The sequence below is a fragment of the Magallana gigas genome, chromosome 9 (genome assembly GCF_963853765.1).
Source record: "Magallana gigas chromosome 9, xbMagGiga1.1, whole genome shotgun sequence".
Classification (NCBI taxonomy): domain Eukaryota; kingdom Metazoa; phylum Mollusca; class Bivalvia; order Ostreida; family Ostreidae; genus Magallana; species Magallana gigas.
Genome location: NC_088861.1, coordinates 39,358,738 through 39,430,826, shown reverse-complemented (window position 1 = coordinate 39,430,826; position 72,089 = coordinate 39,358,738). Strand labels below are relative to the sequence as shown.

At 33.6% G+C, this 72,089-nt stretch overlaps 2 protein-coding genes and 3 long non-coding RNA genes across 5 annotated transcripts in view; 4 read left to right on the top strand and 1 right to left on the bottom strand.

The window, feature by feature from the left end:
- The window catches only part of LOC117692049 (uncharacterized), a 1,096-nt gene extending 7 nt beyond the window's left edge, over positions 1-1,089 (top strand). Inside the window, exons 1-2 of the long non-coding RNA XR_010709524.1 lie at positions 1-115; positions 945-1,089. The exon at positions 1-115 is cut by the window's left edge and continues 7 nt beyond it. This is a non-coding gene — a long non-coding RNA (uncharacterized lncRNA). The remainder of the gene's footprint in view (positions 116-944) is intronic.
- Positions 1,090-15,304: 14,215 nt separating this feature from the next.
- Positions 15,305-20,700, top strand: LOC117683621 (uncharacterized). Its single transcript, XM_066071887.1, has 5 exons — positions 15,305-16,788; positions 17,346-17,526; positions 18,116-18,995; positions 19,155-19,497; positions 19,600-20,700. Exons 1-4 carry the CDS (start codon positions 16,401-16,403, stop codon positions 19,362-19,364), a joined length of 1,659 nt encoding a protein of 552 aa, XP_065927959.1. The 5' UTR covers positions 15,305-16,400; the 3' UTR covers positions 19,365-19,497; positions 19,600-20,700.
- A 2,810-nt stretch (positions 20,701-23,510) lies between these two features.
- On the top strand, positions 23,511-27,219 carry LOC136271591 (uncharacterized). The gene is made up of 2 exons (XR_010709531.1): positions 23,511-24,654; positions 26,917-27,219. It is a non-coding gene; the product is annotated as an uncharacterized lncRNA (long non-coding RNA).
- Positions 27,220-51,007: 23,788 nt separating this feature from the next.
- Positions 51,008-62,367, top strand: LOC117690993 (uncharacterized). The gene is made up of 5 exons (XR_010709793.1): positions 51,008-51,212; positions 51,315-51,373; positions 51,542-51,688; positions 55,519-55,599; positions 62,087-62,367. It is a non-coding gene; the product is annotated as an uncharacterized lncRNA (long non-coding RNA).
- Positions 62,368-62,370: 3 nt separating this feature from the next.
- On the bottom strand, positions 62,371-68,728 carry LOC136269507 (uncharacterized). The gene is made up of 2 exons (XM_066072489.1): positions 62,746-68,728; positions 62,371-62,431 (listed from the first exon to the last, which is right to left on the bottom strand). Exon 1 carries the CDS (start codon positions 68,726-68,728, stop codon positions 63,035-63,037), a length of 5,694 nt encoding a protein of 1,897 aa, XP_065928561.1. The 3' UTR covers positions 62,371-62,431; positions 62,746-63,034.
- Between the last annotated feature and the right edge of the window lie 3,361 nt (positions 68,729-72,089).

Genomic DNA, 72,089 nt, shown 5'->3' with positions numbered 1-72,089 from the left:
TGTACAAGCTACGTTTTCAGTGGTAAATCGATTCAGGAGAACTGGAGGACAGACTGTACAAAATTTTCAATGAATGCGTGCCCAATATTTTATCGTTCAGATGAAGCTTACAAATGTAAGTTTTATCCCAGTGAGTTGAAAGCTCTCATGGTAACATTTTAACCGGCGTCGGGCTGTCTGCCCATCTTTCCATCTGTTAACTCTTTCTTATTTCACCAACACCACTGAGCCAGTTACAACTAACTTTGGTGGGTGCATTATTTGATAAACGCAGTTTCAGGATTGTTCAAATAAAATATACCCGATGACCTATTTAGGTCTAGGGTTTCGCGGTGGGGTATTTACAATAAATATAGTTAAGTTCGAGTGTTTTTTAAACATATAGCCTCCATATGTATGGAAATTTTGATTGGACGATGTTTTCTGGCGTGGAATTAAGTAAATCTTTTATTCATGTGTATCTTTGATTCAAACAAACCTTCTTGGACTGTAAATGATTTTGTATTTTTTAGAATGTATTACTTAAATGGAAAATGAAGAATTGCTATTCAAAACGTCAACTAGAAAAATCATAAGGCTTGCTGTTGAATTTACAGACTTGGTCCAAAACTAAGTGATAAATTAAAAATACTGGCGTGCTACCAGTTATCGCCAAGTATCCTTTCTCGCCATTACATTGTGACGTCATTTTTCGTATATAATTTTATGTGCTGATAAAATGACGTCACACTGTACTGGCGAGAAATAGTACATGTACTCGGCGAGAACTGGTTGTACGCCAGTATTGTTAAATGGAAAATTAAAGAATATTAGAATTAAAGCATACCTTTCGGTTCCATCTGTATTGATTATTGTTATTGACTTGGGCAGTCTGGCAAGTTTGATGAACAGGTCTGTAATGTCTGTTATATTAATTGTATGTTATTAACCATTTTCTATTTCAGACCAAGGATGTTATCAACTGACAAAGAAATCAACAACAGGTACAAATAACCCAATGTCTACAAGAAATCCAGATTATACAGTTGTCTTCACAACAACTTCAGCAAACATTTCATCAAATATGTCAACAAACAAACATGTGGAAATGTAAGTTGTGTGTTGTATAAATACTTTATATGTAAATGTATGTAATGTATATATGTAAAACGTGTTAAAAAGGTAAATTGAAAACAGGGATAAAACTAGGAAAATCTTGTATGTTACACGCATTTATTAGTATACAACAATGGGCATACTCTACTTACCGGCGAATACTGTTTTATTATCCCTTGACAGAAACGTCACACTTTTATTGGTTTTTACATGACACGTGACTGCAGGATATATCTTTATGTCCATCTGGCGATAATTAATATTCGGCAATATGGCCGCTATTACCGACGCTTCGCCTACTAATCTCGACATTTCATTTTATTTAACACAGAAAACATGTTTTGAAAGTTCTTAAGATATCTAAAGTAAACTATTAGCCCTTTGGAATGCATTTAAAAAAAGTGTAGTTGCCCTTTAGATTGACGTCACATTGTTATGTCTGCAGCAGAATTTATTGGGAGGGTCAAAATTTACCCAAACCTCTGCGGAGGAAAGGGAGAAAACGTATAAAATCGAAAAGGTCTTAAACAAGGGCGCAGCAAAGCTTCTAAAGATTTAAATGGTGAGAATGATAATTTTGAAGAGTTTGATTTTGTACAATTGGACAAGATGTAAGGTCACTTTTGCATGGATATGCGAAGATCATCCCTTTTTGTTAATAAATGCCACACTTGAAAGCCCTCGGGAAAACCACACACTTATTAAATTTGTTACTGACTGACTACAGAAATATATCGGATTGATTGATCGATCTCATAGACGGTGAGCCGATTAAGCCGGTTTGTTGCAACTGACTTGAGCAAAAACAACTAGACTTTTTTTTATTCTGCATGTATTTATTTCAATCCAGTAAATAGGTATAATAATTTAGTGCGTGTCTCTCTAAATTTGGTTCTTAAGGTCAATTTTTAATATAATTTCTATTACTATCGCAAAAAAGAAAGTCAGATTAAAGGGAAAAAAAATCGGGGGGGGGGGGGGGGGGGGGGGGGGGAATCCCAATTAGGCTTTCCCGTTTTATGCTTACATCATTTATCCATACAGCATAGCAATTGCAACTTCCCGAGAAGTTGCAATTGACAGGATATAGACGTAGAATACAATCATATGTTCAATAATGTTTAAGGTGTACAACCAATCAGTCGTGGTATGAAAATATATGAAATTAAAACACGCTAGGTTATGCATTATCATCCATTTACATGCATATGTTGTCAAAGCCGATAGTTAACTCGCCCAACACTTTACGCCATGATGTTAATTAGTCAACCCAGTCAACAGTATATACTTTTATCGAGACTTTCCTTGACTTGGATCTACCAAAGCGTGTCTACCCCCATACTCTCATTTTTGGTATTTCGGGCTTGTTTATCGAAAATGAAAGTAGGTATTTGATTAATTTTACAATAATGACTTACCAGTTAAAATTCAATTTTACATAATCTCACATGTGTTGAAATACCAAAGGTGTAAGCTTGTACTCTGGAGAAGGCATTTTGTAGTTTATTTGCAAAATGCCTTAATTTATAAGTATAGATTTTTAAAAACTAAAGACAACGCTAAAGTTTACAACTATAAGTCATTCTCTTGTCACAGAGGGGCTTCATGAGTTTAGATTTTTAAACTTAAACTTAAAGATATGGTTTATTTTCTCTTAAATATTCACCAACTTCATAATTTTTCTAGTTATCCGATATCATAGTGCACACACGTATTTACATCTTCCGTACATTATACAATGAATAAACGAATCATATTCGCATCATGTTCAAATCTATTACCTGTTACAAGATGCTTTCATTCAATTATCGGTTTTCTTGTTTAAAACATAAACTATAGTACACACTACAATAAACACGTATGACGTGAGGGGTATAACGATTCATGTTTTAACGTAATAAAGAATCAATGTTTTTTTCAGTCATTCCGTCAGTCCTGTTTCAATTCTTCAGTGCATTTACTTGAACCTCTGCACAGCATTTTGTTATACGTTGAACTTAAAACTTTATAATTTTGTTGTTGTTTTAAATAAAAGTATAGATGTGCATATTTGCAGGAAATTTTGATGTTATGATGTTTTTGTTTATTTTTTTTTTTTAAGTCATCATGGTTGCGGCGTAGGATTTGTGAGCTTGGCCACTTTTTCCACCATTTTTTCGTTGAAAAATTTTACTTTTTCCACACTCCATTTTAATAAAATCATTAGAACTGAAACTTCCCCTTGTTTCATTTCATGTTAATTTTCAATGATATGCACATATGGAAAAACTCCGCTAAGCACAAGCCTTCTTGTTCTTTGAGTTTAATCATTTTCATCCTTAAACTAGACTTTGACCCGGGCGTGCACGAGTTGACATTGCATATTATGTCGGGCATTTACGAAATACATTAAATTTGCACACCGTGTTGACATTCAGAACTCTCGGAATTTTTCATATTAAACGCACTAAGTTAGAGTTATCTCCCGTATTTTCTTTCATAAACAGAATATATATAGCAAAGAAAGTGGGCGCTTAAAGCTGACTTGAATTCATAAAAGCATTTGGTCGCCATATTAGCTTCGATCGCTCCTCTACTGCCACTGGGGTATATATATCGGTTGAGAAAGTTACGGTCGGTTGCTTTCCGATCGAGGCATTCAGGTTGCACGGACTTCTAAATGCATGAACTACACATTGTAGTAAAATGTTTGTAGTAAAGAATAAAGAAAACAACAATCAATGAAATACAAAATATTTTTATTCTGTGAAAGGATTTTCCAGAAATCTTTATTATTTTGCACATACAGTGCTGCCTCACTACGCATTCACATCAAACACGTGTGTCGTTCATACAGAGTGGATAACGTCTGCGTTATTTTGAAAATTACGGCGGCACTACATCGAACACAGTAGATAAATAATAGTAAGTCCAAGAAAATGACAATGTAACATCGTTTCCATCCGTTCCACCGTTTCTAAAATCCATGCGATCATTGACATTGCTCGATCTGCCACAGTGTTGTTTGCGCATGTGCGATGTTATAACATACACAGGAAAACGGTTCACAATTATCGAGGAATTTTATAAGTATCAGCGCCTGGATTTCAGTCTTTCTTGTTTCATCGTGTATTGAATATATCTTGTCAGTGCAGTGGTTGTCATTTTATTTTTCTTCAAAAAGCGTTTCTACACGTCTTTTCGTCCAAGGCAACGTGTTCGGGTGCATGAAATACCTGAATGCGGTGAAGCATGAATAGTGCTCTCAGCTTATATAGGGGGTGTGTAGCGATGAGCAGAACAATAGAAATCGACAACTAATATGGCGGTAGTCGGAGATAAAAGGGAAATAATGCGTATTTATGAATTCATGTCAGCTTTAAGATGTACATTCGGCAGGAATCTGGGCGCACAAGGAGAGTGAAAATTTCATCAATTAATTTTGAATATTTTTCGAATTATAAGCGTTATTTGGTTTCTGTTGGATGTGGAATGAGTGGAAAAATATTTGAAATGCAAAAGGTTTTATCATAAAACGGGTCTAAATATAGCAACATGATGCAATTCGCGCAAAATCCTACTTATTTACAACTGTTTTTAAATGATTTTGTTGTCTCTGGGTCTTCTCTCCACAAATTTGAAACGTGTAAAGATAATATATTTCGACATTGAAAATGTCGCTTTTTAAAAAAAGATGGAGAGATGACCCAAAGATGACTAATTGATGTACTTTTTCAAATTATTTTTTTGAATGATAAAAAACAAACCCATTGATATGACAATGTTGTTTCAAACAGTACTTTACAGAGCATATTAACAGTCTCGCGTGGCTCAGTGGTTTCGTCCTGGATTAGTGAATACAAACATTCAGTGTTTGAGATTCAAATCCAACTTGTGGTCTTTTTAAAAAGAATTAAACTTTTTTGTTTTAAATGTTTGTTATTATAACATGATGTTGGATTATAATATGCCGGTATATTTGAATTTGTTGTTATTGATTTCTAGATCTGCTGTATGAACACTATTTTCTTTTCTTATTACTAGTTTTTTTAGGATATACACAATATAACTTCATTAAAATATGTTTGCATTAACATTTACAACTAGTTATCGGTTTACCTCTCATTGCCATTTTTTGATAGCTTGTGAGTTTTTTAATAACCGGAATAGCCATGTACTTCGACTCTCAATATAATATATTTTTGTTGAAACCTGTTCATAGCCTTTCGAGGTTATAGACATTTGAATCCCAATTAATTCGTGTCGAGGATTCCTGCAAACTTACTTGTAATCTTGTGCACTCACTTTCTTTTTAATGAAAGTTTACATGTATTTGAATCATCGTTTTTGAGTTTATCCATGTGTGATATTGTGAAAACATAAACTAAGAGCATCCTGTGATTTAGCGTGAATGTAATGCGCATGCGCAAGATTGTAAAATCCAAAAAATTCAGACGATTTCCGGATTTTTAAAAGGAATTTTCGTTGATTATTACTTGGCGAAGCCTGATTCAGAAAAAATAAAAACAAATTGGTAATCTCCAAGTACCAATTTTGTTAAAAATATATAAAACAAAAGACAGTATTCTTCCAATTTCTCGGTATTAAAGCCCAAAAATTCGAGTCTATTATTTTAATATAGTAGTATAAATCAAAGTCTTAGCAAGGTGTGACTCATTTTAAAGTTTATTATATTCAAGAGTCATATAAACAAATCCGCAGTAATTAATATTGATTTGCTCTACAAAATGTACATGTATAACCACGTTACCGGAAAACACTGGAATAACTAGTTAGGTTGCTAGAAAAGAAACAATATAGATTATTAGATGTTTGCCAGGAAAAAAAAACCAACAAGCGTCTTGATTTCAGCTGGTTCTTGCTTATTCTTAGTAGAGGTGTTAGTATTGAATAATGATAAAATAAAATGACCGTGCGAGACGCATTTAAAAGATAGTTAGTTTCTAGGTTGTTTAGTAGCTCAAATTAAAGAGATTCGTTTATTTTTCACTATTGAATATTAGATAAAAATGCATTTCACGCAATTCATTTCATATTTAGGGGGATTTTCAATATTTTGCTAAACATGATTGTATGACTTCACTCTGGCAATGCATTGCTTTTTAATATGCATGTTAAACATTTTTTTTCTTTCTCCAACTGACATACGAGTACATACAATATTTACATGTAATGGATAGCGATGTTAAAAAATTACTATGCTGTAAACTTCTTTGGTGTAAAATCAAATCAAAATCTGTCGAAATTACCATGCTTTGATTAGGTGACAATAAAACCAAGTTCAAATTCAAGGAATGTGTAGATTGATATTCATTTCGAAATTCTTTTAGGTCAGAAGAAGAAGAGAAGATGGACCCCAAGCCAATAGAAATTGCTGTTATCGTGATTGCTCTCTCCATAGCCATTATTGGCTTCATTGTGTTTACTGTTTGGAAGAGAAATGGAAAGAAACCCAAAAGAAGACAATCGCTTGAAAAACCAAAAGCAGGTAAAGTTTACTGATTCGAAAAGACTATGTTTATTACTAAAGTTTATATTGAAGTCTATATTAGCAAGCCCCTACATTTTATAAGGTCACACCTGCTGTTACGGTCATCTTTAATCAGGTCCCCATTAGCGGTCAGTTTCAATCCCGCGCGTTCAGCTTTTCATGTTTATTTATTATCATATCTGACATGTGCATATCTTGATAACAAACAGGTAAACGTTATGATGGTCAATACAACAATTAAGATAAATATCATCACCTTTTGAGGTTATTTGTTTTCAACTCCAACGGCTTACACTAGAACAGGGCACTCGACCCGTCGTATCCTTTAGTGAGGTATACCATTAACACCACGTGTTTTTGGTTTGCATATGTACACTTTCTATGTCTGTCAGTGGTTAAAACGGTTAAAAAACTTTTTAGAATGTTATAGAAAAAATTCAGCTAGTAAAAAAATAGTTTCAAAGTACATGTGCACTTGGAACTAAAATTGACCACTTTCAATTGTGATTGGTTGATCACCAGTTTTATAGAATGAATGACTCTACCGATGTCAAATTCCTCTCTAATTGCATTTGTGAATTTCCAATTTATTTCTAGCACCGCTGAAGGGCATATACTAAATTGATTTTAGCAAGCCTTTCTAGCTAACATGAACTGAAAGCTCAAGTGAACTTTTTTAATCACTTTTTGTCCGTCGTCCGTCCGTCATTCCGATCGTATGTATACTTTTCACATTTTGATCTCTAAAAACGCGTGGCCAATTTCAACCAAATTTAAGCACAAAACATCCCTATGGAAATGTAAATATAAAGTATATCCCGAAAACGATGTTCTTTGTTTAAAGCAGCAATATTGGACGCATGATGAAGGAGTTAATCTGACAAGGAAGAATTTGTTTGTTCACGTGCGAAGGAAATCTATGAAACGTGTAAGATATATCACTGCCCATTTGTAAAGTAAATTTAGGCTTAATATTTCAATGCGTTTATATTTTCACTTGATAGGGTAGATTAAGCTTGATTTGAGATTCGTTTTATTTTTAATAATTATACTATTCAACATTGGGAATCTGTATTTTGGAATTTTTACGTACAGTTGTATTAAATCAAACAGAACTTTAATAAATCAGACAGCTGATAGTTTACCTGCGCAAGATGAGCACACTCTGATGCATAAAGGACTTACAAAAATTTGTCATGATATCTGGGTAATCAGCTGGTAATGGTTCATTAACGTAGCTCGCGGGTTTGCTGAAGTCTCAATAGGATTCGAAGTAAAGAGGTGACCGTCATAGCAAACTCATACATTTCTTTTAAAGGTAACACATGATCTTTAGAAACATAAAATGAAATATTTCATAAAGCTAAATTGCAGTTTATACAAACCTTTATAATTATCAAGTGCTAAAAAATTGGAGACGTGACATACATTGTCGTATTTAGTTCTATGATTGTGCATTGGAACTCTTTCATCTAAAATCATGTTTAGACAAGTACATTGTAAATAAATTGAACCGTATGCATAAACTTCGCTCGTTTTACAATTTTAAATTCTGTATTTTCAAATATCGATCTACTATTAAAATTATTTTGGCTTTAGCTAGTTATCGTATACGATTACAAACTTATTAATATGTCAATAGTTGTATGGTTATTATTTTGCAGTGAATTATTGACTCATTGTGTTTCATGAAAAGAAAAGTAGCCATGTTTCTCTCTTTACAACCTTACAATAATTGCATTTATGCATTTGAAAACATTCATAATAATGTTAACTAGATTTGCATGTTCTAATATGTATTAATCAGCTAGTCTTGTCAACCAGCGCATTTTCATTTTTGGTTTTCGGACGTATGAAATTGATGACGTCGGGCTAACGTCATGATGAAAATATAGGTTTTTGTAAAATCTTTTAAATCTTTAAAGTTGATCTGTGAAAATACTGATTATTTTTATAAATTGATTCAAAATTATCTATTCTATTATTGTTTTCAGTAAAATTAAGTTCGTCTAGATCGTTTAAAAGTTTGGAGCATAGTTTTGAAATGCGGTTTTCGACTAAGATATGCATTTTACTATATATTTCATTGAAATGGCATTGGATGATTTTATCAGCGACACTGTGTTTGAATCACAAAAACATCAATACCACGCAGACGAATGTCAAATAAATTTTAGAAATAAAACTCTGAAACCTATTAATCACGCGGACAAAATGTCAGGGTAGGTTTTCTCACATGCAGTAAACCCGCGAGCTACCTTAATGCAATATGTCTTGTTAAGATGCTCATCATTTTCAGTTGTACTTCTAAATTCAGAAATTAATTTCGCTGATGGAAATATGTAGGTATATATATGATTCATTTTGAAAATAAACTGTGCTCTTTTTTCTATTGGTGCATTTTTACTATGTTTTAGTTCTTTACATTTTTTTAATAAACTAACCGTATTTGAGGTTTAAGTTTCGAGTTTTAAGCAAGATACAGAGCTTTACGCATAGTACCATTTTTGTACACAGAGCTGAGGACATGCTTTTGTTTGTTTACATTTGAAATGTTGAATAGTAAAATTAATACCAAATTCAAAAATCTTAGGTTGAATGTTATTAACTCATGTGAACATAAATGTGACTTAAATCTAGCAGAATTTGGTTGATGATTAGAAATGTTTTGCTTAACATTTAAATATACATGTACAGACAAATTAAAAGGATGATATACTATTTTTACTGTATGGGGCCCCTTCTTTTGTATTGAATTATATGAAATATACCCAAATTGTTTAGTTTTTTTCAGAAAATATTGCAGAGTAAATCATCTTTGTTTGTAGCCACTTGTTGTTTTTGAATATAGATGAAAGTAATGAGTGGGTCTTAGTACAGTAGAGTGATAACAGGCATATCGATTAGAATAACTCCTTAACATATCACGTGAAACATTTTCAGTGGAGTGTATTCATCAAACAAGTGAGTAAGGTTATTAAACGTATCACAAGTTTACGCCAGGTAAACGACAATCGTTTATAATGGAGAAGACCTTTTAAAATTTGAATGATTTAAATGTTAGGAATTGAGTGCATCGAGGTACAATTTTCGTATTTCCCATACTGGCTTTTTTTAAAAAGGTATATATTATAAGTAAGTAGGTGAGGGGGGGGGGGGTACCTACATGTATATGCTCTCCTATATTTTGATCGCTTTTATTACGTTGGGGACTAGAATAAAGGGAATTAGAGGTTAACAGCGAACCCCTTTTGAAAAATTAGTTTTAAAATCTTGCAATGGATGTTCTTATGGTCGATACAAAATTTATTTCATAAAGGTTAATATTTCAAAGATTAAGTATGAGCAAAAAGAAGTGTAAAATTCGGATATTTATATTTTGCTTATATACCGAGGGGCCATATGGCACAATATGGACGCCCATATAAAGCCATTGTTTCGCAAGTGAGCGAAAAGGCACACGGGCTTCTTGTTTTCTATATCCCAAACTATTGGTTATAAAGATCGAAGATTTGAACAATAACTGTCAAATTGTGAAATTCAACACGAGTATTGTCTCAAGATATTCTAATGAAGCAAAAAGCGACTGCCTTGTATGTACCGAGTGGTTGATATAAAAATCAAATAAGATTACAGTACTTTGATTTTATATATAAAGTTGCGAAAAATGTCATTTACTCGATTTTTAAGTAAGTCAAACAAAATAAGGACCAGCTGAACTACATACAGTATCGTTCCTTGGTCAAGCACATACCATTTCCTATTATTTATCGAAATGCATTGAGAGAAAAACAATTTAACGTCATATAGGAAAAATGATGATGTTCATCAAGTCTATCAATGTATTATTAAAAAAGACACGGTTTAGGTATATTAAATTTGTTTAATATGTATGATATAAATATCATTATACGATCAGTGAATCGAAAATAAGGGTGGATTTTATGATTCATAAATATACCATTAACAAGATTTGATTTACATAAGGTGAGGATTGCCCTTTGAATGCACAAAAGAACTTCAATTAAAGAACAGGGAAGCAAAGAAGAAAACAGCAAAAGGATACATACATCTATAAGATCTATGGCCATTCGTATATGTAACTGGATTAAGGAATTGTATTTTTTATGCATATATATTAGTTAAATGTCATGTGTGAATTTAAATACATTGAAACATTAAATGTTAATATTTACATTTTCCAATGTATTTGCCTGTGATAACACTACGTATCGATTTTGTACTATATAACCTATAACTTCAAATGAAGCAAAATTGAGGCACCAACGGGGTTTGTTTATTTATATTTAAATATTTTAATGTACGATGGTTTAAAATTGTATAAATATAAGTGATAAGGAAAATTCTCTGAATACTATGAGTTGATAATAATACTCAAAGAATGATAGTCATTCCTTATTCCTTAAAAAAACCCGGAAACAATAATCGGAATAAAGTGAGTTTGTTCCTTGTTTCCACTCTTTGGAAAAGGAATAAATTAAAAGCTACATTAATTTTACTATAAATAAGCGTACCACTTGGTACATGTGCACGTTTTTCTTTTGTTTTGTTGTATTTTTAAAAAGGGATTTTTACTTTTAATTAGAAAAAAATCACGAGTATTCCCTGTCTCTTGTTTTTGGGGTTTTTTTTGGTTTTTTTTGTTTGTTGTACCTGCTGAGCACCTCAGAACAGGTGTTTTTCATAAAGATACAACATTCATTGGGGCATGCACATCGCGATCGAAACCCTAAAAACGAACAAATGTTCTCATAAACATTTAAAATTCTCGGAGACACTCTGTGTACAAGCATATCTTTAACAACATACACCATAACGTAGCATAACATCAACATCTTATAGCATAGCATTGAAATCCCATAGAATCTCATTCGTTACATCCTAATATCGCATTGCATACAGCATTTTTTAAAATCGGTTTTAAACGTTTTAATTTGAAAAAATAAATGTTCAAATTGCAGAATTGTGGTAAACTTTGGCTACTTAATATTATACTTCAAAATGTGTGAAACTCTTTCTTTCTATAGATTAATTAAAAAATGAAATTACATGAATATAGTTATTTACAAATAGAGACGTTTAAATAAAGATGTGCAGGTAATAGAAAAAAATGTGCATGGTATTTGAAAATAAATACAACCGCAACGATTTCTCCGTTTGATCAATCGACGCCTGAGAATGAAAATTATGAACTCAGATCTTTTTTTTCTCCCGTTTTTATTCAAATTATATAATGACAGTTAACCGTTTCGTTTTGCTTCGGTCGATCTCCGTGTAACTCAGTGCAGATCTTACACTGTCAAATGCTTTGCATATTCACGAGTTCATGTTCATTGTAGAATTAAGAAGCACTGGCCTCTGTGTTAATTTATTTTTTCGCGTTATCAATTTTTCTGCAATGTCGCCACCTTCATATCCTGCATAAATAAAAAAGCATTTTATTGTTCATATACACTCGTGAACCTTGCCGACTGTTTTATTGTTTATTTTGAGTTCATCTGTATATATATATATGTTAGATAATACCAGTGTCCTAGTTTTAAATGAATAAAGAATGAAAGAATCGATACTCAGGCAGTGGTGCCGTTCATGGGCCATTTTATTGTACTTGATAAAAGACAATGTTTAATCCAGCTATTGCTTCATATACACAATCAATATCGACCTTAGGTCTTTCGTACGTTTGTTTAGCAAAAAGTTCAAAAGGAACACTGCCTGTTAAAACTATCATTTATGTTTGATAATTCTAAATGATTATGTATTATTTTGATTGTTGACAATTTATAATTACATGTACACGTGTTTTTTCTCTTCATGGATAAGTATAGTTTATGTTGTATTAGATTTCTCTCGTTGTGAAATACACTGTATGGTGAGCTTTTTGTATATTCTCCAAAGTTCACATAGCAACGGTTCGTGGTCATTACCTTGATTACCTCCTAAAATTAACTATGATATCAATGCTTTTTAGCTCACCTGAAAGTGAGCTTTTCTGATCACATTTTGTCTGTCGTCCGTCTGTCCGTCCGTCTGTCTGTCCGTCTGTCCATAAACTTTTCATATTTTGAACATCTTCTCAAGAACTACTAGGCCAATTTCAACTAAACTTGGCACAAATCATCATTTGGCAAAGGAGATTCAAAAAATTGAGGGCCACACCCATTTTCAAGGGGAGATAATTAGAAATTAATGGACAATTTTGAGAAATTTTCAAAAATCTTCTTCTCAAGAACCATAAAACAAGGAAAGCTGAAACTTGTGTGGAAGCATCCTCAGGTAGTGTAGATTCACAGTTGTGAAAATCATGACCCCCAGGGGTAGGGTGGGGCCACAATCGGGGGTCAAAGTTTTACATAGGAATATATAGAGTAAATCTTTAAAAATCTTTTTCTCAGAAACTAATCAGCCAGGAAAGCTAAAACTTGTGTGGAAGCATCCTCAGGTAGTGAAGATTCAAAGTTGTGAAAGTCATGACCCCCTGTGGGTGGGGTTGGGCCACAATGGGGGTCAACATTTTACATAGGAATATATAGAGTAAATCTTTAAAAATCTTTTTCTCAGAGACTAATCAGCCAGGAAATCTGAAACTTGTGTGGAAGCATTCTCTTGTAGTGTAGAGTCAAAGTTGTGAAAATCATGACCCCCTGTGGGTGGGTGGGGCCACAAATCGGGGGGTCAACGTTTTACATTGGAAAATATAGAGTAAATCTTTAAACATTTTTTTTTCAGAAACTATTCAGCCAGGAAAGCTAAAACTTGTGTGGAAGCATCCTAATGTAGTTTAGATTCAAAGTTGTGAAAATCATGACCCCCTGTGGGTGGGGTGGGGTTACAAATGGGGGGTCAAAGTTTTACGTAGGAAAATATAGAGTAAATCTTTAAACATCTTCTTTTCAGAAACTAATCAGCCAGGTGATTCTTTATAATTGTTAAGACTTTGGCTCCAGGACAATTCTTTGGCCCCACAAGAAGGTTCAGAGTTTGATGTAGCTTTATATCCCAAATATAAACAATTATTAAGGATCTTTTTGAGAACTGCAATACTCAACATGTGATATGACTATAAAACCATCCTGTTAGAAAAGGGACTAATGATTATAAACAAAAGAACATCCAGAGGGAAAAATGGATTTTATTTATAGAGGATCTACATGTATTATTGTACATTGTCCAGATATTTTGTATTATAACTCCATTAAGCTGATTTTATGATACCTATTGTTCCTCAGGTGAGCGAATGGGCCTCTTGTTTATCCTCGAAATGTATCCGGTGATTGTAATTAAATTTTCATCGTTGTATTTTACATGTCTAGCAATAAATTATATTATATAATCTATGATAGATTGGCTTATTAGATAAGTACTAATTTCTTTTCATCTACGGATCATATTTTAAATGTTCAACCCTGTTACTATCGACAACTAAAAATAAAAACCGACACTTTTAAATGGAAAAACAATTTCATGCTTAAACCCCTGTCACACCGGAGCTGCGTCCTCACGGCGATCCAGCTGCGTCCTTAAATAATGTAAAACGCCAAGGGTAAACGCATTAAAGTCTTCTACAGCGCCATAACAACGCAACGGCATCTTCTTCCGTCGCGGTGGGATCGTCTTGAACATTTTAGAACGCCATGCGATACTTCTTTTTAGGTAGACTTGGTAGGCTCTCTTTCATGATAATAAATGCGTTAATGATAGCAGTGTTGATGAGACAATGCAACACATATTTCCACCATTTTTTGCTCGGTCTGCCGACGGAGTATTTCGATCCTTATTGGTCAAAGATATCAACATCTCGATAATATTGTTGATAGAGGCCAACACTTTCCGGACGAGGAACATAAATGACTGTTCCGTCTTTTAATCTCCTGAATGCGTTAGTGCTCCTATCCAGGGGTGAGGCGGCGGTTGAGAATACAGCAATGGGTATACTATCCATCCACAGGGTCGCAGTCAAATTTCCATATTGCCTGTGCATACAATACAAGATATGAGAAGTAAAGCATTAAGAGGTGGATAGCAGAATAAGAAAAAGTAAGAAGGTTAAACAATGTTTTAACAGTTCGATTTTCATTTGAATTTATATTTCATCATGAAATATATTTTAAATGTTATGTTATATGTAATACCATGTAATATTTTTAACATAACTATTTTTAATTTGAGTTAAGCTGGACCCCGTGACATCGAAATCCCCACAAATTAAAAAAAATAATTTCATTCACAACTTATAAATCACAAGTAATGTATTTGTATACATCGTATTATAATAATTAAAAAAAAACATACACTATACTATACACAAATTCACAAAACTGCACAAAATGCTCTGATCGTCAAGGCATCGCATAGTTGTTTAATCATACCTTATCAAAAAATCGCCTTGTGTCATGTTTGGAACATTTTTCAAATCTGCAGCAAATCCTTTCCTATTTCGGACAATGGTTCCGCGGGTAAATGCAATGATTTAGCAAGTGATGTGAAACAACTATCGTAGAAGATGTGGAAGTTTTTGTTTTCCAGGCCAGCGGTTAGCTTTTCCACGACTGCTTGTCCGAGTGTCACCCCTCGATACTGCTCTCTGCCCAGGTAAAGATCTAGCTGGTGGCAGAATCCAGTCAGACTATCGCATCGCAACCATATTTTTAAGGTCTCACACAAGGAATTAATTTCACTAAATGTTACTATATAGCTTTAAGGTGGGTCGCGGGTTTGCTTTCGTCATCAATTTCTGTACGCAACTTTGACGACTCGAGCGGCCGATTTGTGTACATTTGTTTATGACGTCACAATGGAGACATTTCACACTATTTACATTATATAACCTTACTCCACAGGTTATATTAGAAAAAGATTAAGATATCGCTTTAAAAATTCATGTATGAATTATAAGGAGGAAGTGCAGGAACAAAACATATTTACGTTGATAATCAGTAAAAACTGGAGCTAGCGATACTGTGTTTCAGTATAAGTGAATACATCAAAACTCATTAATGTCAATAGTGTAGTCACAAACTTGGGTATGTAAAATAATTCGACGATTAAATCTTTAACAAAGAAACATTGCTCCACTTTAAAATGAGCATGAACTATAGTTCAGTATATTATGTATGGCTATTCGGACCCAGAAATAGAGAGGAAAGTAGTCAAGTAATTTTATAATTTTGCCAATAAAAAGTCCATAAGATACATGTACGTACATGTAGAAAGTGAATTTTCAATATCACCCATTTTTGAGACTGTTTACTAATCAGAACATGGAAATATTTAGATGGGGAACCGGTTACTCTCACACATATTTTTACAAATCTAAAATTTCTTCCGTTCCCTGTTAATAATAAACATGAAATATTTATTTTATTCTACAGTATATATTATACAGGACATGTAATGTACAAACAATATTATCCAGGTTCCAATATTAAATACGAGGGATGTGGTAAGGCATTGAACTCTGTTTACTGATATTAATCAAACAGATTAGTTTATACATTTTTTAAACAGTCTTTTTAACAATACATATAAAGAAATTGATAGAAGGTGTTGTGCCCCCTTTAAATTCATCTTCACAATTTAGATATACGTAACAATAGAAAATTAAACAATATTATGACAAGTTGTAAATCCTTATAATTGTTTTTTTTTCTGTAGTTAGATATTTGCGTCTGACTTATTATTATAGAAATTTTCATTTTTGCGGGAAATGGCTTTACTTTTTATGTCATATATGTATATAAAATTACGTCATAATAACATTACCTGTCATGGATTCAATGTTTGAATTCTGAAAATGCGACACAAAGGAAGGATCATTTCTGCAAAAACTAGTAAGAAGTTATCCAATTTAAAACGTTTCACCAAAAAAGAAGAAGAGGAAAGTGTTGAAGAAAATCAGACAACAGAAGAGTTCGACAGTCAGGCCAATGTATGGAACGGGGAGAGGAGAGTGATAGAACTAGACATTTTGATTGAGGGTTTGCGATCCTGTGTCCATTGCTCCAATCCTTTAAGACTAGAATGGTGTGTCAGTGAGAGGAAATATGGTCTAGCCTCCATTTTTTACATAAAGTGTTCGGAGTGCAATGGCATCAGCCCAGTATATACGGGGAAAAAGCACAACACAGCAAACAAGTCTGGTCCCGCTAAATGTTTTGACGTAAACACAAAACTCGCAGCAGGTAAGCGGGCCTTATGATTAGATTCAAATACATAATAAAAATATAACAGGTTAATATGTACCTATAATTTCATGATTAAATTTAAGTAGGTTAATATGTTTATTTGTAAGTATATCAATTTCTGAGTATACATAAATTTCATGTCGTTCACAAACGTTTGGGGAAGTGTAGAATGTGGGCGCCAATCTGAGATAATTGACAACATTTGAGAAGAATTCCGAAAAAAAAATATACGTTTAACACGATTAGAAAAAAAGCCACTCTTGCACGCTTTGCATGAATTGTCCGAAACGTTTCAGTTTACATGAAAAGCTATATTGCTTACACAAAACATTTCTCGCATGGAATTTGCATGCTTTTTGTTGTATATGCATTCCATATCAAGTTTTTAATTCAATTAATATGATTAAAATATATTTATAGATTTTGAATGACAAAATATTCATAGATTTAACATGATGACAAAGATATACATATGTTTTAAATGTACTTCCCATTCTCTATGCAATATTATATGATCGGCTGGCATATTAAGATTGGATTTTTCACAATTACAGCAATGATTAATGTTGGCATAGGGGAGCAACAAATGAACAACATTTTAGCAGAATTAAATATTCCATCAATTAACCACAAAACTCTAAAAGAAAGAGAGAGAGAAGTTGGACGTGCATTCGAAGAAGTTGCAGATAAATCATGCAATAATGCATTGCGGGATGAAATAATATGTACTAACAGGTATCACTTCAATTAAAGTTATATACAGTATTTAAAAAACACACAATGGAAAATGACTTCTATTTCGTTATGCAAAGTAAAATTAACTCTAACACTTCACATGAATAATGTATATATAACTGTTCTTACAAAGGCACGCACGCACACATTTCCAAACCATGACATAGGCGTCGGAAGGGGGGGGGGGGGGCTTGGGGGGGTTAAGCCCCCCCCCCCCCCATTTTTTTGGCAAAGATAGACCTAACTATAAGGGACATAGCATCATAGAGGGTTCAGCCCCCCCCCCCCCCACTTTTTCTCGCAGCAAAGATAATTGTTCCTAAATTTACCTTGAAAGATTGAGAAGTTGGATAGGCATACCCCCCCCCCCCTCCCCCCCCCCCCCCCCCCGGATTAGGATTTCCATGATTTTGATTTTGGGAAGTAGTTTTTTTTCCTCAATATTTCTGAGGATTAGTCTGTCCCCCCCCCCCCCCTCCACTTTCAATTTGCTCTTAATCATATCCAAAGAGTAAAATATGAAATGCTAATCTCATGAATTATACACACAACAAATGATATCTACAAATAATTTTTTTATCTGTTCTAGCGGTGACGGAACCCAGGTTCCACAGGTTTCCTGTGATGGGGCATGGCAAAAGCGAGGGACGGGTCAGAATTATGACAGCCTTTCAGGACACGTAACCGTTGTCGGCAAATACACCAGAAAATGTCTCGGATTCGGTTTAGCATGCAGATCATGTCGGAAGTGTACATACGCCAGATGGAATAAAACGCAAGTTAAAAATCATAACTGCAAGAGAAATTGGACAGGATCCGCGAAGGGAATGGAACCATTTTTAACGGTGAAATGTCTCAAGTCATTGAAAGAAAAAGGCTTTAATGTCAAAAAGCTAACCATGGATGATGACACAACCACATTCATCAGAGCTAAAAAAGCAATCTCCCCGGAGTTAACGAAATCTAGCGATAAAAATCATGTCGTCAAGAATCTTACTAGCAATTTATACAAACTTCGACAGGAAAACAAAAACTTGAGTGTGAAGATTAATTACTATTTCAAGAAATGTTTTTCATACGCAGTCCAGCAAAATCGAGGTAGCCCAGCATCCCTGCAGAAAAATTTAGAGGCTATTGTTCCCCATGCATTTGGAGAGCATGTCAAGTGTGATGTACACTGGTGCGGATTTTTGAAAGCCCCAAATTTGTACAAGCACAAGTCGCTACCGCACGGCAAAGACCTACACGACGAGGGTTTGCGGAAGTCATTGTCTTGTGTATTCGCTAAATATGCCGCTAATGCCGACAAACTTGTTGATTTGGAGTCTTCAAATTCAAATGAGAATCTCAACCAAATGATTGCAAAGAAGGCGCCAAAATCACAACACTATTCTGGGTCAGAGAGTTTAGCCTATCGCCTATCTGCATCTGTAGCACAGAAAAATGAGGGACACAAATATAGGTTAGAGGTAAGTATCTAAATTAAAAAAAAAAAACACGTTTATTATTCGTAAATTAGGGGGGGGGGGGGTGTCAGGGTGATGGGTGACCGAATTACCGGTATATTTTTGTGTAAGAATGTTTTTTTATAATCTTGTTATACATAATTGTCTCTTCTAATTACCTAGGTCAACAAAACGTGCAATCTTTCACCTGGAAAACACACAGCAGAAAGGCTTCAAAAGTTGGACGTGAAGAGAAACATAAAGAGAGCCAAACAGGGCACTGTCCAGGCGAAGCGGGATAGGCTAAGGGCAAAGGAAAATCGGCATTCTGCACAAGCACTAGAGGAACTTAAGGAAGGAACAACGTACGAGTCGGGTGTTTTAATAAATTAAGAAGAGGCTCAGCTTGAAGAAGAGATACAAGAAATCCCTTTACCGGCAACCGACAAAAAACGGACTGTGGTCTCCCCTGCTCAGTCTTCTTCTAGTTCAATTATTGTTCTTGATCTAGAAACTACAGGATTTGGTAAGTGTTTACTATACATTTATATTATGAATTGATGAAAATATAGAATCTAAGTAATTATATGTTTCAAAGATGTAAGACATTTTGTGTATTTATTTTCAGCTACAGAAAGAAGTATTATACAAATTGCGGCAAGAGATTTAAAAACATCTGATCATTATGTGAGATTTATCATGCCAGAAAATGGTTTTGTCCCGTCTGCCGTTTCAAAGCTGACTGGCATCGAAGTGCATGGACTGACCATGTATTATAACCTTGTTCCGGTAGAATTTACATCATGCAAACGTGCAGTTGATGAATTCCTGGCATGGCTGAAAAAATACAAATCGCCGCTGCTTGTTGCGCACAATGCAAAGTTCGATGCGCGCATCCTAGTGTCCACCATGTGCAGACTTAAGATGGATGACCACCTTAAGGACATCGCTGGATTTAGTGATTCAATGCATCTTTTCAAAAAAGAATATCCAGGAAGAGGCTCCTACAAACTGGAAAGTCTATCAACCGACCTAATGGAGCAGCAGTTTGAAAACATGCATAATGCCGAAGTCGACGTCAACATATTGACAGCTTTATTGAAAAGAGTGTCAAACGTACATGAAAAACTGATAGACATATCATTTTCAACTGAAAGTGTTCTCGTTAACAATCAAAAACTGATCAACAAAAAAATGTATTTGTCAAGTTTCAGTGGTTTAATAAATGAACAGGTACTCTCTAAAACACAGTGCAGCAATCTAGCCGCGCAGGGAGTTGGCGAATTTCACATATCTTTAGTTAGAAAACGGGCAGGAACGGAAGGGATAAAAAATATGCTGAGGGGGAAAATCACAAAACTTGACTCTGTTTGTGAAAAACTTTCCAAGTTCTACAGTTCAAATAATGCACAATGAATCATGGTTAATGCATGCATGTGATCTTACAAAAACAACGTGTTATACATGATTGTATAATTAGGGTCAAGTAAGCCTTCTCTTTTCTTGTCTTGTCAGACAAAATAATCTCTTTTGTGCTTTCAAATTATCCAAACACTCATTATTACCATTTTTTAAAAAATATTATGTATTTTTAATTAGTTTAATGATTATAAGCTTTTTTATCTTTTGAAAAAAAATCACTTTTACTCAAATGTTATAAATGTATGAATGTGTACATGTACGAAATATCAGATAAAATGTGCTTATACTTCCACATTTTTTTAAATTTTTTTTTTTGGGGGGGGGGGGTGTGGGGGTGCTATATAGTGCTATATAATGTTAAAGAGAAATCCTAGACATTCATTCAATATAACTCTGAAAAAAAGTTGCAGTTTTAACAATTCTAAATTGATTTTCTTGTAAATCCTATAAGAAAATTTAATGAAAGAGATTAATAACGAGTTTTGACGTTGTACTTACAAGCATGACGTCAAATACGGAAAAGCGACAATTTTCGGTAAATAATCGGAAATATAAAATTAAATAGCAAAAAATCTAGCGAGAACACATATCAATTTTTTTACATAATTAATTTGTAAATCACCTTTACTTTACGTACAGAAAATGTTGTTAGATTCGTCTAAGTTGTTAAAAAGTTATTTACAATATCTTTAAATAACTTCAATTCGAAAATGAAGAAAAAAATGCTCATTTTCCTATATATTTCATTAGAAAAGCGTCAAAACAGCACAAAAAACAATACTAAGTTTGAAGCGGCTTTGCATGAAAATAATTTAGGCAAAGTTAATAATTTTTTTATATAATAAAGTTTAAATGCTAACAAACGAATTGACAAATTTTCAGGGTATGTTTTCTCGTGAGATTTTTTAGGGGGTAAACCCGCGACCCACCTTAATTCAGTTAATTAATTAACTACAGTGCTGCTATCGTGAAAGTTGACAAAACTATCCTATCCTATCCTATATCCTGTATCCTGCATCCTATCCTGCAAATAAGCTCTATCCTATCCTATCCTATCCCATACCTTCAATATATAGGAATGCAAGTTAAATGAAACGAAATTTAAGAATTAAATGATTTTATCAATTAATGTAGTACTCAAAATGAATAATTAAATTGTAAAACCGAATATTCTTCGAGCGGGATAACTTATTTACCTGTGCTACGGTAAAATTAAATCGTACGCGGGATGGCCACAATAACGTAAACAAACAGGTAAGCGATTCGATTTTTGATTTTATTATATTTATGCATAAAAAACAGATAAATAACTTCGATACACTTATTGAGGAACTGTTTAGTCACATATTTTTTATCAAATTATTTTGTTATCACATATAACTGAGCGTAATTATCATTATTCGAGCGATTCGTTCGGCGATAAATGTAAACACGATCTGGAAATAAATAATTCCTTTAGGAAGTTTATATCGTTTATAGTTAAACCACTCGGAGTTATTTTTAAAGTATAAATTCTTAAGCATTTATAGCTAGCTAACATTTATTAATTCGATATGTTCAGGTTAATATCGGACAGAAATATGCGTCCCTGTTTTTGGGCATCGAAGAAATTATATGAAACGTGAAGCAATGTCTGTTTCTTGTAAACATGTTTATCTTTTAAAATGCCGAATTGGATGTTTATGAACTCAAGCTTTAATACTTTGCAGACTTTAAATGAAGGAAATACAGAAATCTATTTCTGACATTGTCAAATGTTGCATCGAATTCTCGCAGTAACTCCGTACTTGCGTACGAATTGACAAAGATGTAGCGCCTACATTTTAGCGCGCATCAATGTTATTCACCGCGTTCTTGATATAATAATTATTCTTAAATGATTTAACTTGTTAAACGTATTAAATTGACATTGAAAATACATTGTTAAGCCAATTTTCGTTTCGCAAAATAACTCTGAAATTTATACTCGAATCTGATTGGCTACAGGATGCAGGATAGGATAGGATAGGATAGGATAGAACTTAACTTCTATATTTCTATCCTGTATCGTGCATCCTGCATCCTATCCTATCCTATCCTTGTCAACTTTCAGGATAGCAGCACTGTATACTCTCAGCATATAATTCAGGAAAGAAAAATTTTAGTTAAATGCTTCAAGAAAAATTTTAGATCAGAAAAATAACGCCTTATGCGGTTTCTAAGAGAGATAATTGAGAGTAAACCAACCTACCCACAAGTTCACGTGGGTTCCACATGTTCACAAACAGGCTCAGCACCATCCAGGAAGTTGCATCATGCGCATCTAAAAAAATAGGTCCATTGAAATAAGTGTGACAATTCCCCTAAAGTAATAATTCTCCTAGCGACTGAGTTCAAAATCAATACTATAGGCATAAATAAGGTGCCAAAAAAGGAAGAAAGAAAAGAAATTGTCTCTATATATATGGAACTACAATAGATTCAACTTTCGGCAGCTCCCTGCTACACAGTTGCGCATGCGCACTCAGACTTCCGCTTTCTCTTCTTTCACTTCGTTTCAACATGGCGGGTAGACGAACTGAAATGAATCTTGAAGGTTTTATCTTCTTGGTAGGTTCCATTTTAATCAAGTGTCATTTAATTGTAATTAGTTATTAAAACAGAAAAATATTTATCTGTTTCTTTGAAACTATTGATTTATTTTTTCATTATAGCTAAGGAATATTTATTTTGCCATATCTCCGGTACATGGGAATGTACGAAAAAAAATATTGAAGAAAAAACTTAAGATGTTTGATTACTTTGTGATTGATTAAAATTATATTTTAGAATACATAAATTCAAATCTATTTCAGTGATTTACTATATTGGAATATATTCTTTTGTTGATTTTACAAACGAGTATATCTATAGCTTTTGCATGAGCTATATAATTATTAAGGTCTTCCGTTTCCAACGGAAGACCTTATAGTGATTGTAATGTTTCTTTTTATTAGGGTCTTCCGTTTCCAACGGAAGACCCTCTTGTTATTCTATTGTTTCTTTTTATTATTAGGGTTTTCCGTTTTTCAACGGAAAACCCTTCTGTTATTCTACTGTTTCTTATTATTATTTTTTTTTTTTCCCGCAAATTTTGTGCACGAGATTTCTCGAACATTTTTTGTCTGATTGCTATGAAACTTTAAGGGTATGTAGATGATATTAATATCTCTAGACGTTTTTTTCAAATTTTTAAAATTCACTTCCGGTTATGAGTTATTGCCCTTTAATTGAAAATTGGGGGGTCTTTTGTCCAGAGTTGATCTCGGGAACTACAGATGAAAGATGCATGAAATTTGGCGAAATTGTCGGTAACATTTTATAGTTTTGCTGGCATGAAAATTTTGGTAATTTCTTTGTTAGTTTTTGAGCTATTTGTCGCCAAAGTTTAAGATTTTTTCGGGGCTGAAATTTTGTTGCTTTTTGTATTATAACCTTTAAACTAAAAATATTTTGTTAATACATATAGAACAAAAGTTGTTTAGAATAACGAGAGCTTTCATTTAAAATTAAGAAAAAAGGGCTGGCCCCTATAATTAGGGGTCAGCAGCTCATACACGTATTTTTCTGATAGCAAAAATCGTTATCATTTTATGAAAAAAAATTAATTCAGTTATTGTTAATATATTAAATAATGTCATTTGGTATCAAATTTAAAAAGTTCTGTGCCCTATTTTTTTTCAAATTTCATAAAACAAATATGTGTGAATCGTAACGTTACATGAACGAGTTAATTTGTCTACATAGACACACAAGCGAACAAATGCCACTTTAAGGCCCAGGCATATACTGCATTACGTTGTGTTGCGTCTTAGATAAATAGTTGTGATTCAATTTCATTTTTTTCATCTATATCATTTATGAATTCAATGAACACACATTATTTTAACGTTCTATGTGCAACTATTTGTCGGGGCGCCCCTGTTTGTAACCCCCGCGCGCGCGCCGAATGTAAACAGTAACGAACGGCATTGTAGAAAAGAGAGAGCCGTAATGCAGAAGAGAAGTTGTGTATTCTTTCGACGTACAAATGCATTTTCAATTTACTGTGAAACATATGAACATGCACAGGGAACAATACTACATATTTGTTTAAGGAGGATATTTTTCTCGTGTGAATCGTTTACGAGGAAATTCTGACAGCCACACTTCTGTCGACGATCAGCCGTTGATAAGCTACGAGTAATAAAGGGGAAAAGATGGACATTAAAGTGTGTGATTTATGTGGATGTTACTGAAGAAGGTGAGGCTTTTACTCCTTTTAAAGTTTAAAAAAGTTAAAGTTAAAATTTAGTATATAGTATAGATGTACATGTAAGTACGTGCACACTGTTTGTTTTTGTTATGGTGTGGGTGTTTGTTTACAAGGCTAACGTGTAATTTTTACATGTTTCATGGATGTTTAGACTCGCTCGAGGTTCATGGGGGACTGGAAAGGGTAACTGAATTTATCTATTTAAAAAAATAACAGATTGTGAATTTTCAACTCAAAATTCAAAGCAGGGTCTAATTAGAAACATATCATATATTCTTGTGCAGAAGACTCCAAATGTAGTCATGAATATCCTGTAGACATAACTTCAAGTAAATAAAATTGTATACTTCAGACTTCAGAGTTAAAACATGACTTTAATATCTTTATGATGCCAATCATTGTATCATTAGAAAGGTTTAGCAGACCAACGGGTACCCGGTACATGTACTTGTACATGTAGGTTACAAGTTAGAACTATGCGTACTATTCTACCAGTTCACATAATTTTTCTTGTTTAGCAGTTATGATGTGTACTTAAATTGTCCTTGTTAATGTTTTAAATGTAATTTTTTATTCTCTTTTTTTAATCTGACTACTGGCAGTACTGGCCTGCGAGCAGTTCTCGTCGAGGACCATTTCTCGCTGGTGCACTGTAACATCATATTTTCGTATATAATTTTATGTGTTGATAAAATGACGTAACAATGCACTGGTGAGAAATGGTACTCGGCGAGAACTGATCGCACGCCAATATTGATTAATTACAGACAAAAACTGAAGGTTGCGCGTGTTATTTTTTATTGAACAACATTGTTTAAAATAATTCTTTATATATGTGATGATCAGACCGGTTTGAATACCAGTGCCAGATAGCTCAGTTGGTAGAGCACCTGACTAGAGATTCAGGGGGCCCAGGTTCAAATCCCGGTTTGGTCCTTCATTATTTCTCCCATCCTGTTACAATATTGGTGTTGTGACCAACCCCTGGAACTAACAGGTTAACTCCTGCCAGGGGTGATCTTCGAGAGTGAAGATCATTTAAGGGGGAAGGAATGTGACGGTCAGACTGGTTTGAATACCGGTGCCAGATACATGTAGCTCAGTTGGTAGAGCACTTGACTAGAGATTCAGAGGGCCAGGTTCGAATCCCAGTTTGTTCCGTCGTTATTTCTCCCATCTTTTACATATACATGTATATCAGATATATGACAGATGATTAAGGGTCATCACATGTTTTGCAAGATGCAATAAGTGTTAAAAACCTTTACTTTACAACACAATACATATAAGTGAATATTTATGTTTCCTGTTATTATTTGGTGTGGTTTTCTTGACAGTGTCGCATAAACAATTTACCCGCTCCTAAAACACAAACTTTCTTTTTGTGGATTCAGCTTACCGCTGATTGGCTGCTGTTGCAGCAGACAAATAAGATATGCACGCACAAAACACAATGAACTTATCAGAGAATGAGTTGAGTTTATTTCAACTGTTGGAATTTGGGGTTGTTTTTTTTTAAATGTATACTTGTGACAAAACATATATGTGGTACATACAGCTGTAGCTTTGTGAAGAAAATTTTGGTTAGACCATATATACCTATCATGCAAGTAAATGATATTTACAAAAAACTTGCAATTTATGGCGCACGAAATATACGCTAGTTTTATAAAGATTGACATACATGTAATGTACCACATTCTGTGAAAAATAATTTATTAAAAATTCTTCATTAAGTTTACTCATACATGTTTTATGCTTATTACACATAGTATTGTTTTTAAAACATGTAATTTATAAGAAAATAAGCAAAAACCCTTGCTAAATTTATTTGCAAAAAAAAAAAACACAGTAGAATTGATAAAAAATGGTATACCAGAAGCTAATACCAGTACATGTACTTTGACGCTGTTCGGTGGGTAATATTCGTTTGTAATTTACGAATTGAAATATTGACTGTTGCACTACAAGTACGGTAATAAACTCTCTCTCTCTCTCAAACTCTCTCTCTCTCAATTTGATAAGTGTTTATACCTATGAAAATTTTTTAATATTATATTATGACTTGATATGCAAATTTTTGATCTTGTACTGCCTAAATGTTATGTCATGTATTGGGATATGTCATACCTATTACACTGCATGGTCAGTGTATTTTTTCCAGAAATACTATGCATATGTTAATGTAAACACAGCTATTACTAGTACATGTATGTAAACACAGCTAATTATTTTTTTTTTTTATTTCAGCTCAAAACAGACTCTTGTTACCACATGGCTTTTACCGGTACCTGTTGATTCTTGTGGGTCAGCTCCTGAGATTAACCTGTCACCTCTATCCACATGCATATTCCTTGTGTTCTACAGACTATTTACCGGTAATTCAAATTAAATCCGATAATGCATAAACAATAATGGAACTTGAAGAAAGCATCATGCCATGTTGTGGTTTGTGTTTGATAAGAAATTATGAAAACAAAATTAAGGCTGTTTATAAAGAAATTCATAATTGCTGTGAAAATTTGTTTTTCAATAAAAGTATGCAATTATGTTTCCTTTATTTTTGATTTCATAAAGATATTTAGATGTGTTTACATAATTGAAAAATCCCCCCCCCCCCTCTATTTAATTGTCTGCATTAAGATTACATGTAGGATATGTAAATGTACATTTGACTTTGAAATAACATCTGCTATGATAATTACTTTTGAAATGAACAAGAAACAACCTATTTCTACCTTTCTAAGGTATATATGCATAAAAAAAAGTAGAAAAACATGTCAAATTTGAAAATTTTCATTGAAATCAACTCGATCTGTCTCCAGCTACCTGGGTGTGTTTGAATTTAATTTTAATTTAAGGCAGATGTCTAACTTGTAGGTTGTAACTTACTGTTTTAGCATGGTTAGAAGGAGACTAGAAATCAGAATAGATTAGATATTCACTAAATATGATTGTTAGCTTACTTTTTTCATGAAAACAAGAAATCACAAGCAGGACAGCTGTCTATTTGTTAATTAAAATGGTACAAATCATACAATAAACAAATAAAGATCAAATTTTAGAATCATTGATGATTGTTTTCATATGTGTGAGAAATTACTAAAGGAAATTGCCACACGTTTCATAAAATTAGGTAAAACATTTCAAACCATGACTTTTTATGAAAATCAAAAGATTGGGGGGTGGGGGGTATACATGTAAGGGTATTTCTAAGTGATGTGAAGCTTTTATCATGATTATATCATGTAGGGTATGTTGTATTGAATAAGGTTTCTTTTTAAAGGTGGTTGAACAAAAGTTGACCTCTAAAAGGTCAGGTAAAGATGTTTTACTATGGAGAACCCTGTAAATCTGTGTTTACTAAAGGAAATTGGAAATGGTGGGTTCACTTAAATGGCCATATTTTTATTAAACCTCAATGGAATTGGCAATATGTGGTATTCTTTTTCTCAGAATTGCATTAGCTTTCTTAGTCTTTTCATAAAAATGTTAGTGTACTAAGTTAAAGGTACAAGGAACAGTTTCGGATAAAGTACCGTCAATATTTTTGTAAAATTGAGAGTGACTGTACTTGAAGGTTTATCATTGTTGCGTAGATTCATGAAATGAATTTTAATGATTATCAATAGTTAGAGGGATGTCTCTTGTTGGAATTGGTAAGCAATATTAAGGCCCCTGATTTTAAGTACATGAGAAGCAGAAATAAATTGTGAAACTTGCGGCTATGACAGATATGTTGACTTTACAGTGAAATTGAAGGTTACAAACGGGAGGTTATATAACATGAAATGTAGGTGGATGGGATATTATATGCCTATTTAGTATTTACTGGGTATGAGGACAATAGCAAGTTTATTGTCCCCAAAGACAGCAACTATTTAATGAGGCAAAGCCAAGGGAAATTTTTGCTGTGGAATGGGACAATAAACTTGCTATTGTCTGAATAGTCAGTTAATTGGTATTTCATTATACAGAAGAAAACTTTATTTGTCAGCGATGCACAATTTCTTGATGATAAACAAATTAGAGTTAAATCAAACTTTGTATTTAATGATGCGATCTTATTAGGTCAGAGGTGTTCCGAGTTTAAGGTGATATGGGACACTTCCATGTTGTGACGTATTGTTTATCGAAATAAACAATAAAATAAAGTGTAATTATATAAGTACATGTAGTTTCTTTTCAAAAATGGTCACATAACTCCTTAGCACAGTGGGTTAGAGGGTTACTAGGAACCTGTAAGTCATGAGTTCGAATCCCGCTGGGTTTTTTTTACAATTTTTACCTTTTCAAATATTTTTAAAAGCTATTTTTTGGTTAAATATTGTAAATATTGATGACTATTCACCATGGGCAGATAGCATGGATACTATTTTAAATTAGATAAAAAGGCATGTTTATGCGGGCGCCTTCTAGTGATCAATTTGTCCGTCTGTCCATCCGAGATGGCTTGACAGGAGCATAGCTTCTCTCCCCTTGGCCCAATCTGGCTCATACCTCATCCACAGGGTTCCTTTGGTTGAAGGATGTGCAGTGACCTTGAACCATGTTTTTAGGTATAAGGTTAAGGTCATAGCAGAATTATATATATAAAATCCTTGTCTGGGGCATATCTTTTTTCCCTTTGGTCCAATCTGGCTAATACTCACAGAGTGTCTCTATGGTTAAACGATGTGCAGTGACCTTGCATGAAATTTCTAGGTAAAGGGTGAAGATCATATCGGATCATGCAAAAATCCTTTTTTGAGAGCATATATAATTTCTACTAACCCTTATTTGGCTCAGACTTCACATAAGCAGAGCGTTTGAGTAAAGGGTGAAAGGGTGTGTAGTGACCTTGAACCTATTTTCAGTGAAAAGAAACTGTGAAGGTCATAGCAGAATTATATTTTTACAAATCCTTGTCCGGAGTATATCTTCTCTCCCTTTGCTCCATTCAGCCTCATACTTCACCCACATGATGCCTTTGATCAAAATATATGCAATGACCTCGAATGATATTTGTAGATGAAGAGTCAAGGTCATATCAGATCACACAAAAATCCATATTTTAAGAGCATAGATATACTCTCCTTTTAGCCCCAATTTGGCTAATATTTTACCTTTGCAGAGTTTATTGGTTAATGGCGTGCAGTGACCTTGAACCAAGTCTGTCAATGTGAAGCCAGGTCATAGCAGATCTTTTTAAAATTAGTTTTAGACAGTAGATTATTTTCCAAATATGCTTAATCTTGGTCAGATTGAACAAAAATGCATGTATGTTAGGAGGAATGAAATTGAATTAAAAGTTCTATGCCAGCTGGAAAAATTTCAAGTTATAGCTCAAGGTCAAAGCAGAATTCTCTGAAATTACATAAGCGGGGCCCTTTGAAATGTTCACCATTTCAATGTTGTCTGGTTCATAGTAATTTTTTCATAGAAAATATTCACAGAGGTACAGTAAAGTAAACTTTACATCGATAAGTTTCTGACAATTAATGACGCAACGAGCACACAGTACGAAAGGTCAACCCTTTGAAAAGCAGTGAAGAGAAAAAGTTGCTCAGAATTATGTTTTAAACAAAATTGATTTTTTACGTAAATTTTAATTTTGCATTCTGGGTTAAGAAAAAAGATGTTGCTTTCGACATTAGCGGAAAACCCACTCGTTGCTTTGCAACGAGCTTTGCTCTAGTTATTATTATTATTCTTTTTCTTTATTTTTCTGACTTTTTTAAAGCTTAATATCTCAAAAAGTTTTCAACGGATTCACATGAAATTTTCAGGGATTATGGAGTATCACTGTCCCTTAAAGGTGTTAAATTTTTAACTACAACGTCACTTCCGTTTTTACGTTACGTCAATTTTTAAATTTTAAAAAAGTGATTTTGTCCAGGGCGTTTTTCAAAAATGCTTCAAGATAGAGACTTGGAATTTTCTGTGTTGAAGCATTGATCGTTTTTATTTGGACATAAGGCTGGAATTTAGTGTCCGTCACTTCCGGTCCAAACCGGAAGTGTTTTAAAATTTTCGAATTTTCGAGTTTTCCGTTTTAATTTCAAATGTTCACGAGATTTGTAGAGTTGGTTACGCTAAATACGAAACTGAAATCCGTTTGGAAATCGGTTGATGCATTACTGAGATATCGGGGTTTAAAAATTGATTTTTCCGGAAATTTTAATTCCGCGTCCTTGGTTTAAAAAATAGCGTAATGTTCAATGTAAAATTAACTCGTACCAAAAATAATTATTAAGTCGTACTTGAACACATTCGAATTTTTTTTTGTTAAGTCGTTCTTAAAATCGCAAAGGTTTTTGTTAAGTCGTACTTAAAATCATTCGTATTTTGTTAAGTCGTACCAAGAATATTCGATTTTTTCATCTTTTTATTTTAGTTTCTCTTGTTATTAGTTTAAGAGCTGTGCTTCTTACAGGAACTTCCAGCTTTACTTCCGACATTAACGGAAGACCCACTCGTTGCTTTGCAACGAGCTTTGCTCTAGTTATTATTAGGGTCTTCCGTTTCCAACGGAAGACCCTCTTGTTATTCTTCGGTTTCTTTTTAGGGTCTTCCGTTTTCAACGGAAGACCCTCTTGTTATTCTTCGGTTTCTTTTTATTATTATTATACTTTTTCTTTTTTTTTCTGACTCCTTCTCGGCTTTATAACTCAAAAAGTTTCCAACCGATTTTAATGAAACTTTCAGACGTAATGTGAAATTATTATCCCTCACAGATGTTAAAGTTTTCTTGACAACGTCACTTCCGTTTTGACGTGACGTCATTTTTAAAATTTTCAAAAAGTCATTTTGTCCGCGGCGTTTCTCTTCTTTAAGATAGAAGCTTGAAATTTTCAATGGTTATGATTTGGTCGATTTACCTCTGTAATAAGGCTGGAAATGAAAATCTGTCACTTCGGGTCGAAACCGGAAGTGAAACAAATTTTCCGAAAAAATGAATTTTCTGATCAAATCAAAAACAAATATGTGTTTTGTAGACCTTATCAAGCTGAATCTAACACTGAAAGCCGTTTTAAAATCGGACGATTCATTACAGAGATATCGGGGTTTAAAAATTGATTTTTCCGGAAATTTTGATTCCGCGACCTTGGTTTAAAAAATAGCGTATTGTTCAAAGTAAAATTAACTCGTACACAAAATAATTGTTAAGTCATACTTGAACACATTCGGATTTTTTTTGTTAAGTCGTTCTTGAAATTGAAAAGGTTTTTGTTAATTCGTACTCAAAATCATTCGGATTTTGTTAAGTCGTACCAAGAATTATTCGATTTTTGTTCTTTTCGTTTTAGTTGATCTTGTTAATGGTTTAAGAAATTTGCTTCTTACAGGAACATATTGCTTTACTTTCGACATTAACGGAAGACCCACTTGTTGCTTTGCAACGAGCTTTGCTCTAGTTATTATTATTTTTTTTCTTTTTCTTTTTTTTCTGACTCCTTTTCGGCTTCATAACTCAAAAAGTTTTCAACTTATTTAAAGGAAAATTTCAGGGATTTTGTGCAATTATAATGCCTCAAAGATGTTAAAGTTTCCATAACGACGTCACTTCCGTTTTGACGTTACGTCATTTTTAAACTTTAAAAAAAGTCATTTTGTCCGCGACATTTCTCAAAAACGCTTTAAGATAGAGTCTTGAAATTTTCTGTGGTTTTGAATTTGGCAATTTACATGTGCAATAAGGCTCGAAATAAAAATCCGTCACTTCCGGTCGAAACCGGAAGTGAAACAAATTTTTCGAAAAAATGAATTTTCTGATCAAATCAAAAATGAATATATGTTTTATGAAGCTTATTAAGCTGGATCTAACACTGAAATCCGTTTTAAAATCGGACAATGCATTAAAGAGATATCGGGGTTTAAAAATTGATTTTTCCGGAAATTTTGTTTCCGCGTCCTTGGTTTAAAAATTAGCGTAATGTTCAAAGTAAAGTTAACTCGTACCAAAAATAACTGTTAAGTCGTACTTGAACACATTCGGATTTTTTTTGTTAAGTCGTTCTTGAAATCAGGAAGGTTTTTGTTAAGTCGTACTTAAAATCATTCGGATTTTGTTAAGTCGTACCAGGAATGATTCGATTTTTTCATCCTTTTATTTTAGTTACTCTTGTTATTGGTTCAAGAGCTCTGCTTCCTACAGGAACTTCCAGCTTTACTTCCGACATTAACGGAAGACCCACTCGTTGCTTTGCAACGAGCTTTGCTCTAGTTATTATTATTATTTTTTTCCCCTTTTTGTCTTGTGAATTTCTCAGAGATGTCTTGATGAATTTTTATAAAATTTTAAGGAATGACTGAAAATATAAACATCTAGCGGTTTTTAGTTAAAGATTTTCTAAATTCACTTCCGTTCGTCCGTTTCCTGTCCCGTGACAAAAAGCTTGTCACCTCGAGATCTCAAATACAGTAAAGACTTGAACATCCAAACTTTGTGGGGTGATAGACCTATAGCTGTAGATGTGTTTAAACACTTTTGTTTTGTTCGTCGTAACTTCCGGTCGTCACCGGAAGCACTTCAAAAATAATTATTTTTAGGCATTAATTTTTTTGTCCATAGAATAACTATATAAGTATAAATCTATACATAGGATATCTCTGCGATGTAATATCAACAAAAATATTCTACTTCCGGTGAGATATCTCAATTATCTCAGGTAGCTTTTATAAAACACATTGTGTACCCGCGATATCTCAGAAACTATAAGTGATCAAGGCACGAAACATTCACGTATGATAGACATTTGATTGAAGATGTGTTTAACCAGTTTCATTTTGTCTTCCGTCACTTCCGGTCCACACCGGAAGAGTTTAAACAAATCCAGCTGTTTGTCAGTTTATCTTTTCTCCTTTGATAGTTTTAGTTATTTCGATAAATATTAATGTAAGATAGGCAAGTAAACAAGAAATTATAAATTTAATTTTCAATGAGCACTTCCGTTTGTCCGTTTCCTGTCCCGAGACAAAAATTCTTATTTTGACGAGATCTAAAACACGGTAACGACTTGAACAACCAAACTTTGTAGGATTATAGACCTGTGTATGGACACGTGTTAACACTATTTTTTTTTAATCCGGCGTAACTTCCGGGTGTCACAGGAAGCTCTTCAAAAATTATGCTTTTACGCATTTAATATATTTCTCGGAGAATTGATATATAAGTATAAATGCTTACAAATTGCATCTTTCCGATGTTAACTAAACATAAAAATTCTACTTCCGGTGAGATATCTCAAATATCTCATGTACCCTTTTTAAATCAAATGTTTGAACCGCGAGATCTCAGAAACTGTAAGTGATCAAGACACGAAACTTACAGGGATGATAGACATTTGATAGAAGATGTGTTTAACCGTTATTATTTTGTTGACCGTCACTTCTGGTCCACACAGGAAGAGTTCAAACAAATCAAGTTTTTTAAAAGTTTAACCAGATTTCTCAGAGATGGCTGGATGGATTTTCTTGAAATTTTCAAGACTGATAAGGAATGATAATATCTCCAGATGTTTTTTTCTTTTTCTCAAAATTCACTTCCTGTCGTCCGTTTCCTCTCCCGCGATAAATAGCTATGGACAATGAGATCTCAGAAACGATAATGACTTGAACCTCCAAACTTTGAGGGATGATAGACCTATAGTTGTAGATGTGTTTAAACTATTTTGTTTTGTTCGTCGTACCTTCCGGTCGTCACCAGAAGCACTTCAAAAATTATGTTCTTACGCATTTTATTTCTTTAACACAAAATTGAAATAAAAGTATAAGCGCTTTCATATGTCATCTATCCGATGATATATAAACAAAAAAATTACTTCCGGTGAGATATTTAAAATATCTCAGATACTCTTTTTAAAACAAATATTATAACAGCGAGATCTCAGAAACTGTAAGTGACCATGACACAAAACTTACATGGCTGATAGACATTTGATAGAACATGTGTTTAACCGCTCATAATTTGTTAACTGTCACTTCCGGTTCTTACCGGAAGGGTTCAAACAAATCATGTTTTAACAAGTTTAACTGACTTTCCTGGGTGTTTCATCTAGCCTGACAAACAGTGATGTACGCTGAGTAAATGTATGAAAAATACCAGCTTTTGTTTTTATTAATCACTTCCGATTGTCCGTTTCCGGTCCCGAGACAAAAAATATTGTTTCAAAGAAATCTTAGATTTGGCAGAGACGTGAACAACCAAACTTTGAGGAAAGATTAACTTATGATTGTACAAATGGTTAACATTTTTGTTTAGTTCGGCGTTACTTCCGGTCGTCACAGAGAGTACTTCCGAAATTGATTTCTTTTTCATTCTCGTTGTTTTACATGTAAGTAACGTCCGTATATATCATTCACAATAATTATCATATCCACTTTTTTCTCTGTTAGAGAAGCAATGTCTTACAGTTAAATTGATACATGTATATCAAAACGGAAGACCTTTTTGTTGCTTTTGCAACAAGAGTCTATTTATTTATTTATTATTTATATGTCACGCATGTATCTTATTAGAACAGCACACATTATTTAGATGAAACAAAAACTTGTGAGGTGAAATTTATTAGGTTTAATGGCTATTGCCAGAATTAGCGCAGAACCTTACTAAAATTTATATGTGTCTGGTTGAAAATAATGTTCCTACATAGCATAAGTGTGATAAAAAAAACCACCAAACCAAAACAGCAAATTAAATAGAGGATGGAGAATTGAGCCATCTCAGGGGCTTGAAGGATGGTTTATGGTTTTATTTCTTTATTCCTGTTTCAAAATATTAGTATATATAGTCTCAATCCATGTTATTTGTATATTGTATCTGATTCAATACCTGTTATCTCCTGCTATTTTTTAAATTGAAGTCAATTTGTAAGTGAAAAAAAAAGTCCTGTATTGTTACTCTTGCTGGTTAATAATTAACAGATTGCTCTCTTGACTCCTGTCCACTGCATTGGTGAAGATCTGCATCTGCCATTCCTGTCTCAGGTAAAATCCAGACACTGGGTATACTAATACATGTATTACTATACATTAATATGAATTAATATTTTTAAATGTCTTGCCATGTCTGTAAATGTGATTTATACTTCAAAAGTCCTGTTACATCTTGACAGTTACATCCAATTAATGGAACAGCAACTGTAACATCAACAAGTGTGAATTTTGTGACAGTGTTCAATGTTTGTGGTGTCAAAAGAAAACTCATTTAGCCTTTCATTCCTTAAATGAATATAAGCTAATAATTAGAAGGAAAATTAACACTGAGCCTGAGGTAAATGCAGTGGTCATTTTATCACACCTTAAATATTTAATTATTTGTTACAGGAAAACCTTTTGCGACCTTTATTGACAGATGCCCAGTTACAAGTAAGTAGTCGTAATTAAGGGAGTAAGTGTCGAAAAAAATATTTTTAAAAAATACATGTATTACTTTTTAGTCTATAAGTCTACAGTACTTGATGCATATATTCACCCAAGTACATAATTGCATTAAAGGTAAGAATCTAATGTCTACCTTTGTTATACTTGATAACATAACAAGGGTCAATTTATGCTTTCAAAACTGTGGAGCAGTTCATAAAAGAGGATAAACTGTCCCAAGTTATGTTACATGTTTGTGAATTTTAAAAAATAATGGATATTTTTGGTACTTAAATGCTGGCAAATTTGGAGTGATGTAACTTAGCTCACCTGGGCTTATTTGATCAAAATTTGTGCAATGTTGTTGTCAAAGTAAACTTTTTTTATTTCATAATTGTAAATAATTACATTTCAATTTTAAACAAATAATAATTCACACTGGGCATGCATTAAATGTATTTAACCCATAGCAGCATTTACAGTAAAACTTGTCTAATCCAGTGGAGGGTGGTTCTGATGTATAAATGTAATTAAGAAGTTGTATGATCATAGGAGTTATGCAGGTACTTTTATTATTTGAAACAAAAACCATTTTTGAACTTTCTAAATAAACAAATAGAATTGTTAGTAGTAAAGTAATAATTGGATAACCAAAATCACTGATAAGCAGTACATGTAAACTGATTTTGGTATAAATGTAAGATGGTATGAGTGTTAGTGAAGGTTGAGTGTTCAAAAGCTAAAGTGAGTAACATATTATACCTTTTAAAGCTGTTTCTTTTTGTAAATGCCCACAAGGAAAGTTTCTGTCTGCCCCTGGGGATGGGGGATGGGAGGTTGTTTTTTTTAAAAATAAAACATGTCTACTAGGGCCTAAAAAAAAAAGTTGTGTGTTTAGGGTAACCCGACCTAACCTAAAAAAAATGCCCCTATCCTACCATTTTTAGATGTCTGTTTTTATCAGATTGTGAATTTTATATTATTTCTATTAAAAAATCTGTTTTTAAATATGACACAAACAAACATTCTTAAGATTCATGCAGAAAAAAATATGATAAAATAAAAAAATCCCTACCTACCTAACCCAATTTTTTCATCAGTGTTACCCTAAACACACACCTTTTTTTTATAGGCCTAGCCACCTTGTTTTAGTTTATCTGTGAAAACCTAAACACATAAAACCTATCTTGAAAGTTAACAAATATGAGAAAATTATTTTCTATCAGAGTCTTGCACCTTTTCAATATCAGGTCATGCACTCTATTATGATCTTGAAGTTTTTTGCTAAAATGATAGATTTCATAGTCCATTTTGAAAGATTTTAGGCAGGGAGGTGGTCAACATTACGATATTATAATTTTTCTACTCCAGATTGAGAATTAATTAAATGCATATATGAGACCCCTCGACAAGTTTGTGTATGGGCTATGGTACTCAGGTGACCGTCAAGGCTTATTTGTCTCTCGATATGTTTAAGATCTTATTGAGAACTGCAATGTCCAATATTTGTGATATGGCTATGAAATCACCCTGTTACAAAAGGGACTCAGTATTTAACATAAAGAAATCTTTTGTATACATGATTATTTTACTACATTGTTCATATATTTTTATATGACTCCATAAAACTGATTTTATAATTGCTTAGGTGAGTAATTTGGCCCATGTAACTCTTGTTATGTTTTTGTGATTGAACAACAAATATGTTGTTGATAAGATTTGATAAGATTGGAATAGTAACTTTTATGAAGATGTTTGAAATTATTGCAGGATTATGAAGAAGAAGATTTGGGTTTGATCCCCATAATTATATATAACTCTATCTTGCTTAATTGTCTTCTGCTTTCTTTTTGTACATTACCACTTGATATATAGAAATAACAATATTTAGATGTATTTACCTTGCACCCTAGCTTTTATCACTTTTATGCACATTTTACTTGGAACTCACAGTGCTTTGTTTATCTTAAAAAATACTTATAGATTGATGGTGTAAAATCAGTCATACCAGTGATTAATCTAGGTTTTGGGGAAAACTACCCTCTCTGGAGATTTTGGGAAAATCAGTCTGGGGTCAGAGTCCTGTTCAGGGGACCAGAGGGCCAAAGCCACCTGGCTGTAATTGAATTTTAATATTTTATGACCTTTAACAGAACATAAAATGCTCACACAATTCAAATGCTCACATAACTTACATATTTAACCCCATTTAGAGTAGCTATAAGCACAATAAAAAGAAAAACAATAATATATGAGCTTTTTATATAGTAAAGGGAGAATATTTACTTATCAAATGGGGAAAAGAGGAGATTTAGGGGAAATCTTCTCATTTTTTTTGGGGGGGGGGGGAGGGGGGTACTGAATAAAGGCTGAAAATATGCCCTAGATTAATCCCTATATACATTAATAAAGTTCAAAGCACTAGCCTACTTTATATCACTTCCTTTTCTTGCCTTGTCTTGCTTACACTTTGCTTACCAAATTTTTTGCAACTTTCTAACATAATATAACATTTTGCTGCACCAAACTAACATCAGGACAGGTAGTGTATGGACAGTCTAAGACATGGGTTCAATTCCCATCACTGCCAGAGTTGAATGGCTTTTTGTATGACTAATGGATTACAGCATATTTGTCACTGCCTTAAATTAACAAACTAATCTATTTTTGTTTGAAGTACAAAAACAAAGTATATATTTATTATAATTATTATGCATTATATTTTTTTTTCTCTCATTTATATGATTTAAATTAACTTTTAATGTCTTGTTAATTCATGGTATGAAAATTACATAGAAAATTCCACTATTTTATCTTCAACAAAAAACTTTTCTTATTTGAACAAAAGTGAATCAAATGTTTCAAATTTCTTTTGTTGTTTACAAATGGTCTTTTTGATGCATCATATTTATTTCGATTACTTTCTATTTTCTTAGGAACTTCAGTCAACAGAAAACATTTTGCATGAAATAAGTAAAACTCAGACAATAGAACTTCAAAATGTTGATGAACACCAAATGCAAGTAATTCAACAGGATGAATATTTGCATCAGTACGGTTTGTATAGGGCCCATATTCAGGGAGATGGTAACTGTTTGTTTCGTTCTGTTAGTTTTGGTTTATATGGCACTGAAGACCATCATTATGCATTGAGAGAATTGGCTGTGAATCATATCCAGGAAAACTTAGATGACTTTAGGTTTTATTTGTATGGAGAAAATGAATTACCCATGACTGACACAGAAACTACCAGGTATCTAAATAATTTAAGACAATTAGGAACATTTGCTGGGCAGGAATCCATACTAGCTTTATCAAGAGTGTTAAATTTGAACATACTTGTAACTATAGGAGGGGATTCTCAAAATCCAGTGGTTAATACTTTAGAACACAATTTTCACAACTCAGGTAATATTATTCATTTGGTTTGGACACGGGCTTGGGGTGGGCATTATGAATCAGTAATAGAAAATCCAGCATTAAAGGAACACACAGCTCCAACTGGGTCATCACAAAACACTGCCAGTGTTTCAGACAATAATACGGGTAAAAGCAGTTACAATTGGAGATCTGATGCCAAAACTTGCAAACCTTTTAGTTTAGATGTGCTGGAAGATATTAAAAGCCACAAAGTACAGAATCAAAATACTGAACATTCATATGGCAGACAGTATTTTGACAAAGGTGATAGTTCAAGGTCTCAGACAAAATGCCCTAGGTGCAATAGAAGTTTTTACAACAAAGCAACTATGATGCGTCACCAAAAGTTGGCTCATGAGAAAGAAAATGGCCAAAAAATATTGTGTTCTATATCCACATGTGCATTGAAGTTTCATAATGTGGATACATTAGTTGATCACCTTCGAAATTTTCATGGAGCATGTATAGATGTTGAAAGTCTAACTTTTGAAAGTATTGATTTATTTGAACAGTTTAAAGAGCAGGAGAGTATTAAAATACACAGCAGATATGTAAAGCAGCGGAAAAATAAAGTAAACAAAGATGGCAGTCAGTCCTATACTCTTGTGTGTCACAGGGATGAGGTCAAACGTATTCACTTAAAAAAGGGTAAAAGTTATTTAGGAAAACGCAAAGAAAATATCAAAGGGTCTTGCAAAATTCAAAAATTGTGTCCTTCGAGGATGTCGGTTAAAGTTAAGTCAGATGGATCTTTTCAGGTTAAGTATATCAAATCGCATACACACTCATTGTCCTTTGAAGAAAGCAAATTTTTGCCTTTACCAGATTCTGTCAAGTCCGAGATTTGTACAATGTTAGCCCTGAAAATACCAATAAACACTATACTTGACAGAATACGAGAAAATGTAGGTGAACGCAACGAACGTGACGACTTAAGTAAATTAAAATACTATCATTTGTTGGATAGGAAAACTATTCACAATTTAAAGAAAACTATTGTTGACTCATCTGTAATGAGACATTCTGACGATGCAACTTCAACCTTTTTGAAAGTTAATGAATTAAGAAATGAAATTTACAATCCAGTATTAGTGTACAAACAGCAGAACATTGACGATCCATTGACAGGTCTACAGAAGGAAGATTTTATGCTTGCAATAATGACTAAACAACAGCTTGAAATGTTTAAAAAATTTGCTTCACTTATACTTTGTATGGATTCAACCCACAAGACAAATGTTTATTCTTTTAAATTGATAACTCTCTTGGTTTTAGATGAATTTAGGCATGGTTATCCTGTGGCATTTTGTGTTAGCAATAGAGAGAGTGAGGATGTAATCTCTGTCTTTTTGAACTCAGTCAAAATGAAATCTGCTAATACTAAAGTTAATATACTGATGACAGATGACGACAATTCAGGTTGGAATGCTGCGAAGAAAGTTTTTGGGGGGGACCTTAAACATTTTCTTTGTCATTGGCATGTTCATGAAAATTGGAAAAAAAAAGATTCGACAACTTTTTAAGGATGAGGAATTACAAGCAGAAATTTATACTTATTTATGTGCTTGTTTACAAGCACAGTCTGAAAATCTATTCTCTTCTTATGTCCAGGAATTGTTGAGAAAACTTCAGGAATATAATCAAGAATTTTTACATTACTTTCAGAATTTTTACCTGAGCAGAAAAGAAATTTGGGCAAAATGTTTTCGAAGTGGGGAATTTGGAAATGTTCATACAAATATGTTTGCAGAAAGTTTTCACAATCAACTTAAAACTATATATTTTGAAGGAAAACGCAATAGACGGATTGATGTTTTGGTTGATACCCTCTTACAAATTGAAAAAAATCTGTTCATGACAAGACTTCGTCGTTTAAGTTATAATTTGCCCTCTGGTGAAAATATTAATAATTTTGATCGTCATCAGAGAAGTTTAGAAATTGATGATTCCTGTATTTTTCAAATCAGTGACTTTTTTTTTTTACAGTTACTTCATATGATTCAACGTATGACATAAAGAAACTAGTTGACATATGCAGTGAGAAGTATTGCTTCAATAAGTGTAAAACATTTCCTTGCATCGACCTTTGTAAACATCTTTTTTCATGCTCCTGTCTGGATTACAAAAATGGTCATGTTTATAAACATTTGCACAAAATACATACATTTGCCAACCTTAATTCACATAAAGATCATCCATCTAATGCCAATACAGACTTTTCGTCAAAACAATATGCAAGTAGCAGGGACACTGATTCTTCAACATCTACACGTGATTGTACTGAACTAAAGATACAGCACATTGAACAGAAATTAAACACAATAGCTGAACAGATTAAAAACAACCCATCAGTTCAAAAACACAGACTAGACAATATTTTAAGTGCATTAGACCATATTATTGCAGCAAATGAGGGTAGCAATCAAATACACAATTCTATGAAAGATTTCAAAAAGACAGAGAAGATTTCTTCTAATGCTAAGAATTTGTTGCAGCCTAGATTTAGACCAACTGTCAAAAAGCCTGGTCGGATCCCAAAACCCCGTCTAAGAAAACCAACAGAGGAAGAAATGAGGAACCTTCTTCCTAATGTCTCTGGGTATGGCTTCAATCTTCTCTTTCAAGAATGATTTTAAACATAAAATTTCAGTGTGAATGATGCCAAAATAATAATTTCAAGTCTTAAGATGATGTGATATACACAGTAAAAAACGCTTATAGCGAAGTGCCAGGGATTAGCAATTTTGCATGTTCATTATAACCATGTTTTACTGTATTACCGGTAGTCGAGCAGGTTTTTTTTTGTAATTGTTCAAAGACATTTGTGGTATTTTCATTTATGTATATATTAATAATTTTTAAAATCTTTTTTCAACTATTTAGATCATCTCAAGACTCCACAGTGCCAGGTTCGTTGCCAGGACCATCTGTGGCTCCGTATCCTCCCCTGAGACTGGTTCCACCGACAACCAATACACTTCCTACACAACCTGCACCACAGCAAAGTGTATTCAGGTATGTTTTAAATATCATTTGTACTTTACCTACTTCAGAGAGCTTTTTCAAACATAATCTTTTTAACTACTATATATATATACTTCAATCTAGTGTTGAAACTGGTTTGGGGCAGCCAACATGGATGAGAGTACCTCCCTCTATGCTTGGTAGGAGGATTGTAACCACCATCAATGGCAAGAAACAGGTCATTGTGTTCACAAGAGAAGACCAAAGAAATGGTATTTAATTTTTAGATGAAATTTAATTGTATTTTTATTTCATCTATTGTAATATAGATTTGAAAAATATATGCATGTATTTCCTTTTTTCTTCTAGATCCTGCAGACAAAGATGGGGTGTGAATTGGGATAAAATGAAGAGTCTTGTAGTTTGATTTTCAATACATCAATTTCTGTTTTCAGGGTGGGTAAATTCATAAGGATAAGTTTCTTGCAGAGAATGATAGTAGGACAGCAAGTCAGTCCTGTAGTAGGCTGGCAAGGGTGAAAGGACAGTGTTCATCTGACGTCCTAGGCCCCTGTTCTGCTTCATTCTCTGATTGGTTTTAGTTCATAAGTTTGGATTTGGATTAGGATAAGTTTCTTGCAGTGGATGATAGCAAGTGGAAGATAGAACAGCAAGTCAATCCTTAGTAGGCTGGCAAGGTTGAAAGGACAGTGTCTATCTGAAGTCATTCTTTTGTTAATAGTTTTTGCTTTGTGTTTAATAGAAACTTGGTAGTCTAGTCTTCAGAAATGTTGTTGTTTTTTAGAGTTATTGTTCATTTTGCTAGTTGTTTTTTGTTTGAATTAATTTATGGTTCTATATTTTAATATATTAACTTTAAACCAAGTACTTTGCATGTACAGGTATTATAAATATTAATGAGACAAGTGAGTGACTTTTAGAAGTTAGTATTTACTGTCAGATTTCACAGTTCTTTTCTCCATGTTAAAATCAAATATTTGCAATGGATCATTCTTATCCAATTAAATACGAATAATAAATTATGCATTCAGTACCTTTTATTCAAATTCTTTTGTCTTGTTTGGTCAAATTGAATGCTTGATATATCACTAGTACATGTACTTGATTTAAGGTTATTTCTTTCATTTTTTTTTGCATGCTTTTTTTCCTGAACCATTGATAGGCCCTTTGTTTTCTAAAAGTTTCAGTATCATTTCATATTTATTTGATGTACATTGCATTCGGTATATTTAAGAAATAAACAGCAATTTAAAAAGTTCACTGGGATATAAAGTTGGTTGGTACATGATTAAATCTTAGAAGCACATCAGGCTTCACAGGATTTGATCATGTGACCAACCAACTTCATATCCCGGTGAACTTTTTAACATTGCTGTTTATTACATATATTTACATTTGAGAAAGACAAATCGTTCAGAACTATTAATATTACCTAGATTTTATGTTTACAATAATCCAACTGATAAGCGATAAGCGCGTGCTATGATCATTGCGACGTCACAAAAACGTTCATACAGAATTGAACGTTTTCGCTATTCTATAGATTCATATAAGGAAACATATTTGCAAATGTAAATATATAAATATATCCAATTATTTTTATGATGATCTTATTTTTAGCTTTTTGTAATAACTTTCACAGCATAAAAAATTAGAATAAGCAAAAATTATATATTTTTATATTGTTTGTAATTAAAATTGCAATAATGACTAAAAAAGTTACAAATTTACCCATATTATTATTATTATTATTTTTTGCATATTGTGTGACACACAAATAAAATTGACGTATGGTATTGCCTCTTTATCTATTGTTTCAAGTTCTTTGAAATTCTTTGGAAAGTTAATGCACATAATTATCTTTATGATGTTTCTGTATATTTAACATAACACAAATCCATGGTGAAAACAACTTCTGTACATACATATCATTTCCATTTCCTTTTTTTTCAATTCATTTCACTACTAAATTTAGTAACATTTCTAAAAAAAAAATTCTTTCTATATCAATATGTATATACATGTTTATGTAAAAGTCTTTATACAGTGAATCATGCTAAATTTTATGAATATTTGATAAGCTTCCAAACCAGCAGCCATGATTAGAAACTTTCCTAATATTGGTCGAGAACATTTTCTTTCAGTTGTTTTTTTTATAAGGGCCGAAACCCTCTTGGTGCTTTTTCTGAAATTTTTTAGTATAATATTGATACGTATACTAGTAATTTAAAGAACATTTTGTGATAAAAGAACAATATATATTTCAAATTTATTTAATCAATTTTGCACCAAGAAGGTATCAGGTTATAAATATGTTCTCTTACCTGACTCATGAGGCCCAAAGAGAACATTTAATTAAGTATCAGTATGTAATACATGTATATCAGTACATGTACCGGGTATTTGTAATTTACAGAGAATTAAGAAATATCAACTAAATATATTTTTTTCCATCAGCTTACTTGAAATTAAGCTCAATGATTATACAATTTAGTCTGCAGGGAGTTACATTAAATCAAAATCTAGCTCATAAGGTTTCTAATTCACCATTAAGATTTGCCAATTTCTAGTAGGGTATGTTGACCGTGTTCAATTTATTTTTGTAATCAGATAATCTGCACAGCCAATGCATTAAGTTGCCTATATCACAATCAGACTAAAGCAGAAAAGTATCAATCCACCTGTTGTTGTGTTTGAATAATATAACTCGGCATGAAAGACATTTTAATCTTCTCGATGTAATATTTATATTTTATTTTACACTGCAATATCTTTAATAATGAGTAGAAGGTGTAAGATATTAAATGAAATTGGGGGAGAGGGTCAGTGGCGATTGGTCTTATGGGGAATATGCATTGACCTGTAAAAAAAAATGTAATACCTGGCATATCTAGCAGGCAAACTAAGTGCACCAGAGGGATGAGCAAGTAGGCTTTACTGAATTAAAACTTAATGGATTGTTTTCAATTTAAAAGTACATTATCTTGTGTAAGAGCCAAAAAAAACCCAAAAGGATTACATAACTAAACTTTTTTAAGTTTGAAGCTGTTAACATTTTTTCCCCATTTTTTAAGGTAATGTATTTTGTATGTCAAAGCTGTTTTTCTTTATATGAATAAATTCATCAGATTCACTACCAACATCTTGTCTTGACTGCTTGGTTACATTTGAACTATCAAAATAATTAATTTGTTTGATCCATCATCACTCTGAGAATCTTTTTGAGCAAGATATTTACCTCTTGCTGATTATATTGCATGAAAATAATTATTAATCAGTTATTATAATTCAATTATGAAATTCCTTTTCTATGAACCCTAAACATGGTTGCATTTATGCTCAAGTGACTCATAAGGCCTTGATCTTGTTTAAAATAAATTTTCTTTTAAATAAATATTTTGCACTTCAGACCAATAGCTAGGCAAAAATATTGCACCATCTTAATCCTCTTTGTTAGCCAAGGATTCGATTAATTTATTCTCACCTCCTCAGGCGATGCTTAAAATACAGAAGTGCATATGTATATCCCCTGCACATTCATGTTAAATATGTGTAAGGCACTGTTGGCCATATTTCTCTTTCATCACTATGTCCCTACAACCCTTATATAAGGGGCAAACCTCTGAACAGTTTAAAGTACTTCACTGTAGAGGTCTCACCTGTGTGGACACACATCTTGTCTCGCCTTGTTATTCGGTTGCGATGAAATTATCAAATTTTACAAATTTTTTCAAGCCAAATGAATACTAACATCAAATAGATTGGGCAATGCATTATTTACAAACAATATGCACATAGAATAATAAATGCATAAAATCCAAAGACCACGAAAGGAATACTACATGTCAGTCACGAGTTTCAGGTGTGCAATCGAGTATAACAAAATCAAAGGGTTGATATACCAGGTATCTGTGTGATGGTGCCTATTTACGAGCGGTGTTCACCTTTAACATTCAATTTATCACATTCCCACCAACATAGTACATGTATTATCTGACTATTTGTTAACAATAAACTGAGGGGATTTTGTTTATACCTTCCCTGCATATGTTAATGCATTACTTAATATATTCAGGGCACATTTAGAATACATTTACCAAATAATTTTAACTTATTAAAGCAAATTGCAACTGAATTGTCACATACACTAAATGCAGTTGATCATTACCGTATGTTGTACTTATTGTTTGGTAAACAATTGTTGGATTTGCGATAATAAACCGCATTACTTCACAACATTAACACTGTGTAAAATTAAGGCATTAAATGAGAAGTTATTGAATGCATGCAAAAGATACTGTGTGCTTTTAGAAGTGGAGGATTGCTGGGGATGTTCGGGGGGGGGGGGGGGAGCCACTACAACATAGGTTTTATATCAAATATTTACATCAAATTACAAAATTTTTCAATTTATTTTATGATAAAGTTTCTTCTAGCAAACAACTGTTGTTTTCAACCTGCCTTAATTAACGAACAGCCCGGTGTGTGTGTGTGTGTGGGGGGGGGGGGGGGGGGGGTATCCAGGTTATATACGTTAACATGGTTAATATATAACGATCACATTCACAACTATGTTACTTTGAAGTTGGCCGTATAAAATATTATTAATCTTATACGTTTGTGTGTAAAAATACACGTATATATGTGAGAAAATCTTACTGCTTTAGCAATGTTTACATCCTGTTACTTTCACTTTGTGAGTGACGTCACAGTGATGGTCACATGGTGTGCAGGGAGCTGCCTTTAGTCTCGTTCAACTACAATTGACTAAGTTCAGTTTGATTGGCTATTTCCTTGCGTAAGACCTTTAAGCCCTATATGGTTGGTTTCGACGGAATGTACTGCTTTGCCTAGAAAATTTACCAAAGTTAAGGTATCCGATCCATAATAGCCTCAGATTCAATGAATCTGGGTTCATAACAGATACCGGTATGTATGGGCTTAACACTCCGCGGGGGTGCTAAGGAAGCATATGGAATCTGAGTTACATGTAATTCCGTGAAATCGCAAATCTTAGTTATTATGTTACATATTCAAATATATAAACAACTAAACGTAGACCAAAAACAAATAAAAAATACTGAAGACAATTTCTGCCAGAAATTAGTTTGTATTACGTAGATTTACACATTGATGACGTCATGACTAAAAGTTGAATGTCGTGTGAATTTGATCGGAAAGCATTGTAAACATATTCAAAATATAACTTATCTAAGAACTCTAATAAAGCATTGTGGTGTGATTTATTGAGAATTGAACATAAGGATACTGGGGGAGATGTTAGTTTTATCAATCATTCGCTAAAAGGTATGTAAATTTGCTTTTATTTCTCGGCCAGGCTTTCCTCTGTCGTTGTTTACGATATAAAAATCCGACTAGAACAACACTACCCCGTGTATATTGAACTTGAAATTTTATACGTATCGTTAGTTTGATCAATGCTTAAATTGAAAAGTGCTGCTAGAATCCCATGGTGTGTGTTGTTTTAATGTATTTTGCCGTTTTCCGTGCAAACTTTATAAAAGTTGGGAAGGTTTTACGAACAACCGGATGAATAACTTTTTAATAAGGAAAAACATAGGATTCTAGCAGCAGTTTTGATTAAACTGAGATGTTTTGGCTTCACTTGGTATGTTTATTTTATTTTGGAAACCGCGGGGTAGTATTGTTCTATCTCATTTTATGTTTAGGAATATACGTAAGCTATTTATAGTTGTCACGTGATAATGCACCAATGTGGCAGTGATGTACCACCCTATTTTATTGCACTGACATTTATTTTAAAGGATAATACTAAGTTTTTGATCTTATTTAAAATAATTATTTAATTTCACGATTTTGAATACAACAGTCAAAATAAGACGGCATATTGCCCATATGCTTCCTTAACACCCCCGCTTCAGTATACTTGAACATAATGTTCCTATTAAGTATCAATATGTAAGTGTGGAATGTGTCCTAATTAATGACCTTTTCCTTTTTTTTAAAGAGTTGTCCCCCTTTGCTTTTATTCTATAAAAAATAATTCTAAAAAAATCTACACGGTATAGAATTTATTTTCAATTGTTTTTGTATTTCTATTGATAAAATACATCTTTCCACCTCAGCATTTTTTAATACTCCTCGTAATTACTTTTTTATCTTAAAAAATGTGCTTGTCTCCAAAGACCTTAATGCAATCTTCATTAATTAATTACTGCTTAGTTAATAATATTTTTGAAAATTTCTCTCAGTAAATCTTTTTCTGCTCTTAAATGCTTTAAATGAATATCAAAGTATTAAATACATGATGAATATTCAAGATTGGAAAAATTTGGTCCTAATATGGATCGGATACCTTAAGTTATTGTAAAATGTACAAATAGCGTCATGTAAAGTACCACAAATTTATCAGTGCAATTGTTTGATATTATGAAACTGGTCTTAAAAATTAATTTATTCTTTCGATAAAAAAGAATGTTTGTTATATTTTTTTATTGCGTTTTTTATTTCACAACTTATGTACATATATAATATAATAGGTGATTGGAACATTTATATAAACATATTGCGTAGTCTTATTTCTACTTAATAGTACAGTCCTGTATATTTCATATGAAGTATATCTGATTTTGAGAGAGAGAGAGAGAGAGAGAGAGAGAGAGAGAGAGAGATACTATGCAGGTGGATTACAATACAAGTATAGACTATGCAATACTGAAAACAATTGAAATGATATGAGGGTTCAAAGCGATAAAAAAACACCAAAAAACAGAAAAATTAAACTTATCGCTATAACTACAATTTTTCGCAGATATTTTGCCAGTGGCTTTCGTATTCCTTACATTTACATCTTTTCAACAGCAACTATTTTTCAGTTAAGATTCTTTCTGTTATGACCTTTTTCAAGGCATATATATTTGGTATCGGATTACTTTTATATTTACATGAAAAAATGTATTGCTTCACAATAAGAGCTATCAGGTTAAAAAATGTATTACTTTCTATATTTTTATATTTTGCAAAAAGAACTGATTGATAATCAGATGGAATCGAGATTTCAAACTGTTTAAAAATCCACTCTTCAACATCACACCACACTTCTTTTCTTTTACTATATTACATTCATAAAATAAATGACTAATACTTTCTTCATCTTTTTTACAAAAGGTGCAAACAGCAGATTCTGTTTTTTTTATATATGATATATTTTGATATCGAACTACATATTTCTCTTTTATTGTCTAATAGTATGTTGTACTTGGGTTTACAACCTTTACAAGTATTAATACACAATTGAATATGATTAGGGATAATTGGTCCATATTGTAATGTGTTCTGTAGGTTTGGTAAGTGTATATCTTGTGTATGCAGTCTGGTTGTAACTGCAGTTCTTAAACTTGCATACTCTATGAAATTTGTCTTTGGATTAATGTGTTTCAATTCATCAAAGTTTCTAAATTTTCCATCTATATTAAGAAGATCACTAACAAAAATAAATCCTTTATAAGCATAACTTTTGATAAATATTGATTTATTGTCTATGGTGATTTTAGGATTGTGCCATATATTATCATATATAATTTGGGATTTACTAAGTGGCGTTTTTTCAATTATTTTTAACCAGCTGAGGGGCACTTCTTTCCACAAAAGAATTTTCTAAATTTTTACATAGAAGGTACGAATAATCAGGACCATTTCTCCATATTTCAGAGATACTAATTTTCAAAATTGATTCTAAAAGCTTAACCCATTTTGTATCAGTTTTAATTAGTCTTCTCATCCAAGTAGCTTTGAGTGCTGTGATAAAATTTCCATAATCAACCATTTTGAGACCTCCATGATAATAATCTTGTATGATTGTACTTTTCTTTACTTTATGAACCTTACAGCCCCATAGGAAATGAAAAAAGATCATGTTCAAAAGTTTTTAGGGATTCAGTATTTGAGTTGGGTAATGCTAGTATCAAATGATTTAGCTTTGGTATTATTAGTGTCTTGATTATCGTAATTTGACCAATTGGTGTTAATTTTCTTAACTTCCGTTGATTTATCAATCTTCTAATTTCAGACAATTTTGGTAAATAATTTAATTCTTCCATTTCATCTAATGTAACTGAAAATTTGGTACCTAGAAGCTCAAAAAGAAATTTACTATAGAGACTTTATGTCGGCCTTTGTAGGCACTCATTCCTTCGTCGACAGTCTGATGTTTGCGAGGCTTGTATACTTTGTTGATGTTATTCGTAACATGGCTCATGACTGGACTTATGAGAATGTAACATTTACACCATTAAAACTTATGGGAATAATTTTATTTTACTCGTTTAAACGTGTTTTCAAATACAAATATACAAATATGTAATATTATTGTAATTCCATCTAATTTTCACCTTCCTCGTCAAGCTTTTGAGTTCAGAAGTATTACATTATTATAAAGAAGGAATAAAAGAATTCAATCCAAAACGGTTACGCAGATAAGCTTTGCAGAACATTGGTTTCTATGCTGTTTTTCTCTCCTCTGTGATTGTATTCCTAAATCATTAATTTATTTTTAATCTCGTGTTTCTAAAAACGTTTACATGTATAGGTCTAAATTAGCTTGTTAGTAAAGGAAGAAGGAAGTTTTACCCTCCTACAACATCCATTGCATAGTTGTTGTTCCAATATGCAGGATCTGTGTAAAAAATGCTCCGAGAAAGGCACAAAACTATGTCCGTAACAGAGTTACGTTGCTTATCAAACAGCAGGTTGATACTATCAACGATTTTATTTCTAATCTTTAAAGTGGTTGTTAGGTCGGAAGAAATATGCAACGGGTAGGGCACTTTTTTAATAAATTTTGGACAATGTAGCTGCCCAAGTTTTTTTTGTTCTTTTTTCAAATATGCAATTTTCATATTTTTTTTGTATATATTGAGGACTATCGGTCGGTGCTGTAAGGGTTATTTCTGGAATTTTGGGACCAACAAATGCGAAGGTAAGTTTTGTTTTTTTCAAACATTAAATCAAATATTTATTTAGAACGAATCAGATTAGTAATTTGCATTGATTTTTATATACATGCAGGTTCCCGTCATGCATGTAACGTGATCAAATTTTGATCAAATCATTTCATAAGACATTTCCTTATTGTTTTGTTAATTAGAATGTACGCCAGGATACACTGGGCCCAACTGTACAGCACAGTGTCCTTATCCTACTTACGGATTCGCATGCCAGGGATTTTGTAATTGTAGCAATGACACATGCAATATGTCTTGGGGCTGTATAACTTTGACAACTCTTACATCGAGTGAGTTCTTTTGAATGTTATATTTCATGATACGCACAAGTTAACCATTAAATCACAAAAGAGGTTATAAAGATTCCGTTGCTTTGATAATTGTTTCTGAAGAAAATGTGTCATTTTTAGAAGAAGCTTTTTATAAAAAACGTAACAAATTTCCAAAAATATAGTTTAGGTTCAAATTGGTACAGCCTAAATAAATACATATTAAAAATAACCAAAAATGCTTCTTTTTATTTGAACTATTGGCTGTTAAGACATCATGTTATTATTTACTCACTTGACTTTGTGTATCCATGATCGCGCAGGACAAAAAAGAAAGCAAAGGACATTGCACCAGCGCGTCCAAATCTCCAAGGACACAGATCCGCAAATGAAAAAATAAATTGTTTCCGTTTCTCTCTCAGGAAATAACTGATTAGTTTCCAAGTGTAAAATAAACAATATATCATCGACACTTTTTTCAAACTGTAGACAATGGTGCAAAGCATGAAAGAGGGACAAAACAGGGGGAAGTTAAATGGCACAATACCTTACTGGATCATGTGAATGAAGGTATGGATAATAGCGTGTGTACAGTATAAATAAAGTAACATCGCTCAGATTTAACAGGTCGAGACCACTAGATTTTGTGACGTCGGCATACATTTGCATACAAAATTAGGTATTTGTTTACCTTTATTGCCAAACCAATCAGGTGAATGAGTTGCAAGGCATTGTGGGCTACTACAAGTTTCAGTGTAAACAAAGCGTACTGAAAATATATTACCATTTTGAATTGTCCTTTGGAAACTCATTTTCAAATATTTTTCATAATTAATGAAATAAACATGGAAAATCATGTCTGATCTTTCATTTCTATGCTCACATTTGGAAAATATTGCCTATGAGGCCTTATATCAACCCATCTAAATACATCATTGTCAAAGTTCGAAAGAGATGTACGTCCTATTATATTAGAAGCAGTGAGTACGTTTTTCACGTGATACCCCAGGTTTGGGGCAACATTTATCAGTAAAATTTTAAGTTTCTTCGGTGACACTCATCAGAATGCTTAGTGTAAAAAATACTACACGATACATAACTTGTACTTCTGTATTTGTATATTTGTGCATTTTATCTATTTATAAATAGATTTATTCTATTTCTTCGGTGACACTCATCAGAATGCTTAGTGTAAAAAATACTACACGATACATAACTTGTACTTCTGTATTTGTATATTTGTGCATTTCTACTATCGTGGCTATTTATGTATGTTAAAAATGTACAATTACCTGCATTTATTAATGGTGTACAATAATTAAGTCACCAATAAACACATAGGCAGTTTTTCCTTATCAAAATTTGCTTGTATTTGTATGCGTATGTATACCAGTCTATTGATACTGATCGATCTTTGAAGCAACAATTGATAATTAAAACAACAGTATTTTTCAATGTGAGCATGGAACAATGTCTACGGTAAGTAATCTTTCCTTTGTTACCTTCTAAAGTAAAAATCAAGCTGTACAAATTTTCCCGCAAGCAATTAAATATTGTGTATAAAACAGCCACAAACCACGTGTATGTGTTGAAAAGTAAACATGTAGTAGACCGTCATGCTTTGCGACTCATTCAGTGGATTGGAGAACCTTTTTGACGTAAATATTGTCACATGTTAATTAATGCTATCCATCTAAGGTAGTGTACCCGACCTGTTTAAATAACAATCACTTCAACACTACAGCTACACGTATATTTAAATATTAATAAAATTTGATATATATATCCTAGCTATTCTGCAGCTCAGGCGGATATGTCTATTATAATGGTATTTATTGTGTTCATAAATGATATGTCTACATTGTCTATCATATCTATAATCTATTGTATTTTTACAATAAATCAATAACAGTTAAATACATTCAATAAGCATCCCGTTGCTTAGATTAATTTTCCAAACGGGTAATTTACGCTTTAAAGCCAAAACTAGAACTGCACGCGCACGATTTTTTCTGATTCGTTTTCAAAATGAAATTAATTTTCAACTCAAAGAAAATAGTTTTACCATTTAGAGGGAAGCAAAGTTTTATTAAAAACATATTTGATTCAGTTATAAACAAGACTGATATTAACAAATAATGTACATATATTTTATTGTCATATACTGTAATCATGTTTTACATATTTTGCGTTATATCAGAAATAAGATAATTTCTGAAGCATACTGCTGTACAGTAGTCTTGAAGTTTCTCCACTACTGTTAGAACTTTAGAAAGGAATAAGAAAAAAGGCTTCATAGAGCATTTACTTGAACCTGCTATACATCTGTGTAAGAATGTTTGTGATACCAGTATAAACAAATTCGTTTTGTTCATTATGGATATTAAAGGTATCCGAAACCGATTTATGATTTTGAAGTATTTGCTGTTTGGAAAGGCTGCTGTGGGTGTAAGTAGGATTACCACATGTAAACTTGTAAAAGAAATTAATATTACGTGCCTTACAAACAAAGGCAATGTTGTTTCCTGCCTTGTCTGCAGGGACCAGTACATACTGATCGTGCAATCTATCTAGTTCTTTTCTCACTTTTGTTTTTGTTTTTAAACACAATGATAGGTGGTTTTCATTTAGCCTCTCAGTCGTTTAATACGAGCTTATAATATCCACCTGATGCTAATAACCCTCTCTGAGAAGGTGTCAGTCTTCTTGCCAAATCTGTGTCCATGTATTTCAAATTAAGACAGTATTTATAATTGTATCGGGTGTTGTTTCGTTTATGAAGAGTTTATGCATTTCAAAATTATAAGTTCAATACATAGGTTAATACTTTTCCTGCCCTAGCCAACTTAAGTGCGGTGTGGTACTTTTAGATTGTAAATATTATATGAAATCGTTCCGAATTCGCTATGCAAAAGCTTACCATAAACAGAAGGGTTGATGGTAATTACTTTCAAATATAATTACAAAATGCAACTGAAATCTTTCAAATGTAAATAATTACTCTTAATTACTTTAACGAATGTAATTAGATGTATTTCAATTAATTTTATTTTTTTTAAACCTGATATGAAATACATGTTAAAACAGCATCGGGATACATATGGCTTTACTTAACAAAGTTTTTAAAATTTTAGATTTTGCTTTTGAATTTAAATATACCATTTTTCAGAAGCCATTTAATAATTTATCAAATATCATTGAGTTGGTGCTTGGTTCTTTACTATTTTACTACAGTAAATTTTTATTTATTATCTTTGTTCCTTGGTTTGAGAAAGGTTCACACCTGAACAAAATACGACCTTTACCATTACTCTGGCTTGTGTGTCTTGCTGTACAAACATATTATACATCATGATACATTTAAATATTGTACACAAGTCCATTCCAAACGGGTATAAAAACTAAACATCGTGATAACACACCTCTTCAATCTTTTAACATGGAAAATAAGTAACTGAAATGTATTTGAAAAATAATTGAAAATATAAGATATTTTTGGAATCTATTTTTATACATTCAATTACTTGTAACATGAAACATAAAAATGTACTACAGTATTATTATGCTTATCATTGATTTTATAATTAAGAATAACCAAAAATGCTTCTTTTTATTTGAACTATTGGCTGTTAAGACATCATGTTATTATTTACTCACTTGACTTTGTGTATCCATGATCGCGCAGGACAAAAAAGAAAGCAAAGGACATTGCACCAGCGCGTCCAAATCTCCAAGGACACAGATCCGCAAATGAAAAAATAAATTGTTTCCGTTTCTCTCTCAGGAAATAACTGATTAGTTTCCAAGTGTAAAATAAACAATATATCATCGACACTTTTTTCAAACTGTAGACAATGGTGCAAAGCATGAAAGAGGGACAAAACAGGAGGAAGTTAAATGGCACAATACCTTACTGGATCATGTGAATGAAGGTATGGATAATAGCGTGTGTACAGTATAAATAAAGTAACATCGCTCAGATTTAACAGGTCGAGACCACTAGATTTTGTGACGTCGGCATACATTTGCATACAAAATTAGGTATTTGTTTACCTTTATTGCCAAACCAATCAAGTGAATGAGTTGCAAGGCATTGTGGGCTACTACAAGTTTCAGTGTAAACAAAGCGTACTGAAAATATATTACCATTTTGAATTGTCCTTTGGAAACTCATTTTCAAATATTTTTCATAATTAATGAAATAAACATGGAAAATCATGTCTGATCTTTCATTTCTATGCTCACATTTGGAAAATATTGCCTATGAGGCCTTATATCAACCCATCTAAATACATCATTGTCAAAGTTCGAAAGAGATGTACGTCCTATTATATTAGAAGCAGTGAGTACGTTTTTCACGTGATACCCCAGGTTTGGGGCAACATTTATCAGTAAAATTTTAAGTTTCTTCGGTGACACTCATCAGAATGCTTAGTGTAAAAAATACTACACGATACATAACTTGTACTTCTGTATTTGTATATTTGTGCATTTTATCTATTTATAAATAGATTTATTCTATTTCTTCGGTGACACTCATCAGAATGCTTAGTGTAAAAAATACTACACGATACATAACTTGTACTTCTGTATTTGTATATTTGTGCATTTCTACTATCGTGGCTATTTATGTATGTTAGAAATGTACAATTACCTGCATTTATTAATGGTGTACAATAATTAAGTCACCAATAAACACATAGGCAGTTTTTCCTTATCAAAATTTGCTTGTATTTGTATGCGTATGTATACCAGTCTATTGATACTGATCGATCTTTGAAGCAACAATTGATAATTAAAACAACAGTATTTTTCAATGTGAGCATGGAACAATGTCTACGGTAAGTAATCTTTCCTTTGTTACCTTCTAAAGTAAAAATCAAGCTGTACAAATTTTCCCGCAAGCAATTAAATATTGTGTATAAAACAGCCACAAACCACGTGTATGTGTTGAAAAGTAAACATGTAGTAGACCGTCATGCTTTGCGACTCATTCAGTGGATTGGAGAACCTTTTTGACGTAAATATTGTCACATGTTAATTAATGCTATCCATCTAAGGTAGTGTACCCGACCTGTTTAAATAACAATCACTTCAACACTACAGCTACACGTATATTTAAATATTAATAAAATTTGATATATATATATCCTAGCTATTCTGCAGCTCAGGCGGATATGTCTATTATAATGGTATTTATTGTGTTCATAAATGATATGTCTACATTGTCTATCATATCTATAATCTATTGTATTTTTACAATAAATCAATAACAGTTAAATACATTCAATAAGCATCCCGTTGCTTAGATTAATTTTCCAAACGGGTAATTTACGCTTTAAAGCCAAAACTAGAACTGCACGCGCACGATTTTTTCTGATTCGTTTTCAAAATGAAATTAATTTTCAACTCAAAGAAAATAGTTTTACCATTTAGAGGGAAGCAAAGTTTTATTAAAAACATATTTGATTCAGTTATAAACAAGACTGATATTAACAAATAATGTACATATATTTTATTGTCATATACTGTAATCATGTTTTACATATTTTGCGTTATATCAGAAATAAGATAATTTCTACCGTAAAATTTACGTACATATGGTGTTTAATTGAGGTTCTTGATGTTCTTGTTCCATCACTTCTTTGTTAGTAGCTTGCCTTGTATAAAAAATTGTTCATATGTAGAGCATGCACTTTCATAACCAATAAGCTGAGAGACATGAACCCAATAAGCAGGTGATGATGGTAAATGCTACATAAGCAAGGGAAGTTGACGATGGAAAACAACCAAAACCATCACATTTATCAAATAGAGTCGCTTATAGGTTACCATTAACGTCTTTATTTTAGTAAATACACAAGTATAAAACATATGTCTTAGTATCTGTAGTATTTTCCTTTATTTCGCACTCACTCTCATACAATGACTTAACATAAGAATGGAAGTAACTGTTGTTAATTGATAAAACATCATCAACATATCTATACTCTGTCTCAAAATAACCTCGATTCACATTTTGATAAATTACTTGATATGTATAAATACCTTAGGGTTCAAAGGATGTTCATTAAAAAGTGGAACAAATTCCTTTAGCTTACCAGATTAAAAAATGCAATTTCTACGAAGATTTTGTATTGCAGCAGACCTGCATAGTAACTTTTAAAAACTGCGCGAGGTATTCCTAGTGACTTCTTAATAGAGGAAATATGTAAACATTCTCCATTATAAATCTCCGTAAGTAATCTGTTTTTGTGCTTGTGAATAGTTCCGAGTGAAAAAAAATATGTGTCAATGAAGATAGTTTTTCCGTTCATCGATTTGAATTGCACTTCTTTTACAGGTATGTGTATATTTTTTTTAAAAATCGGTCAAATGTGCTGCAGAAATATCTTGGGGGCAGACTAAAATATCGAGTTGAAAGCCACAGCAAGTGTTTCTTTCTTTCCTTGCACAAGGTTTTAAATAGATTCTGCTACGTATGAATATAAAAATAAGTCAGCCAGAAGAGGAGCTCAATTCGTGCACATGGGTATTCCAACTGATTGTTGGAAGACCTTGTCTCCAAAAACTACAAAGACGTTGTCTTTTAGCAGTACAAAAAATGTTTTCAATGTCAACTTGTGTGTGCAGTCAGAATGGTTTATAACACAGTAATTTTGTAGATTTCCAATGACAAGGTAAGAACATTTACAAGTTGATTTCTTATTGAAGGAACAACTGTCGATGATTTTAGAAAAGCCTACATTTTATGTTGTCACGGGGAATGGTTATATGAAATCGTATGTTTGGGTGTTATTAATTTTGGTAGGATTTTATGGGCTCAAAATTTCTAATTATATTTTAGTGTTTTTAAGTATCAACATCTCTTTCACACTAATTCTGAAGCATACTGCTGTACAGTACTCTTGAAGTTTCTCCACTACTGTTAGAACTTTAGAAAGGAATAAGAAAAAAGGCTTCATAGAGCATTTACTTGAACCTGCTATACATCTGTGTAAGAATGTTTGTGATACCAGTATAAACAAATTCGTTTTGTTCATTATGGATATTAAAGGTATCCGAAACCGATTTATGATTTTGAAGTATTTGCTGTTTGGAAAGGCTGCTGTGGGTGTAAGTAGGATTACCACATGTAAACTTGTAAAAGAAATTAATATTACGTGCTTTACAAACAAAGGCAATGTTGTTTCCTGCCTTGTCTGCAGGGACCAGTACATACTGATCGTGCAATCTATCTAGTTCTTTTCTCACTTTTGTTTTTGTTTTTAAACATAATGATAGGTGGTTTTCATTTAGCCTCTCAGTCGTTTAATACGAGCTTATAATATCCACCTGATGCTAATAACCCTCTCTGAGAAGGTGTCAGTCTTCTTGCCAAATCTGTGTCCATGTATTTCAAATTAAGACAGTATTTATAATTGTATCGGGTGTTGTTTCGTTTATGAAGAGTTTATGCATTTCAAAATTATAAGTTCAATACATAGGTTAATACTTTTCCTGCCCTAGCCAACTTAAGTGCGGTGTGGTACTTTTAGATTGTAAATATTATATGAAATCGTTCCGAATTCGCTATGCAAAAGCTTACCATAAACAGAAGGGTTGATGGTAATTACTTTCAAATATAATTACAAAATGCAACTGAAATCTTTCAAATGTAAATAATTACTCTTAATTACTTTAACGAATTTAATTAGATGTATTTCAATTAATTTTTTTTTTTTTAAACCTGATATGAAATACATGTTAAAACAGCATCGGGATACATATGGCTTTACTTAACAAAGTTTTTAAAATTTTAGATTTTGCTTTTGAATTTAAATATACCATTTTTCAGAAGCCATTTAATAATTTATCAAATATCATTGAGTTGGTGCTTGGTTCTTTACAAATTTACTACAGTAAATTTTTATTTATTATCTTTGTTCCTTGGTTTGAGAAAGATTCACACCTGAACAAAATACGACCTTTACCATTACTCTGGCTTGTGTGTCTTGCTGTACAAACATATTATACATCATGATACATTTAAATATTGTACACAAGTCCATTCCAAACGGGTATAAAAACTAAACATCGTGATAACACACCTCTTCAATCTTTTAACATGGAAAATAAGTAACTGAAATGTATTTGAAAAATAATTGAAAATATAAGATATTTTTGGAATCTATTTTTATACATTCAATTACTTGTAACATGAAACATAAAAATGTACTACAGTATTATTATGCTTATCATTGATTTTATAATTAAGCATAATTTAGAGATGCAATAAAATTCGTCCTGTACAGATAATCAACAAACAGACCAACTTATCCTTATATAATAATTGAAATATTGAAATTCGAGAAGTGATATACGAGAAGGAAGTAAATATGTGCACTGTTTTATACATTATAGAAAATTGTTTTGTATAACAAACATGGAGGTCAAATTGTTGAAAACTTTCATTGACAGCATTGTCTACGTTTGATGATAAAATGATCTTTGTCGTCATAGGATCCACATTACAATATCAAAGCTTGTATTAATATTCAATTACAAATTCAAAAAATGATTGATTTTTAAGTAAAGAATCATATAGCTTTTATAACTCTTGTAGAATATTTTTATACATTTGTTAAAATTTCAGACACTGATGCTTTTATGTACATGTGCACAATAGAAATCTATGGTGACTGGTACACAAGTCTTAATGAAGATTGTAAACCCGTACTGTTTGAGACAGATTATAGGAAAAGAGTTTACCAAGATCTTCGAAAAGTAATCAAACAAACTTATTTTTTCCGGATTTATTCAAAATTTATTAGTAAAGATAAAACGTTGTTTGACTGGACTGAACAGCTGTTTCATCAAAGTATTTTGTAAAAACAGACACACTTATAAAGGAAATCATATTGTTGAATAACTAGCAGTTGTGCTTTGTTTTGCTTCCTTCTCTCCACATAGTAAATTCCCACAGATACACACGAAATAGTCAATATTGAATTGTATTATAACATTAGAGGAAACACTCAAATTTGTTATCAAAGCAGTGTCTATTTTAGTAAATATTGTTTCATTTATGAGTTCAGCATATACAACAAACTTTTGCAAATAATGATATTTTTATCATTAGAAATGTATAACTTACAAGTAACACAACTATTCCAACTTAGGCTATTTATATTACAATATGACAATTAAATTATATGGCATGGTCGAACCACGGATGCTTTGCTCCAAGTTTGGTTGAAAATGGACATGTGCTTTTGGAAAAGAGGATTTTTAAAACACCAATCCCTTTTTCATTAGAAAATAAACAGCAATTTAAATAGTTTTCTCAGAACATTTAATCACAACCGACCAAGTTCATATCCCGGTGAACTTTTTTACACTGCTGTTATTTTCTTATTTTTACGTTTAAGAATGGCAAACCTTCAGAGTCATTAATATAACGGTGGTTTTACGTTTATAATATTGCAACCGTCAAGCGATAAGAGCGTGCGGTTATCATGGTGACGTCATGCAAACGTTCATACAGAATATAACGTTTTCGCTTTTCTAAAGGTTCATATTAGGAAGCATATTTGCAAATGTAAGTATTCTTCCTTTAAGTTAATAACCTCCAAGTTCAAGGGGAGCTGGTCCTTCTTTTGAACAGATTTGAAAACTCATTTCCAAAGGATTGTTTGTGTCTCGTTTGTTTGAAATTGGCCAATTTTTTCTCGAGAAGAAGAAGTATCTATTGTTACATTGTTTATGTATTAGTATCCCCGTATTATACCTTTAGGACACCTCGATTGACAGGGTGTTTGGTACAATATTGTCAATTTTGTTTGTATTGTTTAATTACCTTATTAAAACTACCGCATTGCAGACCTGACCGACAGTGGCCACGATTTCTCCATGGCAGGTCTTAGCAGCTAATGTCTGAGTAACCCGTTTTCCTACTAGTGTTAGGTTAAGCTATTTTATACTTTTGAAATTAACTACAGCTTAGTTTTTTTTAATACATTACTGTTAATGTTATATTAAGTATTTTGTTACTTTTTGATTTATTGGTTTTACGAAGTAGAACTGTTAAACATAAGCTCCCGTGTATCCATGTGTTGTCACGTGTCAAGTGTGTGTGTTTTTTATACTGGGATATAAACATGTTATGTACTTTCATTTTTGCATTGTAGTACGGCGCCCTTGTATTGCTGCCATGTAGTATGGTGTAATTTACCTATTGTTTAGACTTGTTTATTCTTCGTTAAGTAGTGATATACGCTTAACGTTATGCAGTGTTCGTATTCGCTGTGGGTTTGGGTTGTTTAATGGCGAGCAGTTGTTACCATAGTTTTTTTTTTAAGTCAGTGTGACTTAGCCTATGTTTATGTAAGGTATATGAATCATGTAACTCAGAACGTGTTTATTGTCTAATTTTTTAAGGTTTTTATCCAGCTTCTGGCAGTCCATCGCCATGATAATACCTCTCCGCCAGTGTCTCACGCCATGCCAGTCCTACTTGTTTGTTTCCTCACAGGACGGTCCATTTAACGTACCCGTTGTGGACACTTGTGACAATGAGGAACATTAAATTTTTATTGTTTATGGTGTGTAAAAATTGTGTATATGTGTTTATTTCTATTTTATATAAAAACTTTAAATTAGATATCAAATATTGTTCTGTTTGACTGAACAGTCACGACGACTGTCATGGCAGCAACCCTTCATATTCTGTCTCTTTATTGCAGATAGTATAACCATATGAAGTTGGGTGAAGGTGGTAAAAAGCTACAAAGAAATAAGTACAATGATGTACACAAAATGACTAGAGATTGACATAATAATACAGCTCTGCATAATAAACCTGGTTCAGACTACAGTTCTGTTCATTTATAAACTTTACAAAGCAAGATCATAGTGAAAATGAACTTGGTAGAAATTATAATAATGACTATCATGGACATCCATAGAATATTTTTCCCGCGAAACTGAGCATTTACAGTAAAAGTTAATTTACAGCAAAATGATACAAATTGCAAAGTGAACATTTAAGAAACAATAGTTCTGCGCCTGAAAATACATATGCACATAATGTTACTTACACTGTGAGCATGTAAAGCCGACAAAACTATGCAGAAACAGCATGGAAATCTCGCCTGCTACCTGGGCGGAAATGCTTATGTGTACATACAATAAACAGAATGAACCAAAACGGGTAATAAAATTCCGTAATAATTCCGGACTGATAAGACGGCACACTCCTCGCCTGATATTGACTTATACAGTGAGATATCACTACTTATCAAAAACAAAAAATAGCTTCTTAAAATACATGTAACCATATAAACTCAGTTTCTCTAATACAGCACACACTGTTGCAACATCAGCAACTTAACATGGCACTAACAAAACCAGTTCATTCACAGGTCGTACATAGGTTCTTGGTGTTTGGTCTACGATTGTACGAACCAAAACTTTTCGTACGAGTCCATCGTCACTCTGTATGGCTTTAACGACTAGCCCAATTGGCCAACTTATCCTACACAGTTCTTTGTCGCGGACAAGTACAACATCACCGGTAGTCACATTTCGCTGGTTTGAGTTCCATTTCCGGCGCGGTTGTAATGTGTTAAGGTATTCAACTTTCCAACGCTTCCAGAAGATGGAGGCCAAATGTTGAACCCTTTTCCACTGTTTACGTAGGAGATCTTTCGGATCAACATCAGTGTTAATGTAGGTTTCATCTATCACATTCGACTTTTGGGTAAGTAAAGTTGATGGTGTTAGGATGAGTGGATTTTCAGGATCTGTTGATATGGGTATCAGTGGACGCGAGTTGATGATAGAGCATGCCTCAGATAAAAAGGTGGTGAGCACATCGTGAGTTAAGCTGCGAGATCCATAGTCCAACAACATGGAATCGAGAATCCGCCTGGTGGTCCCAATCATCCTCTCCCACACTCCACCCATGTGTGAGGAGTGTGGGGAGTTGAAGATCCATGTGGTCCCTTGTTCTGTAAGATAGTCATGTATAGGCCCATCTTCCACATTCACTGTGTTGATCTGCAATTCATTTGCTGCACCCACGAAGTTAGTCCCTCTGTCGGAACGGATGATTCTAATACAGCCTCGAATGGCAATAAATCGTCTGAGAGCATTTATGAATGCAGAGGTCGTCATATCCTCCAGCACTTCAATATGGACTGCTCTTGTTGTTAGGCATGTGAAGAGTGCTGCCCACCTCTTACTGTTGGCTGATCCACCTCTAGTTTTTCTTGTTATAATCTCCCAGGGACCAAAGACATCGACTCCAATGAATGAGAATGGTGGATATCCAGGGAGAATGCGCTCTGCAGGTAAGTCTGACATTTTTTGGTAGTCAAGAGGCTTGCGTAGCTTTCTGCACGTAACACAGTTGTGTATCAGGGAAGTTAAGAGCTTCTTTCCACCCACGATCCAATATCCTGATGATCTAACGCGTCCCTCAGTAATATGGCGGCCCTGATGCTTCACCTCCTGATGACACTTCCGAGTTATCAAAGTTGCAATGTGATGCTTGGCTGGTAAGATTACTGGGTTTTTGAATGTGGGGTCAAAGCCTGAATTTTTCAGGCGTCCTCCTACACGCAAGAGCTCATCTGCATCAAGATAAGGGCCCAGTGTGAAAATAGGGCTGTTCTTCTTCAAAGGTTTGGATGACCTCAGACAGTTGATCTCTTCCTGATAAACACTTCTTTGCACATCCTTGATCACAAGTTTCTCAGTGTCGAGAAACAAATTTGCATCGTTTATCGGATTCAAACTGACTGACTTCGCATTCCGATGTCTTTGAATAAAGCGGCGTATGCAAACCAACGCTAAAATGAGTCTTTTCCAACTGGAAAATCTAGAGAATCTGCCATTGTCCAGTCCAAGGGTGACCTTCGTGCTGACTTCCAACTTGTTACTCCGGACTTCTTTATCTAAATCAGGATCTATGAGAGGGTAAGTGGTGTCTTCAAGGGATACGTGGTCTTCTGCTGGGGAACATACTGTTCGGGGTCCAAGGATCCAAGTACTGTTCTGCATGTCACCTGGTTGGATTCCCCTTGTGCCAACATCAGCAGGATTTGCTTCACTTCGTACGTAGAACCACTGTGTTGGTTTACTGAAGCTTCGAATCCGTGCGACCCGATTAGTAACATATGTGAAGAAACGCTTGGTCTCATTGTTGATGTAGCCTAAAACTACACGACTGTCACTGAAATAGTTTATAGTGTCTAATTTCACTCCCAGATGTTCCACTACAATTTGTGCAACTTCTACCGCGAGGACAGCTGCACATAGCTCCAACCTTGGTATAGTATGGCCACTCAGTGGGGAAACCTTTGCCTTGCCGAGTACAAATCCTATGGAAGAGGAGCCATCAAGGTAAGTTGCTTTGACATAACAGACTGCTGCGATGGCAAGTTCTGAGGCATCACAGTAAACTAAAAGTTCCTTGGACACAGCTTCATTAAGGTTAGGTACGATGACACGTGGTATCTGCAATTTCTCCAAGACAGGAAGTGATGATTTCCATGTCTCCCACTCTTCAGCCAACTGAGTTGGTAGTAGCTCATCCCAGTCGAAGGTGGATGCTACAATTTTTCTCAAGATGATCTTCCCACTGACAGTTACAGGGGATATGAATCCCAATGGGTCATAAAGACTGTTAACAGAGGAAAGAATTCCTCTTCGAGTAGATGGTTTGCTTTCATCTGATATACTGAACCTGAAGGTATCTGTCTTCAAGTCCCATAAGAGACCTAGGCTACGCTGGGTAGGCGAGTCTTCTTCAAAATCCAACTCAACTAGGTTCTTCGCCAAGTCTTGTGAGTCAAAAGAATCCATTACTGTTTGGCTATTTGATGCAAACTTGTGCAATCTTAGATTTCCGTGCACTCTCATGGCATCCTGCGTTTTGCATATCAAGTCGATTGTTTCTCGTTCTGTCGGACATGACTTCAGACCATCATCAACGTAAAAATCATTGATGATAAACTCTTTAACCTGCGGTCCATGAGTATCTGCGGAGAGTTCGCCTATGCGTTGAAGTCCATACATGGCTATAGAAGGCGAAGGACGATTTCCGAACACATGTACTCTCATCCTGTAAGTTACAAGCGGGTTTTCCATCTTGTTGTCTTTGTGCCATAGAAATCGGAGGTAATCACGATGTTCTTCTTCTACCAGAAAGGAGTGGAACATCTGTTGGACATCAGCGACGACGGCTACTGCGTGTTTCCTGAAGCGAATAAGGATTCCCAGCAGATCATTGATGAGATCGGGTCCTTGTAGAAGCTGGTCGTTCAAGCAGACTCCTTCATACTTTGCTGATGCATCAAAGACTCCACGTATCTGATCAGGTTTGCGCGGATGATACACTCCGAACAGAGGGAGGTACCATTGTTCTTTACCATGGGGTAGGTAAGGAGCTAATTCAGCATGTTCATTGTCTAATATCTTCTGCATAAATGCTAGAAAGTGATCTTTCTTCACTTCATTGTGATGTAGGGAAGCATCCAGAGACTTGGCACGTCGGAGAGCCATTTGATAATTGTCTGGAATTGGTTCACGTGGTGAACGGAATGGCAGAGGTGCTGTCCATTTCCCTTCTGAGTTCATGTGGAATTCCTTATCCATAATGTTCAGGAACTTTCGATCCTCTATAGAAAGTCCTGGCTTGTTGTCATCACTCGTGGTCTCGAAAATGTTCAGTTTGGTCATTTGTGTCTTATAAGTGTTCAAAAAATTGTTGCGGATGTTGACTGTCTGATCACAAGGTTCTAAGGCTGTAGGCCTACCATTCTCACTGACAAATGTCTTGTGTGAACTATGTCGTGATGAAGGAATGTGTTGCCCTGACAGACAGACATCTCCAATTATGGTCCATCCAAGCCGTGATCGCTGGGCGAAAGGCGTATTTAGTGGTCCAATCCTCTGGTCTATCGAGTGATGGGCCTCGGGAAGGTCTCTTCCAATGAGTAGTAGTATTTTCACTGAAGAGTCTAGAACATGTAAATGTTTAGCAATGTCCCGCATATGAGGGTAACAAAGTGCGACCTCAGGAGTTGGAATCTCGGAATGATTCCCTGGAATGTTGTCACATTCGAGCACTGAAGGAAGTTTCAGTTGGACATTCTGACTGTCACTGATTCCTTTTACAATCAAACCTCTGGCCAACCTTCCATAGCTGACATTCTTGCCTGAGCAGGACTGCATAGAGTACTCAACTGGTGAAGTGGTTATTCCTAAGGAGTCAAAAAGAAGACTTCTACCTAGTGTCTTATTACTTTGGTCGTCGAGCAACGCGTAAGCTGTGATGGAGTTCCCTGGTTCTCCTTCTGAGTAGATATGAACAGGTACGATGCGTGCACATGATCTCCCATGAAAGCTTGGTTTACCACAAATCTCAGTGCACTTTGAATTTACAGAAAGTCTACTCGAGCCAGATGACTCCTCGCCATGCTTTAGTATGGGAGTGGTTGTCCTGGATGGTTGTTGTCTGAGTCTCTGTGAATCCTCTAATGGGTGAAGTGCAGTGCAATGAAAATCACTTTCTTCACAAATATCGCAATAAATCTTTGACTTACACCTTGCGGCAAAGTGATCAGAGGTTTCACAGCATTTCAGACAAATGTTATGATTGCGCAAAATTGCCTTTCTGTTTTCTAAGCTTCTGGATCGAAAGGCTATGCACTCATTGATGGTGTGCTTTGATCCTTTGTGGATTAAGCACAGGTGTGACGAGTTTCTTGAATTTCCTGCAGAGATGTCAGTTTTGCGAGTGGTCACATACACAAGTCTATTCTTGTTTACACTTTTCTGTACAAGGTTAGTCTCTTTGGGTATTTCATACATCAGTCCCGGGTCATTCCGTATGATGCTCATCTCCTCTATGAACTTAACAAATTCGGCAAATGGTGGAAAGAGTACAGCATGTTGCTTCTTGTAGTTAGTGGCGCGAGTGACCCACCTCTCCTGAATCTGCTTTGATAGTTTCTGAATGATGGGCTTAACACCAAGTGATGAATCAAGATAGGAAAATATGGTGCTGTACTCGCTGAGGTTTTTCACAGTTTCAACTTCTGTCAGCAAGTCATGCAGTGCATAGAGTTTCTTACGGTCCATAAAATCAGGCAGATCCATGAGCCGAGCTTTAAGCGAAGCCTCTACTAACTCTGCTGAACCAAAGCGTTCATCCATCCGGTTCCAAATGGTGTGTAGACACTGTTGCGGATTGCTTGCACACGATGTTCTAGCACTCATCACTAATCTGTAGGCATCAGAGTCCTTATGAATGCTGGTTGTTAACAGTGAGATCTCTTCTAGAGGTGAACACTTGATGTCAGTAACCATGGTTCTGAATTGAGTCTTCCACACAATGTACCTGTCTGGTCTATCCTGGAATTGCTGCTGTTGAAAACTTTCTAAAAGAATGTTTTTCTTGATGAGAAAGTTTGAAGTGTCATGAAGAGAGTTCACAGGATGTGTAGAACTTGAGTCCACCTGTCTCGTCTGTATAATAGGATGATGTGGGGTAGAATCAATCAAGGCTCGATTTACATTTTGATTGTCGATTCCTGGAGTAGAACTTTCTACTTCTGGCGTTTTACGAGGTTTAGGTGTAAACGGTGGAGCCTGAGGTGAGAGTGGTTGTGTAGGTCTTACAGGAGAATTTAGTCTATCTAGATAGTTGAGAGTTTTGTCGAAAGGACTCATTTCTTCTTCCGGTGGAACAACCGACTCTGTTGAATTCACTATGTCATCCTCACATTGTTTCTCCAGATATGTTGCTTCTGCGTCAGCTGCTGCTGCCGTCTTCTCTTGTTCTAAAACTTCTAACTGTAACGTTTTTTCGAACTGTTCTTTCTTAATTTCAGTCTCCTTTTTCACAAACTGAAGTTTCACTTTTTCTGATTCTGCCTTGGCTCTTTTGCTCGCAACAAGGCTAGCACTTGATCTTGTCGAGCGACTTGTCCTTGAAGTCCTACCATCTGCTGACTCTATTTTCAAGTGAATCTTTTCCATCAGGTTGTTGAACTGTTTCTTCAGATCTGTCATGACGGGCCAGTAGTTCTCCAGTTCTTGCGCTGAATCAGGATCCCGAGAACGTGAAAGGAAGTCAAGATAGTCATTAGCACAAGTGTTGTAACGCTGAAATGTACTTTGCAATGTTCCTTCGGTATTTTCCAATAGGCTGATGGACTTTGGTAGTGGCTCAGAGTCGACAATACACTCCCTGAGAATTTTACTCGCTGATTGGAGTTTTCTATGGAGAATGTCTTTCTGATTCTTGAAATATTCTTCTCCTTTTTCTGTTAGTTTCGCCTCACGTGGCTCCCTACCCTGTTGAACGTCTGAACCAACCAGTGCGTCGTAGGATGTGGACATGGTGTACAGTCTTTTTACTATTCTGTCTCTTTATTGCAGATAGTATAACCATATGAAGTTGGGTGAAGGTGGTAAAAAGCTACAAAGAAATAAGTACAATGATGTACACAAAATGACTAGAGATTGACATAATAATACAGCTCTGCATAATAAACCTGGTTCAGACTACAGTTCTGTTCATTTATAAACTTTACAAAGCAAGATCATAGTGAAAATGAACTTGGTAGAAATTATAATAATGACTATCATGGACATCCATAGAATATTTTTCCCGCGAAACTGAGCATTTACAGTAAAAGTTAATTTACAGCAAAATAATACAAATTGCAAAGTGAACATTTAAGAAACAATAGTTCTGCGCCTGAAAATACATATGCACATAATGTTACTTACACTGTGAGCATGTAAAGCCGACAAAACTATGCAGAAACAGCATGGAAATCTCGCCTGCTACCTGGGCGGAAATGCTTATGTGTACATACAATAAACAGAATGAACCAAAACGGGTAATAAAATTCCGTAATAATTCCGGACTGATAAGACGGCACACTTCAGATGGTTAATAATTGTTTTATCGAAATTTATGGTGAAGTCTTGCATAAGAGTAAGATCAACTTAAGACGGTACACTTCCATGTTTTGACGTGTATTGTTTATCGAAATGAACAATAAAAGGAAGTGTAATTATAAAAGTTGTTTCTCACTCATTATTGTCACCTAACAGCGAAGTGCCGTGGGTTAGAGGGTTTACTACGAATCTGTAAGTCATGATTTCGAATCCCGCTCGGGGTTTTTCAATTTGTATTTTTCCAAAGAATTTCAAAAGCTATTTTTTGGTTAAATATTGAAAAAAAATTAATAATTTTAAACCGGTGAACAGGGTATTTCATTTATAATGTACTTTATTCTACATCAATATCTACAAATGTCTCATACCACCATAACAAACATAACCATCGTTTGACCGGTCAGCAGAGGATGCTCACTCCTCCTAGGCACCTGATCCTACCTCTATCCTTTTGGAATCCGTGTTGCTCTGCTTTTAATTTGTATTTCGTTTTATGGATTTTTGAGATGATTGACAGTTTGTTATTGTCATTTTTTAAATTTAAAATTTGTTAAACGGTGTACTGTTTTACTTGAATGTCGTTACGATAGCGGTTTATTATAATCCACGTGCATAAATGTTTGTTAGATATGACAATTAATGATTCTATGGACAATTTTCACACGTTTTGTTTATATTAATACTGTTGGTCTAATTTTATCTACTATACCCTTTTTGTAACACAGTCTTAATATAATCACTTAAAAGGGTATACCTGTTGTGCGAGTGTTGGTTTTTCTACAGCCCATTGACACATCACACGCTTCCTTGCTGCAGTCACAAGTTCCCTGACATTTTTCTCCGTATGTTGGGTAAGGGCATTTTGTGACACAATTGAGTCCAACGTAACCTGGCAGACATTCTGGAAAACAGAGTACCGATTTAAAGTTATAATGAGAGTTTTTTTATTGTTAAGTGTCGCTCGGGTTATCCCAGACATCTATGGTTGTTAATATTCATTTCAGGAAGGTGTGCTTGTAAAATTTAAATAGTTTTCGCATTTGATGCTCTCGCAGCTCCTGAAGTAAGGTAACCTGCACAACACCATTCGACGACCTTTATTATGAAAAAAACCTTCAGATCTCATTTTAAAAAAGAGCTTAAGCACTTAGTGAAATGAGTCAAAATATGTTCCGACAAATGTGTTCATTAACAAAATACTTCCGTCTTTCTTAATTGAATCTCTGAAATAAGAATCTATAAAAACAAACATATGTAATCACATATTAAAAGCTCAACAAGACGAGGCATATCCTTTTTGAGGCATCACCTTTATGTGACTACCTTTATCATATTATATAAAAATCATAGTAAATGATCTTGAAAATTCATAAATATTGTAGTGTGTTTTAACACAATATCTTATATATCAGATGTTGAAAAGTTTTTAATAATCATATGTTCATTTCTTTAACGATATTGTAAGATACAATGGTTATCAATACAATAATCTAAAATACGATATTGCATCCTTCGATACTATGCAATATATAACATATGTTACAATATATCAAATACTGTAATAAATAATGATTTAATATGATATTGATAATGGATCGTATTATTATTGTATTTGATCACATAATATAATAATCATAACAGATTTGATACAATCAGTATCATATACAAATATATAAAATTATTTAGTGCAGCTTTTACCTTATTGATTTATATATTTTTATTATCATGTTTTTCATTTTTTAACAAGTGGTTACGGATAAGAAAATTACAGATAAATCACTTGATAATTAATTTACTATTGTTTTCAAATTGTAAAAACAATGAGCGAGCTTGGTAAAGTAAGGAGGCTCATTTTTATTCAAGAAGCGATATTCAAAATTTGACAACTTAAGAAATCCTTAAAAGAGTAAAACAAGAAATGGCATAGTGAGAATACTTTATCATGAAAATGCAGCAGAATGAAACACGCACACACTGCTATTGGTCCATGCGACAGGAACCGGTCCTGCTTGAATAGACTGTTATACAGTTCAAACTTTGAAACAAAAGGCCAATAGGTCTTAACGGTCACCTGAGTACCATAACCCACACACAAACTTTTCGAGGGGTCTCATATTACATTTGATTAGTTTTCATTCTGGCGTAGAAAAATTATAATATTGTGCTGACGACGACCTCTCTACCTGAAATCTTTAAAAAAAGAACGATGAAACGAATAGCTCTAGTGAAAAACGCAAAGATTACAACAGAGTGCATGACCTGATATTAAAAAGGTACAAGAGTCTGATACAAAAACAAAATCCCATATTTGTTTACTTTAAACCTTCCATCCTCCAACCCCAGGGGCAGACAGAGACTCTCCGTGTGGACATAAACAACAGCTTTAAAAGGTTTTAATGTGTTACTCACTCCTCCTGCTCCAGCTTTTCAATATTTAACCTTGAATGATTTTTTATCACCATCT

Coding starts and splice junctions, on each gene's coding strand:
- LOC117683621 (XM_066071887.1), top strand. CDS start 16,401: ATGCGACACAAAGGAAGGATCATTTCTGCAAAAACTAGTAAGAAGTTA. Junction 16,789..17,345: donor AAACACAAAACTCGCAGCAG/GTAAGCGGGCCT, acceptor TCACAATTACAG/CAATGATTAATGTTGGCATA. Junction 17,527..18,115: donor GAAATAATATGTACTAACAG/GTATCACTTCAA, acceptor TATCTGTTCTAG/CGGTGACGGAACCCAGGTTC.
- LOC136269507 (XM_066072489.1), bottom strand. CDS start 68,728: ATGACAGATCTGAAGAAACAGTTCAACAACCTGATGGAAAAGATTCAC.